Source organism: Macaca nemestrina, chromosome 16, assembly GCF_043159975.1.
Source record: "Macaca nemestrina isolate mMacNem1 chromosome 16, mMacNem.hap1, whole genome shotgun sequence".
In the NCBI taxonomy this organism is placed as follows: Eukaryota; Metazoa; Chordata; class Mammalia; order Primates; family Cercopithecidae; genus Macaca; species Macaca nemestrina.
The window spans coordinates 27,494,448-27,566,536 of record NC_092140.1 but is presented as its reverse complement, the minus strand read 5'-3'; the positions used below and the strand labels follow the sequence as shown (position 1 = coordinate 27,566,536).

General features: G+C 34.9%; 1 long non-coding RNA gene across 1 annotated transcript; it reads left to right on the top strand.

Moving 5' to 3' along the window:
- The first annotated feature begins 21,452 nt into the window (after positions 1 to 21,452).
- LOC105481669 (uncharacterized) lies at positions 21,453 to 59,125 on the top strand. Its single transcript, XR_011615113.1, has 4 exons — positions 21,453 to 21,522; positions 27,653 to 27,725; positions 56,246 to 56,325; positions 58,973 to 59,125. It is a non-coding gene; the product is annotated as an uncharacterized lncRNA (long non-coding RNA).
- Positions 59,126 to 72,089: the final 12,964 nt, after the last annotated feature.

Sequence of the window (72,089 nt, the reverse complement as noted above, 5' to 3'; positions counted from 1 at the left end):
GAGTCTTTTATTAAACAATAGTGTTTAGAAACCAAGATCTGCATGATAGGTGTGTTTATTGCTCTTAGGGTTTTATTATTTTGGGCACGCTCAGTGGCGAAAACTAGGAAATATGTGTGTGCATACTAACCCACATATACCCATATTTATAGTAGTTTCTGTTTTTATATTGTCATGTTTCTATATTGCAATGGTTAATTTTATGTGTGAACTTGGGTGGGCTACAGAGTGCAAGATTAAACATTCTTTTTGTCATGGTATTTCCAGATGAAATTAGCATTTAAATCAGTGGACTCAGTAAAGTAGATTGCTCTCTCCAATTGTTGAGCATCATCCAATCCAGTGAGGGCCCGACTAGAACAACCGGCAAAGCAAGGTGAAATTTGTACTTTGTTTTCTTTTTCCTACCTTACTGAAGGGAGATCTCATCTCATTTTCTTGTGCATTCAGACTGTGATTTACATCATTGATTTTCCTGGTTGAGGTTTTGGACTAGAACTGAATTACACCAGTGGCTTTTCTGAATCTCCAGCTCGCAGATTGCAGATCACAAGAATTCTCAGCCTCCATAATTGTGTGAGCCAATTCTCATGATCAGTCTCTTCTTATGTGCATATCCTATTGGTTTTGTTCCTCTTGAGAAACCTGACTAATACATGTATATTAAGGTAGACATGATATTTTATTGTCTCTAACTCTAATTCAGTACTAGGTGATTCCTTCTAGCCTTCCTTTATAATAACAGCCTTCTCTGACAATAAGAACCTGAATCCTATCTGATTTTTAAGTAGTTTATTTACTTTTACACACACATATATGTAAAGCAGGTTCAGAATAGTTAACCTGCACTGCTGTGAGGAAAAAATATTACCAACTGGAGTATAGTGTCGACATACAATTTTTTTGTCTGTAAATATTGGACAATTTTATAATAAAACTAAGTGAAAATTATGTTTTGTTTATCCTGCTCTACACTTGAAAAGAAGTGTGTTTACTTTTAAGGTGAGGCTTTAGTTTATTCTTTGGTGCTGCAAATTTTTTATTGATAACTCATCTAATATTGCTTCCCTATTATGCTCACGTTTTCCTTTCACTCGAACTCTCATTAGATGTATGCAATAAACTCACAATATATGCTCCATTAATCTTTGATTTCATTTTTCATACTATTTATCTGTGTAGGAAGTTCTTGGATAATTATTCAACATATGTTTAATCTCGCTCATTTTATTTTTTTCTGAAGGTTTATCTAATATTCAAAAATTTTCATATTCAAAATTTATGATTGATATTTTTCATAAAGATATTTTTATTTAATTAAAGAGAGTGAAATTGTTCAATGCCACGTCTTTGTATTTGTTTCATTCCTATTATAATGTCTATAACTTCGCTTTTCTTTACATTTTACAACTGATTTATAGTAATATTGTTTTGCTTTGTTTTTCATCTTACCATACTCTGGTTTTCAGTAAATTTTCAGCTGCTAGCAACTTTTTACCAGAGCTCTTATAATACTATGGTTTTATTTTTGTTTTCATTTTAAAGAATGTATTAAAAAAGAAACAGAGACAGAGATATCAATAACCTATATTTATCTAATACATTTAACATTTTATACTTCTGAACATAAATATTCATAACAGATATCACAGACATAAATATCTACAAAATCAGCCAACTTAACAATATCAGTGAAAGATGCTTATTGTGGACTATGGCATCTAAAAACAGTTCTTTCCATATCATTTCCAGGGTCTAGGTCAAGATTACAAGTCGAATTCCACAAAACATATGTTCGATTATTTTACAATTGTAAAATAAATTAAAAATGAAAATACTTTAAGCCATTAAAATTTAAGAAATACATTGTATTTTTTCTACTTTGCAAATAAACCTTTATAAAAAAAATCAGAAAGTCAAGCTCCAAATTTAGATGTATTAAGCTTTTGGGGTTTCAAATTTTACCTGGTTGTGTAATCAATGAGGCTAAATACTGGAAACTAGCATTCAACCTGATGCTTAAACTCTGTTCTCTTTCAACAATGATTATTTTTTACCTACACATTTATGAACCTTCTGAGTCTGCTTACATTACACACTGGTCCATGTACACACTAGTTGACTCTATTCTTGGGTCAAGGGATGCTCACATTGGTGGTATAGTACATTCTCAGGAACATGAACAAATAGGCTTGGGATCATTTGTGCATGGAAATATGAGGTCCTGACTTTTCTGTGAGGTCTAAAAGAAAGTGGTGTGGAATCTAGGAGAACACACCCAGATGTCTCCAGAATTTCTTACCTTGCTTGTACAGATATGACTGGATGAAAGAAAGTCAAGTCAGAGGAGAAGAGGTACCTTAAAAATAAGGTCCATGAACAATAAACTATTTGAAAAGGAAATTAAGGAAACAATTCGTTTAAAAGAGCATTAAAAATGCTTAAGAGTAAATTTAACCATGAAAATGAAAAATTTGTATATTAACAACTATAAAACACTGATGAAAGACATGGTAGAAGATACAAATAAATGGAAAGCTATCCCATGCTCATTGATTAGAAGAATTAATATTGTTAAAATGTCCATACTACCCAAAGTAATCTACAGATTCAATACAGTCCATATGATATAGTTTGGATCTGTGTCCCCACTAAATCTCATGTTGAATTACAATCCCTAGTGTTGAAGAAGGGGCCTGGTGGGAGGCTATTGTATCCTGGGGACAGAGTTATCATGAATGGCTTAGCACCTTCCCCTTCTTGCTGTTCTTGTGATAGTCACTGAGTGAGTTATTGTGAGATCTGGTTGTTTAAAAGTGTGTGGCACTCCCCACACTCTCCCACCATGTGAGATGCCTCACTCCCCCTTTGTCTTCCACCATGATTGTAAGTTTCCTGAGGCCTCCCCAGAAGCTAGGCAGATGCCAGCATTATGCTTCTTGTGTAGCCTGCAGATCCATGAACCAATTACACGTCTTTTTTTTTTTTTTTAAATAAATTACCCAGTATCAGGTATTTCTTTATAGCAGTGCAAGAACGGACTAATATACCATATTTGAATTCTAATGTCATTCTTCACAGAAAATAGAAAAAAAAATCTAAAATTTGTATGGATCCAAAAAAGACCTCAAAAAACCAAAGCCATCTTGAGCAAAAAGAACAAAATGAAAACATCACGCTACCGGATTTCAAAATACTTTACAAAGCATTAGTATTTAAAACAGCATGGTCCTGGTGTACAGACAGATACATTGACCCATGGAGTATGATAAGAAGCCTAGAAATAAACCCTTCCATTTATGGTCAATTGATTTTTAACAAGGGTGCTAAGAACATCCAATGAGAAAAGGTGAGTCTGTTCAATAAATGGTGTTTTGAGAACTGGATATCCACTAGAAATATGAAAATGTATGGAAGACCCTTATATAAGAAAGAAAATGTAGAGAAGACCCTTATATAAGAGTCAAGACCAGGCACAATAGCTCAGGCCTATAATCCTAGCACTTTGGGAGGCCAAGGAGGGTGGAAGATCACTTGAGGTCAGGAGTTCAAGACCAGCCTGGCCAACATGGTGAAACCCTATCTCTACTAAAAATACAAAAATTAGCTGGACATGGTGGCACATACCTGTAATCCCAGCCACTTGGGAGGCTGAGGCAGGAGAATTGCTTGAACCCGGGGGGTAGAGGTTGTAGTGAGCCGAGATTGTGACACTTCACTCCAGCCTGAGCAAAAGAGCAAGACTCTGTTTCAAAAATGAATAAATAAATAAATAAATAAATAAATAAGTCAAAAGGACTTAAAAACTTAAATTAAGACCTGAAACTGTAAAACTACAAGAAGAAAACATAGTGGGAAAACTCCATAATATTGGTTTGGGCTGTGATTTCTTGGACATGCCCTCAAAAACAAAAGCAAAAATGCCAACTGGGATTTCATCAAATAAACAGGTTTTTCAAAGCCAAGGAAAGAATCAACAGAGGGAAGAGATCACTTAGATATTGGAAGAAAATATTTGCATATTATACACCAGATAAAGGGCTAATATGCAAAATACACAAGAAAACTACTAGAAAACAAAAAAAGACAACCTTATTAAAAAAAACAGGCAATGTCACATCAGATTTGTTAGATTGGCTATGATCAAACATATGAAAGACAACAAGTGTTGGTGAGAATGTGGAAAAAAGGGAACCCTTGTACATTACGGGTGGTGTCTTAAATTAATACACACATTTTGGAAAACATTATGGAGGTTCCTTAGAAAAACAAAATAGAATTACCGTATGATCCAAGAATCCCTTTTTTGGATATACATACGATGTAACTGAAGTCAACAAGCCAAAGAGATGCCTGCACTCCCATGTTCACTGCAACATTATTCACAATAGCCAAGATACGGAAACAAGCAAAGTGCCCATCAGTCACTGAATGGATTTTTAAAATGTGGTATATAAACAGAATTCAGCCTTTAAAAAGTAGAACATTCTGTTATTTATTTTGACATGGATGAACCTAAAGGACATTATACTGAGAGAAATAAGCCAAATATAGACAGACCAATACCATATGATCTCATTTATATGGGGAATCTACAGCCAAAGCTATAGAAATAGAGAGTAGAACAGTGATTACCAGACACTGAGGGCAGGGGTAAATGGGGAAATGGGAGACAGTCATTAAATGACACAAAGTTTCAAGTCGACAGGAGGTATACATTTTGGTGATTTATTACAAAACATGGTAACTATAGAAATAATGTATTGTATATTTAAAAATAGCTTAAAAAGGGTTTAAAATGTTTTAAACTCAAAGAAACAATAAGGATGTAAGGTGCTAGATATTTTAACCCGATTTGATCATTCCACAATGCACACATGTAATCATATTGTACCACATAAATGTACACAATTATTGCTTTGTCAAGTAAAATGAAATAGAACTTAAGAAAAAAATGATATATTGTAAGGATGCTTTCTGCCTGGGAACAAGGACAGTGACCAGTAGTGATGCAATTCAATCCAGTTTTTGCATTTCCTGAATACAGGCTGAATGCTGATGTTTGCACTTAGATAACTTTGTTTATATATTAATTTTAACTATATATATTTTAAATCAGTATAATACTATGTCTACTCTTGAACTTTATCATCTTCTTTGACAACCTGAAAAAGAAACAGAAGCAAAGTAAAAATGTGGGCTAGGTGTGGTGGCTTATGCATATAATCCCAACACTTTGGGAGGCTTTGGATCACCTGAGATCACGAGTTCAAGACAAGTCTGGCCAACATGGTGAAACCCCATCTCTACTAAAAATACAAAAAATAAGCCAGGTGTGGTGTCATGCACTTGTAATCCCAGCTACTCGGGAGGCTAAGGCAGGAGAACCTCTTGAACCTGGGAGGCAGAAGTTGCAGTGAGCCGAGATCGCGTCACTGCACTCCAGCCTGGTCAACAAGAGTGAAACTCTGTCTCAAATAAAAAAATTAATAAATAAATAAAAAATAAAGTGAATGAGGCAAACTAACTCCTCTCTCTAGGAGCTAATGTCAGACACATTAGTTTGGGTAGCAAGATCAAGAAGGCACTAAAGTCAGAGGACCTACTTTCTGCGTTAAATGTCATACCCTAGACCTGTTAATTACTTTGTTGCTATAAATAAATGCTGGATACTGCTAATATTTCTGATAATATATGTTTTAGTGTTATTTAATACTTAGACATGACTATAACTAATAAATCAGAATATGATTTGCCATCTATTTTTTCCTGTTTTGCCCTACTCACTGCAAAAATTGTTTTGCCAGTACAAAAGACAATGATGGCCGGGCGCGGTGGCTCAAGCCTGTAATCCCAGCACTTTGGGAGGCTGAGATGGGTGGATCACGAGGTCAGAAGATCGAGACCATCCTGGCGAACACGGTGAAACCCCTTCTCTACTAAAAAATACAAAAAACTAGCCGGGCGAGATGGCGGGCGCCTGTAGTCCCAGTTACTTGGGAGGCTGAGGCAGGAGAATGGCGTAAACCCGGGAGGCGGAGCTTGCAGTAAGCTGAGATCCGGCCACTGCACTCCAGCCTGGGCGGCAGAGCGAGACTCCGTCTCAAAAAAAAAAAAAAGACAATGATTCCCAAAACATGTGTTTTATACCACACATACAAAATACATTATTTGATAGTCTAAATTATATTCCTTTAATCAGTAAAAAAAAAAAAAAAAAGATTCTAGGAGTAAAATGGTGCTTTAAATGTGTTCCCAAAACATATTATGCATCCATAACGTATTTGTATTAGATAATAAAACACTTTATATGTTTTTACATGGAATTTTCATTTTAGGATAATTTATTCTGTTTAATAGACAACTGTATAAGAGAACAGAATAGTAAAATGTTTTGTTTTTATAGACTAAAATATTTAGGATACTTCTTAAATATGCTAATATAAATTATTGTATATACTTCATTTGAACCATAAGAATATTACTGATGACACTTTAATTGCCTTTCAAGGGCCATAGAAGTTTTTGGCATAAATACAGGATAATTATGTGGTGAATTTAATATGGTGTTAAAATACAATAAAATATTTAGCATTTTCCTAACGTTCATTAAAGAAACAAGTTTTTATTGTCAAAGTTAGTATGACTATTGTTACTCACTCTGTTGTCTCTAGCAATAGTTTGGAGTTTGACTCAACACTCTAAAGCAATTATCATTTAGCTGAAATATGATGACTTTGATTAAAAAAATAGTTAACCTACTGTATTTCTTGATTAATGAAAGTGTTATTTCCAAATTTTTTTGCATGTAATTTTACCTCAGGTCCTTTAGACCTAAAATATATAAAATCTAAATAAGTACCTTTTTACCTGATTATATTTTATTACTTAATATTGAAATATATGTCAAAAGATATATACAATGACCAGAATAAAAATTAATACATATAAGGTCAGGTATGATGGCTCATGCCTGTAATCCCAGCACTTTGGGAGGCCAAGGTGAGTGGATCACTTGAGGCCAGGAGTTTGAGACGAGCCTGGCCAACATGTTGCAACCCCATCTTTACTAAAAATACAAAAAAAATTAAACAGGAATGGTGGTGAACTCCTGTAGTCCCAGCTACTCAGGAGGCTAAGGCAGAAGAATCGCTTCAACCTGGGAGGCAGAGATTGTAGTAAGCCAAAATCACACCACAGCACTCCTGCCTGGGCGACAGAGTAAGACTCCATCTCAAAAAAAAAAAAAAAAATTAATACATATAACTAACCTGTATTATCAGTTTATTATTCCTCTTCAAAGGTACAGTTAATGCCCTGAATGCTATGGTAATGGTTCTCTTCTTTCTTTTAGAATTTTTGTCATGTAGCTATTTCCCAAAATAAACTTCTTCAGCTTTTCTTGTTTTGATCTTGAAAAAAACTGCATTCAGAATGCATGCATTCTGTTCCATGGTTGTATATATACTAACAGTGGCATTTAGACAGGGTTGAATTTCAAAAGAAGACTCACAGGGCCCAAAATGAAAATGCTTAGAAATGTGTAGTTCTTGTCAGAAAAAGAATTCAAAATAGCAACATCATTAAAGGAAGGATATCCATTAGAGACTGCCTCACAGAGAATCTGAGGAGACCAGTCACAAGCTTCAATAATTCTTCCCCTGGAAGCACCATACAGCAGATGGTTTTTCTTGGGAATCAGGAACCACAGGTGTCTCAACAGAATACCTGAGAAACAAGGAGAGAAAGTGGAGTCTCTTCCAGCATTGTTTATATCCTGCTTGTCACATAGAGATATTTCTGCTGTGGGCTCCAACAGCAAAGCTCTTCCATTTTCTCATACTACATGCAAATCATCAGTTTTGTTGTTATCAATAAACAATCCTGAAAAGATGGTACAAACTGCCACAATACTCTTTAGATTCATGGCTACAAAGCATCATTAATGATCAGAATGTTTTATGCCTTGACCAGAGGTCAGTGTAATATTGGTTCTTTCCTTATTTCAGTAAAACAGCTTAAACTAATTTCAAGCCTGGTAGAATTAAACATTACAGCACATTGAATTTTTCCTTTCCTGTACAAGTGGCACACTCTATTTATCATTTTTATAACCACAATATTTAAGACAACACCAATATGGTTTTTTTTAGCAATGAGCTGGTTAGTATTGGTATATTATCCTTCTATAATCAATTTTAAAAACAGCTTATTAAGTTATATCACTTCAAAAAGAAAAATTAGCAAAAAGCAAAATGATGCTGTCCGATGTTAAATGAATTGCACTGAAACTATAGGTAAACTTTGGAGAGTTAGCATTTATACAATCTGGAGTCTTTCTATCAATATTTGTTTAGGTCTTCCTGAATTTTTTCTTTAAAGTCTAAACATTTTTTCAAACAAGGCAAAAGATATTTTATTGGTTTATTTATAGTTATTCATATTTATGTTGCATTAGAATGGTATTTTATAGAACATTTAAAATATTGTTATTAAAATATAAAAATTTGATTAATGTATATTTATATTGGAAGTCTATTTCAAAACTTGCTAAAATTCTGCTACTCATTCTAACATTCTACTCTGTGGTTTCTATATAAACAAATAATAATCAAAGCGTATCTTTTTTCTCTTTTAAAATAATTATTTTAAATACTTCTTCCCTTACTTAATTGTATGACATTAAATACTTGCTACAAGTTTCAGCACAATATTGAAATGAAAATATAAATTAATGATAATGAATACACTTTTTATGTATTAAAGAAAATGCCTTCAGTACTGCATAATGGTTTAAGTTTTTTCTATTTTTCACATTTAGGTTGATGCAAAAGTAATTGAGGTTTCTAAAAAAAAAAAAAACTAGTTTATTTAAATAGCCCTGTAAAAATTTAATTATCATATAATAATCTGCATATATTTGAAGTGCAGAATTTGATCAGCTCTGCCGTATATGTGTGTGTGAAAAACAATATCACTCAACATGATAAATATATCCATTACCCAAAAAACACTTCACCTGGACCCTTTTGTAATTCTTTTCCTCTTGCCTCTTACCACTCTACTACATGTCCAGGTAATTAAGTTTATACTAGTTCTAAAGATCAATAAATCAGTGTGTGATATTTAACTATTTTTTTTAATTAGATAACCTACTCTAACACAACACTCTAAGACTAGAAACATTGTATACATTATATACTTAGGATAAGACTGTTGGAACAACAAGGAGGCAGCTAGTGGCCTGGACTCCATTTACAAAATGCCGCCTCTGAATTAGGGTTTATAATTATGTTTTGTCTTTGGAGATCAATCTCACTTCAGAGCCAGTATTAATTTTCTTCTGGAAGATATTCATAGATATTCTTATACCAACTCTCCAGTTTACACTCACCTTTTTAGGAGAATATGGTGGATTAGGGTTCTCTTAGAAGGACAGAACTATAGGAGATATATATTTATATCTACATCTATCTATCTATCTATCTATCTATCTATCTATCTATCTATATGGGGGGAGTCCATTAAGTATTAGCTCATATGATCACCAGGTCACACAATAGGCTTTCTGCAAGCTGAAGAGCGAGGAGAGCTAGTCCAAGTTCCAAAACCGAAGAACTTGGAGTCCAGTGTTCAATGGCAGGAAACATCCAGCAGGGGAGAAAGATGTAGACTGGGAGGCCAAGCCCATCTTTCCTTTTTCATGTTTTTTTCTGCCTGCTTGATATTCGCTGGATGCTAATTAGATTGTGCCCACTAGATTAATAGTGGATCTGCCTTCCCCAGCCCACTGTCTCAAATGGTAATCTCTTTTGGCAACACACCCACAGACACATCCAGGATTAATACTTTGTATCTCTCATTCCGATTAAGTTGACACTCAGTATTAACCATCACATATGGCAACAGATCTTTTTTGATAGGACCTAGAGAAACTTTCCAATAATGATTTGTAGCTTCTATACCCTTAAGGGGTATATACACAATTTGTAATTTACTTTTGAGTGTATATTTGACAAAACTATTTGTACTACAAATTACTTTTTAATTCGAATTGCCAAACCTCCCTCCAAAAAAAAAAAAAAAAGGTAACATACTCAAAATTGATCATTGCATGAGTTTAATAAATAAGTTATTTTCTCAAAGATATAAACAAGGCCAGGACACCAATATGGAATAGTAAGTCATTTTAGGAGTAATGAAAGCAAGAAACCATCAATACTCTCTTTAAGGAATAAAGAGTTATTGCAGCTGAATAGCTACTGGAATTCAGTAAGAGCTGGAACTAGAGGAAAGAGTGTCTGGCAGCAGCTGTGGCCTCCTATAAACAGAGTCAATGCCTCATCATGGATCTGTGTAGAAGAGACCCTAGGATAAATTACCTTTTTTTCTACTGGGATCTCTTTTGGAAACGATACAACTTTAAACTGACGTACAGAGGAACCTAAAGTTCCTAAAGTTCAAGCAGTCATTAGAGGTTTTCCTTCAGAAACAGAGTATGATGGGAAGAATGGATATGAGGGCTTAAGGTGCACCAAGTATATTCATTCTAAGAGCATACAAACAAAAAAAAATAATTAAGGTGCATAAATTCGAATTTTTATTTTACGTTAGAAAATAAGATGTTTTGCTAAGTTGTATAATAGCATTAATTATTTTGAAAAAGCTACACGAGGCCGGGAGCAGTGGCTAACACCTGTAATCCCAGCACTTTGGGAGGCCGAGACGGGTGGATCATGAGGTCAGGAGGTCGAGACCATCCTGGCTAACACGGTGAAACCCGGTCTCTACTAAAAATACAAAAAAGTAGCCGGGCATGGTGGTGGGCACCTGTAGTCTCAGCTACTCGGGAGGCTGAGACAGGAGAGTGGCGTGAAGCCAGGAGGCAGAGCCTACAGTGAGCCGAGATTGAGCCACTGAGCCTGGGTGACAGAGTGAGACTCTGCCTCAATAAAGAAAAAAGAAAAGAAAAGAAAAGAAAAAGCTACATGAACATTAATGGTATTAATGGTGTCTATTCTTCATCTTCTATGTATGTATTTCTCTCATTGCTTAAAATGATATTTTGAAACTGTTTTATTTCCTCGACTTAAAATGATATTTTGAAACTGTTTTATTTCCTCAACTGTCCCACTAAATGACCTCATGAGAAAAGAAAATCTTTATGAGTTTTGTTATTTCATACCCCAGGGGATAATTGGATGCATATTTGAAACAACAAATATTTTTAAAGTATAACAATTGTTGTCTAAAATTTTTTAGTAACATAGATTAATTCTCTATATTTTATTCATCTAAAAATAAATATGCAAATATACTCATAGGAAAGAACATTAATAAGTATTAAGGACTGCAAAACATGCTACTTATAAATTACTCTTAACTATTTTTATTTATTGACTATAATTTTCCACATTTAATTTACATATGAAATATACAAATTACTAGTTTTCATTAATGTATGCTTCACAATTCACTAATTTGTCACTTCATTTACCTTACTTTGCATCAATATATTTAAATTTAGAGGGAGAAAATGGCAAATAAGAAGCAAGATTAATTTGCAGCTCCCACTCAGACAGACAGAACAGTGTGTGAAGGCCCATCTCATGAACTTTTGCTCCAAGAACTACCACAGGAACATATGAGAAAAACTGAAAGAATTCACTGACCCTTTGAAAACAAAGCAGCTTACTGCTGCAAACTCTATAAGACAACCAATCAACTGTGAGTGCACGAAGTGTGAGAGGTGGAAAGTCTGCCTGTGAACACACATACTCACCAGGGAGCCAGATCACATGAGAGGGATTTAACCTTACCTAGAGCTGAAATGAATTTAGGGAGTTGAGCAAAATATAAAAGTAGATAAAGCAGTGGAAAGAGCCCTGTAGGCACCCCTGGTCCCCAGGGAAACCATTTCTGACTTTATCTTACAGGGTGTGTTGGGGAGAACTGCCAGTAGAATTGGAGAAAGACCACCGGGAAAAGAAAACTTCCAACTGAACTTTGTAATAATTTTGACCAAGTGTGAATTTTCCAGGGCAGAATCTGGGAGTGGGAGGGCAAACAGGAAGTATAGATGGAAGCAAAGAAGTCACAACACAAAGCAGGTGAAGCCTGAAAGTCCCCCTTCCTTTCTCAGCTGGGAGGCTTCTAGCCTGGGACAAGTTCCCAGACCTGCTCACCAGCTGCCTGGATATAAACTCTGCTCTTGGGCGAGTTCAGCGGAAGTGAGACTGGCCTTTCCAGCTCTGTGTGAGCTGGGTGAAGCCTGTCTCTGCCAGTTTTTCTACACTTCCTTAGTGACCTGTAGGACATAGAAGAGGCATCCATAATCCCCTGGGAAATGACTCCATTGTCCTGAAAAACACACCTCCATCCCCACAGTGGCTGCAACAATCCCTGTGCAATGAGAGTCTGAGCCCAGACACACCTAAACCTGCTCCCATCTGATGGTCTTTCTCTACCTGCCCTTGTAGCCAAAGACAAAAGATAGAATCTCTTGGGAGCTCTAGGGCCCTGCCCAACCCCTGATTCTCCCTCTACTGCTGCAGCTGATGCTCTCTTGAAAGTGCCACCTTTTGGCTAGTGGCCAGCCAACACAAACCATTATACAGTGACTCATAATAGAACAACCTGCCCCAAGAAAGGAGTAAACAACAGCTAACTCCACTGCTTGTAACATTCTGGCTAACAAGAGGTCCTAAGTCTGCCCACATGACAACTTTACTGCCAGCACAACCAGCGTTTAAGAAAACCAGCGCACTAAACAAAACTAGAACAAAGGTCCCACACAGCGTTCACCTCACTCCTCTGCTACCTCCACCAGAGCAGGTGCTGGTGCCCATGGCTGAGAGACCTGAAGATGGATCACATCACAGGACTCTTTGCAGACACTCCCCAGTACCAGTCCTAAGCCCAGTAGCTCCATGGGGAGGCTGGAACCGGAGGAGAAAAAACAATCATTGCAATCTGGCTCTCAAAAAGCCCCAGCTTGAAGGAAAGGGGGAGAGCATCACGTCAAGGTAGCACCCTGAGAGACAAAAGAATCTAAACAGTAGCCCTTGAGCCCCAAATCTTTCCTCTGACATAGTCTACCCAAATGAAAAGGAACCAGAAAACAATTATGGTAGTATGACCAAGCAAAGTTCTTTAACACCCGCACAATATCACATTAGCTTACCAACAATGAATCCAAACCAAGAAGAAATATTTGAAATGCCAGAAAAAGAATTCAGAAGGTTGATAATTAAGTTACTCAAGGAGGCACCAGAGAAAGGTGAATACTGACTGAAAGATATTTTTAAAAATATTACAGGATATGGATGGAAAAATCTTCAGCATATATAAAAAAGACCAATCACAACTTCTAGAAATGAAGGACACACTTAGAGAAATGCAAAACACACTGAAAAGTCTCAGAAATAAAATCAAACAAGTAGAAGAAAGAATCTCAGAGTTCAAAGACAAGGCTTTTGAATTAACCAAATCCAACAAAGACACACACACACACACACACACACACACACACACACACACACACAGAATTTTAAAAAGGAGCAAAACTTCCAAGGAATTAGGGATCATGGTAAACCATGAAACCTAAGAATAATTGGTGTTTCCGAGGAAGAAGAGAAGTGTAAAAGCTTGGAAAATACTTTGAGGGAATAATTAAAGAAATTTTCCCTGGCCTTGCTGTGGATCTAGGCATCCAAATACAAGAAGGTCAAAGAACACCCAAGAAATTCATGTCAAAATGATCATTGCCAAGGCACATAGTCATCAGGTTATCTGAAGTCAGGACGAAGGAAAGAATCTTAAGAGCTGTGAGTCAAAAGCAGCCTCACAACCTATAAAGGAAAATCTATCCGAGTGACAACAGATTTCTCAGCAGAAACACTACAAGCTAGAATGAGTTGGGGTTCAATCTTTAGTCTCCTGAAACAAAACAATTGTCAGCCTATATATAGGCTGATATATATACATATATGTATATATGTATATATATATATTTTGGATGGAGTTTCACTGTTGTTGCCAAGGCTGGAGTGCAATGGTGTGATCTTGGCTCACCGCAACCTCCACCTCCCAGATTCAAGAAATTATCCTGCCTCAGCTTCCCAAGTAGCTAGGATTACAGGCATGCAGCACCAGGCCATGCTAATTGCTGTATTTTCAAGAGATGGGATTTCCCCATGTTGGTCAGGCTGGTCTCAAGCTCCCATCCTCAGGTGATCCGCCCACCTCGCTACCCAAAGTGATGGGATTACAGGCATTAACCCTCACACCCAGCCTCAGACAATAGTTTTTATACAGTGAAACTCAACTTCATAAAAGAGGAAAGAAGAAGTCTTTTTCAGACAAGCAAATGCTGAGAGAATTTACCACTACCAAGCCAGCTCTACAAGAACTGCTAAAAATAGTTTTAAAACCTGTAACAAAACCTTGAAGTACGCCAACATGGAAACTTCTTAGACCATAAATCTCACAAGACCTATAAAACAATAAGACAATGAAAATGACAAAACAAAACAAGGTATTCAGGCAACAACTAGCCTGAAGAATAGAATAGTACTTTACATATCAATACTAATGCTGAATGTCAATGACCTAAATGATCCACTTAACAGATACAGAATGGCAGAATGGATAAGAATTCACCAATCAAGTATCTGCTGTCTTCAAGAAACCTACATAACACATAAGGACTCACATAAACTTAAGGTAAAGGGATGGAAAAAGATATTTCATAGAAATGGACACCAAAAGCCAGCAAGAGCAGCTGTTCTTATACCAGACAAAATACTTTAAAGCAAAAACAGTTAAAAAACACAAAGAGGGACATTATGTAACCATAAAAGCACTATTCCAGTAGGAAAATATCACAATTCTAAATATATATGCACCTAACACTGGACATCCCAAATTTATAAAACAAATAGTACTAGACCTAAGAAATTAGACAGATGGCAACACAATAGTAGTGGAGGACTTCAATACTCCACTAAAAGCACTAGAATGGTCATCAAGACAGAAAGTCAACAAAGAAACAATGGACTCAAACTGTAGCCTAGACAGATGCACTTAAGATATTTAAAGAACATTCTACCCAACAACTGTAGAATATACATTCTATTCATCAACACATAGAACATCCTCCAAGATAGAAAATATGATAGGCCACAAAACAAGTCTCAATAAATATTAAGAAATTGAAATTATATCAAGTACTCTCAGATAACGATGGAAAAAAAATTGGAAATAAACCCCTAAAGGAACCCTCAAAGCTGTTGAAATACATAAGAATTAAATAATCTGCTCCTGAATGATCATTTGGGTTAACATTGAGTACGGTGTACACTGCTCGGGTAACAGGTGCACCAAAATTTTATAAATCACCACTAACAAACTTATCTATGTAAGTAATCACCAGCTGTTTCCCAAAAAGCTATTGAAATAAAAAATAATAATAAAGTGGTTTGAGTTATAGGAAAAAAATTAAATGTAAAAATTAAAAAAATTAAATGTAAATGCAGAGGAAATGACAAAAAAAATTCAACCTCAGGAACTGAGAAAACAATGGCAATTGATTACATTTACTAGAGGAAGCTGAAACATGAAACCCAATTGGAGTACTTATAATTTTGGTACTACCAAAATATCTACAATATTAATATCAAAATCTCATCTTGAATTGTAGTTCCCATAATCCCCACTTATCATGGGAGGGACCTGACGTGGTTGGAGGTAATTGAATCATGGTGATGATGATTTTCTAATGGGCCTTTCTCCTTTTGCTTGGCTCTCATTCTGTCTCACCTGTCACCCTGTGAAGAGGTGCCTTCCAACGTGATTGTAAGTTTCCTGAGGTCTTCCAGGCATGTGGAGCTGTGAGTCAATTAAACCTCTTTTCTTTATAAATTACCCAGGCTTGGATATTTATTCATAACAGCATGCAAATGCACTAATACACCCAGATTTTGCTTCCCATTTTACCTAATAAGTAGGTACAATTCTGAGTTCTAATTCAGTGGAAGACTTAGATTTACTTTCAGGAATTATTATCAGAGAGAATAAGTATACAACTCTGGAAGAAAACAATAAAACAAAACTAAACATCTCAAATATTAATAACCATCTACCGACTCCCTAATAGGTAACATTTTTTTCAATTCTTTGGAGATTGTTCCTTCCTGAGATCGAAGATCATAACCTGCAGACACTAATGCTGTGAATATTCCAGCACAATCACTCACTTAGATATTTCACAATAGAGAAAATCTTAAAACTTTCCAAACAAGAGTAGAAAATCTTACATATAAAGTTTCAAAAATCAATACTATTTTAGTCTTTTCAAAAGCAACACTAGAATCTTGACAATATTGGATAAAGTTTGAAGGAGAAGATTTCACATTTGTAAGTCTATTCACATCAAAAGTATTTACGACATGAGAAAGTAGAGAAAAATACGATCACACATAATGGTCTCAAAATAACACACCTAGGTGTCCTTTCTCTATAGCCAATTAACAGATACATTCAACAAAAATGTGGGAATAAAGAAAGAAAAAGAAAGACATGAAATAAAGGATATACAAGAATTAACAAAAATTGAAGAGAATTCCAAAACAATGGGTAAAAGTTAAGCAAAGATATCGCTCTGCACCTGCCTTAGAATTCAGTAAGCAGAGATTGGATTAGAAGAATAGAAATATCAAGGAAGCAAGGTCATTTAATTCAAATAAAATGATATATTAACTAAAGTATTTTATTAAAGTATTTTGACTGTACTGCAAGATTTATACTGCGGAGACTTTGGCAATATATTTTTAACACCTGATATCAAAGCAAATGGAAGAGAGAGAAATACAGAAGGGGAAGTAAGGACAGCAGAATAATACTAGAGTAACACAAAATACTTGAATATCAGAAAGAAAGTCCTGGTACTACATGTCTTATACTTGAGTACTATTACATAGGTTTAATAATGTAAACATATCACACCTTTAAAATAAAATACTATGCATTATTATTGGTACATATAATAAATGGAGAAGTGTGTAGGTGATTGTTTACGGGCAAGTTGGATGTTTAGGAGTAAAGGGAAAGATGAAACAGAGACTGAATCCTTGTCTTTCTTTGTGGAATTCCAATATATAATGGCTAAAATTCATCAATAAAAGAAAACTAGTATTTATATATTCTAAAAAACATGGAGGCATACAAAACAAGAAATTACTGGAGTAATTGAAAATGATTGTCTATGGAAGAGTAAGCATTGGCAGTTGGCAAAGTAAATGAAGCTATTATTTTACTTTAGAGTCTTTTAGAACAACTTTACTTCAAATGAAATACAACAACGTATGCAGTAGGTCATATAACTCTTAACAAAATAAAATTTTCTCTACTCATCCACCTGCCTAATTGTAAAATGATTTTTCCAAAAGAAATCTCTGATTTGATTTTTCCCATTTACTCTAGAAATTACATATATCTATATTATGAGAATAATTGTACACAGTATTCTACACTCATTATTCTTTCATTAAAATGTTTTAAGATCCTATTACTTAATTATGTTTACACTATTCTTTTAATATTTTATATTATTCTGTGGTCTTTCATTGTGTGTCACATTTCACTAATTTCAAGAACACTTTTAAAAACATCTCTGAAACTAAGTTGTGTCTCGTAATTGATAGTGTCTTTCTGATATAATTGGTAGTTTTATGTTTTGTTTTCATTTGTAAGTATATAAAACGCTAATGTAATTAACAATAGTGTTATACATGAAATAAAATTATGTTAAATCAGTCTCTTAAAGACATGTAGGTAATTCTCTGTATTTCAAAGTTAAAAACAATATTGGAACGTTGTGATAGAGATATGAAAACCTTTTGGCACAAGTGAAAAATGTCATTAGGATTAAAAATATTGAATGAAATTTCTAGGATAATGTAAATGCATTTTTTAATTTTGATAAAATAAGAGAACTGACCTGTAAGGAGGATATAATTTCTCTATTCTTTTTGAAGCATTGATATATTTGGGACAACAAAAAACCTTTTTAATTGTAGTCATTATTATTGTTGCCATGCAGATTGGTTGAAATGGGAACACCTTGTATTGTGTTTTTTTTTTTAATTACAAGAAAGTGAGACATATTTAAATGCTTTATATCACTTATAATTTTATTTAATGTGAAGTATTTCTTCATATAGTTTTCACATTTTCTATTGAGTCATTAGTCATTATTCTCAAAATATTTATGGAAACTCTTCAAATATTAAGCAACATAATTGTTTCATCATAATTTGTAAATATGATTTAACATATATTTAGGACTTCTAATACTATAAATAGACACTTAATATATTCTATTTAAGGATAATAATCCACCATAAAATTATAATTACGTTACTTGTGCTTAATTAATTGGAGCAAATATATGTTTCATTTTTGAGAATTACATTATTTCATTCAAGAGTCAGAAAGAGAAATAATTATGTGCATTAAAATATGATATTTTTGACAAACACAGTTTTCCATATTTGAATCTTGCTTTGTGAAAACTATATATGCCTTTGAATAAGTAAAATAAAACTATATATGCCTTTTAAAAAGTCAGAATGTAAACCATTTTAAAATGTTTTGCAAACTATATATATTCTAAGCATTGCCACATAAATATCATATACCTTAAGGTAACTCTACACTTACGTCCTTTTACTCCATGGGTAAAACATACTTCTAATTATTGTGAATGATATACATGTGTAATCAGACAGGAAATACACTGGAAAATATTGAAATTGTTCAAATTTGCATCTGAGTGACCAGTGTAACCTCACCCAGACAGTGAACATAATTTATTATACCGTAAACTTTTTTTCTTAGAGATAATATCACTGTGCCACACAAATATAAAACTAGGAAATTAAACTAGATAAGAGAGTAGCAATGACAGGCAAAAACAGTGTAAAAGAGATACGCTGTATCTACATCTACCAGAATCAGCTGGAGCTCTGTGGCAGCAGGGAGAACAAGCATTCCCAAACCGCCTCTGATATCACAGCGATGGTATTCAGGAACTGTCAAAATGAAACCTTAACTGATCCTAATTTCCAGGATGATATATAGCAGCAGACAGTGCCTCAATGAAACCTTTGTTTACTTACAACTTTAATAACCTAGGTTATAGAGATGGGAAAATTCTATAAACTGCTTTTAAAAGACATTTTATTAACCTTTAGGACGACCTCATTTCAATGTTTAGCATATGCATTCTAATTTGAGTCCATGTGGCAAAATGTTTCTAACCTAGACTTGTTGTTTCTTTATCAGCTGTCAGAAGAAAATTCATTCTGACACTAAAGCCATTTATGTTTCACCTCTGTGATAACATAATTTATTCTACAACTTATTGAACACATAATGTAAATAAAGCAACAGTGTCCTCACTATTGGTAATATTTAAAAATAAACTAATAAAGCAGATACTTTACAAGTTTCAAAGTATAATGTGGAATCAAAAACTTTACTAACAATTTTACTTGCTATATTTATATTGGAAGGTCCATACTTTTTCTCCATCTAGCACGTTAGCACATTACAGATTTTAATCAAGTATACTTTTCCTAATTACTTCCCTTATTAGATTTAGATGGCATTGAAATACTTTCATGGCTGGATAAGTCAGGCAACATTATGATAAGTTTGTCCTGCGTAGGCAAGACCTTCAGCAGCTAGAACTTTTAAATTGTACACTGCACAGAGGACATATTGAATATAAGCAAAGTTTTTGAATTTTTTTCTACCCCCACAGGTCTATACACCTGTATCTTTCTCAAATGTCTTTGTTCCTGATATTCCAATCTTTCTCTTTCTAATCCCCTAACACGGCCACCTATCTGTTTGCCAATGCTCAGTAGCCTCTCTCTCTATATATATATTTTTTCACATGTTTTACATATATATATATGTCCTCACATATTATATATATATGTACTCACATATTACATATATGTGTGTGTATATATATATACACCCAATATATTCACATATTTCTCATATATATATATACACACACCCAATATATTCACATATTCCTTAATTCTGAACATTCTTTCTGTACAAATGAAATGACCAGGAGCACTGCCCAAAGCACTTCTCACTGGGAGGATTAACCCCCACTGCTGACTTTTAGAGACACATTTATGTGAAGTTGTAGTGAAGCAGTTCATTTTTAGCTTGCACCTACACTCTGAGCTGACAATGAATGAGCCAAGCTTGTTAATTTTCTCCTTTGTCAGTTGGTTGTAAATGATCTCTCCATAGGTCCACAGGTGTGAGCTGAGAGAGACAGATGTTGTTGGAATTTTTGGTGGATGACATGGCACTCTGCATATCCTAAACATGAATCTTGGTTTTGTCCTTAGACTTTGCACATGCTTGATGCTGAATGCACCACTTTTATCTTTTGATGGATTGCTGCTGAAGACATCAGATCTTTTGATTTCATGAGTATGACAGAATTCAGTTCCTGAGGAGGTGCTCCAGTATTATGGCCACTTGATGTATTGTGCTCTGAGACCAATAACATGTCAGGAACTTTTTAAAAAATGGTGTAACATTCTCTGTTGTGGGTGGCATGGCTTTGATCTAATACCCTCATAGCCTATTTGATGATTCTCCTCTTAGGACTTGTCATAAATGCCCCAAGACATCTTACGCCATCATAGAGTCATAAAATATCATAGAGTTGGGCTAATAAATTGCCACCAGCACCAGATCTGTTTACACCATAGCCTGGACTCCCTAAAGAGTCTTTTTGTCCTACAGGTCACATTCAAATCAAATAGCCCTTTTCCACGTTCATAAATTGATGGAGGCAGACTTGTCAAAGTGAAGTGTGCTAAGCCCCAAACTTGTGTGTTGTGTATCGTTTTTTTAATGATAGGAAGGTAAAGAATATATGATTAATTCTTTACTTTGGAAGACATATTTGATTTTACCACTGGCACAAGAACATTTCCACCGATGAGGCAGGTCTGTATCATTTCTTTCCCTTTGTCTCCTACGGTCTATATCCTCTATAGATCATTTGCCTTGTAAAAGTCTCCTATGTTTTCACACTCTTTGGACATCCACTTTGATAATATAATATCATTAACATAATGGAATACTATGATAGTATGTAGCAAGTCAAGATTTTCCAGGGTTTTTGGACTATATTATGATGGGGTTAGTGGTAGGGTATAGCTAATTTAGTCCTTAGTGTATGCTTGACTTTCTCACATGAACACAGACTGCCCCTCTTGCTTGAGAGGAATAGAAAATGCATTTGCCATGCACAACATACTAGAGACTATATCAATCTGCTAGGCATCACAACTGCAAATGGAACTAGAACTCTTTGAATGTGTGGAATCTCACTGTTCCCCTCTGCATCTGTTAGGTTTATGTGGTTCCAAAGTGATGACCTAAGTGGAGATATGAAGGGGATCACCACCCTTGCATAAGGTAATTTATGGAGGTCGTAATCATTGCCTTCTTCAAAAAATGAAATTATTTTTTATGTTTGTAACCATTGCAAGGGAAGTATATTTCAGTAATTTCACTAGATCTTTTCTACTCGCTCAAAATACCAAAGAACAAAGGTGGCCATTCTGTCAGTCCAAAGTATGCCCATTCCAATTATAAATTAGGCACTGAATACATTACCAAGTGTGCCCATGTATCTGGTGAATTCATCACGCACAAAGACTCAAAATTATATTGCATTTAGTGCTTGGGCCTCTGCTATGGTTTGAATATTCATCCCAACTTAAATTCATGTTGAAATTTAATCCCTGATGTGCCAAAAATATTTTTGTTTCTTGTGAATTACTCCGTTTCAAGTGCTGTGTTATAAGCAACAGAAAACAGAGTAGGACAGAAAATTGGTATGGAGAGCGGGGTGTTGCTGATAACAAATATATGAAAATGTGGAAGCAGCTTTGAAATTGGGTAAAACAGGCTGAAATAATTTGGAGGAGCAAACTAGATTCTATTGAGGGCATAGGAGATAACAAGACAAGAGAAAGTTAGGAACTCCTTAGAGATATGTTAATTGGTTGTGACCAGAATACTGACAGAAATGTAGACAGGAAAGGCCATTCTGACAAGGTTTGAAATGGGAATGAGAAATAACATATTTGAAACTGGAGTAAAGGCTATTCTTGTCATAAATTGGCAAATAACTTGCCTGAATTGTGTTCATGCCTGAGGGCATAGTGGAAGAAAACTAAAGAGTGATGATCTAGGGAACTGGACGAAGAAATGTGATTCAGGAACAAATAAATAATTTAAAGACATCATTTATAGTTCAAAGGGAAGCATGGTGGTAAGACTTGGACAACTCTTAACTTGGTCATATTAAGAGTAAAAAAAGCATGCTTAGATGAGAAAACCATAGGTGTGACTCAGCACCTGTTTTCTAAAGAAATTATTAGCAGTTCCAGAAGGGAACTAGGTACTATTCCCAAAGGCAATGGTAGAAAGACCCAGAAGGTATTTTAGAAATCTTAGACGCTACCCCTTCCAATACAGGCCAGAGGCGTAGGAGGGCACAAAGGTTTCAGGCCCAGGGCACTCGTCACAGGCCAGGCGCCTAAGACTGCCTCAGGACTCCGATCCTTTCACTCTAGCACAGTGCTCAGATGCCACTAGCTCAAACACCCCTAGGTGAAGGTACAAATTATCAATCTTGGTGGCACCCAAAGCAAGAGCTGTGGAGGCTTGGAAACCTCCTCCCAGATTTTAAAGGATGTCATAGAAAACCTAAGGAACCACGCAAAGATACTTTTTGTGGGTAGAGACAGAGAAGAAAGCCCCCATTAGAGCAATACCAAGAGGAAATGTGAGGTTGGGAATGTCACAGCTAATTCCCATTAGGTCCATGCTTAGTGGAACTATGGGAGTAGAATCACCACCAGGACATCAAAACTAAAAAGTCATTGGCAGCATGCATCACCTGTCTGAGGAAGCTTTAGGCACCAAATTGTAACCCTATGAGCAGTCTCATGCATTGTACCAGCAAACCTTAGGGGCAAGGCCTTGGGAGCCTAACTCCTGGAGGTGGCACATGGATGGAGTCAAGAGAGATTATTCTCTAATTTTAAGATTTAATATTTTCGCTGCTGGGTTCAACTTACTTAGACCCTGTTATTCCTTTCTTTTTGCCTAATGTTCCCTTTTGGAATGGGAATGTGTGTCTTATGCTTATACCACCATTGAATCTTGGAAGTAGATAACTTATTTTGGTTGTACAGTCTCACAAGTGAAACTCTAGGCTTTGGATTTTTAAGTTGGTGCTGGAACGAGTTAATTAATTTGTAAAGAAAAGAGGTTTAATTGGTTTATAGCTCCATAGGCAATACAAGCATGGCTCTAGCATTTTCTGTTGAGGGCCTCAGGAAGTTTTTAATCATGGCAGAAGGCAAAGGGGAGCAGGTGTGCCACATGGCAAGAGCAGGAGCAACAGAGCAAAGCGGGGGAGATTCCAGACTTTTAAACAACCAGATCTCATGTGAAGTGACTGAGCACTAACTCACTTATCACCAAAGGGATGATGCCAAAGCATTCATAAGGGATCCTCCCCCACGATCCAATTACCTCCCACTAGGCCCCACCTCCAACATTGGGAATCACATTTCAACATGATATTTGGAGGAGATAAACGTTCACGTTATATCACATGGATAAATGGGTTAATGATTCATGGGTTATCACGGGGGTGGGACTGATGGCTTTATAAGAAGAGGAAGAGAGAACTGAGCTAGCACACTCAGCCCCCTCATCATGGGATGCCCTGATCTTGGGATTCTGAAGAGTCCCCACGAGCAAGAAGGCTCTCAACAGATATGCCCTCTTTACCTTGGACTTTCCAGACTCCAGAAATGTAAAAAAATGGATTTTATGGCCGGGCGCAGTGGCTCAAGCCTGTAATCCCAGCACTTTGGGAGGCCAAGATGGGCGGATCACGAGGTCAGGAGATCGAGACCATCCTGGTTAACACAGTGAAACCCCGTCTCTACTAAAAAATACAAAAAACTAGCCGGGCGAGGTGGCGGGCGTCTGTAGTCCCAGCTACTCGGGAGGCTGAGACAGGAGAATGGCGTAAACCCGGGAGGCGGAGTTTGCAGTGAGCTGAGATCCGGCCACTGCACTCCTGCGCGGGCGACAGACCGAGACTCCGTCTCAAAAAAAAAAAAAAAAAAATGGATTTTATTTCTTATAAATTACTCACTTTCAGGTATTCTATTATAAGCAACAGAAAACAGATTAAGAGAGCTCTCTACATTTCCACTCTGACATGGGAGCCATGATATTGCTTTGTGTCTTCAGTTATCATTGAAGTACAGGTGGACACAGTGTACAACAGGTTTTTGTACGTTTTGTATGTTTTAGTGCTGTAAATTTCCTGCTATATGTTTACCTGAGTAAAAGTTTATAGATCACTTTGTGGAAAGAATAGCAGAATTATTATTGTGTATATTTTCCATCTTGTTCCAGTATCTCTCCTCAGAGCCAGCCTTCTCTTTGGTCTATGGGCTTCTGGGCTGAGAACTGGTTCAAATCTGAAGACTGGGTGAGGGATTATGCCAGTTCATTGGGAAGGCTGCTACTGCTTCCTAATCATTCATCTTGGATTTACTGTGGCTGCTACATAAAACAGTATCTCTTTTGAGCTACTGTGTCTCTTATCCCTGCGAACTCCATGTCCATTTAATATCTCCATAGTTCTCCATGGGTCAAGCCTTTCTAACTGCCAGTTGTATATCTCTACTCATTATGATAATTAGATTCACCTGGTTTCATTTGATTAAACACCACCACTTGGTCACTATTAATTCTTTGAATCTTATCTTGTCTATTACTATTAGGGTAGCCAGTTCCTAAGCCGCATTTCTTCTCAACAGTCATTGCTTACAAAAAATAGCCATCACTGAGCTCCTTAATAATACTTGCTATTCTCTCACCAGTGTATTCCTGTGTCTTCACCTCTCTGTTCTATATAAGATCCAGATGAGTGAAGGCAGATGATGAGGGTTACGGCAAACACAGTGATTTTCCCTGACTATTCTACTCTGCGGGATGGGGTGACTTCACTGCAGCAAATCAATGCACATGATAGGCAGTTATTGATTTTATGAATGTGTTCTTTTAGATACTCAGCAGGGAGAATCAAAAGCAGTTTGCCTTTCAATGCAAGAAAAAGAATTAAAGGAGCAGTGGCTCATCCCTGTCTAGCCTGAAGATTATTTTAACTATCCTTCTATGATATACAGCAACTTTGATTGTCATGACATTCCACATAGCAACATATAGGTCCTCTAATTTGATGACATTTCAAATCGTTCTAGTGAAAACAATCTGTTGTTACTCAGATGTCCATTAGATGTACTGGACACTCTATAAAGATACATTCCAAGCCAGAGAGTGAAAATAAATCCCTGACCACTCTATAAGATATTTTCAACACATGGAGTGAAAATAAACCCCAAAATTGTTCAAAGGAGTTTTAATACATTGACTTTTTATGGGTCTGTTGTCTTGAGTATTCAAGGGGATTGCTTCTAAGTAAAATTATGAATGGCATTAACAACCCAGTTTGTATTAGACAGCTACTTTACTTTTCAAAAGTTTCATGGTTAGAAAGATTACCTACTTCTAGGCAAAAATGTCAAATTCTTGAAAGCAGTTGCCACTCCAACATAATAATTAAAATATCATACTAGAAAGTCACAAGCTGTCATGGTTTTGTTATTCTAATCTTAAAAGTCCTCATTCACAAGCTAATATTGAGTCATGTCAGGGAAACTAGGAACCCAAACATCCAACGATGCCTCAGTGTGAAAGCTGCTTCTTTTTGTCAGAAGATCCCATCTAGAAAATTATCAGACTCATACACTTGTAGTTCAAAGTAGTCATTAGGGATACACTTCTCTACATGAAGCCCTTCCTGATCAATATAATTTCTTTTTATACTTATGGGATGAGGAATTACAAGCATATAGCATATCAATTGCAACCATATATTCTCAGGTAGAAGGAATAACAGATTTTAAATGGATTCAAAAGGTCCGGTGTAAGATCATTTTTATATGTGTTACTCTGTATGTAATGAGCCTTTCTACTGAGGCTACTTTTAAGATTTTCTCTTTATTACTGGTTTTGAGCAATTTGATTTTAAGGTATTGTGGTGTCGTTTTCTTCGTATTTCCTAACCTTGGATTTTGTTGAGCTTTTTGGATGTGTGAGTCATAAAGTTTTGCTGTCTGGCTGATGGGAACAAGCATTATACCCAGCCCTTATGTCTAAAAATATTATCTCTAATCCACTAGAGTGGTTCTAATCAGAGCTTTCAGTAGTATTTTTCAAATGTTCTGATCAGTACTTAATAAATGACAAAGGTAGCCCCTCTGAATATTTGAATATCTCTCTGTGTGCACCTTTCTCCTCTCCAATTACAGTGTTCTGTGAATTTTAGCTGCCTTGTCCTATCCAGATTTTCTGCTCCATTTTCTCTACTAAAGGTGTCCCATGGGCTTTTCCTGTTATTCCTTCCAGATAGCATCCAGGAAATTCTCTCAGGGTAGCATGTTTGGGTGATTATAGGCCTCACCTCATTGGCTTCCCATGTCTTTAGGATCACTGATCTTCAGGGACTCTGTTACATTTGGTTGTTTCAGGAAGCAAAGTAAATCTGGGTCCAGCTATTCCACCTTGGCAAGAAGTAGAAGTATAACAGGATTTCAACTGTGAAATCCTGTTGATTTCACAGTTGAAATCCTGTTGTATTTTAAGTTCCTGACAATTAACTATCTTTTATACTCAAGATTGCTGCAACCTTTGTTAATCTTTTGATTTTTTTTTTTCAGTGAATTCTATGGTTAATTCCAGCAAGCCTGAAATTAGCCTGAGCTCCTTCATTAAAACGTAATTTGTATCTGAATGCCAATGACCCTTGGTAAAGACATAAAATATGCTGATTAACATTGTACATAGTAACCATGGGTCTTAGAAAATTTGGGGTGATATTTACTAGCTTATCTGTATTGTCTGTAGACTACAGTGAGATCATTTACATCTATTCTCAGTGAGAACACCCCAGGATTCTGCATTGAAGAGCAGAATCTTATACAGTAAGAAAATTCCTTCTGACGTGTGTCATGAATATCAATAGTTCTCCATTCTGGAGAGAAAACTCAGTATGGTCCTTACAAAGGGAGAACAACTGGAATTGCACCTAGCCTCTTCTTACTGCTTAGTTTGAAGAAACCTGTGGCTGTTTTGCATACCCTTAGTGTAATGTTGTTTATTGTATTGCTTTTGGCAATTACCTGGCTATTTGTAAGGACTTTCATCATATGTCTTACAGCTTTTTTTTTTAAGCATTAATCAGTTGCTTTCTGGGAGGCTCACATTGCTGATACTCTGCTTGAGATTTGGCAAAAGCTTTGAGAGGAAATAACATGCTGTGTTTCAGAGTACCTTTCCGAAAATGCTTTCTCCTCTTTAAAATCCCAGTCTCCGTGGAAATCCTGAACCGCTTATTTTGCATCCCCAGCTACTAGAGAGTACTTCAAACTTCTTGTTATTTTTTCAGCTTCTTCTATGTTTTCTTTACCCATGAATCAACAAATGAGCTAAAATTTAAAAACAACAACAACAAACAGAAGGTAAGTGTGAAGTTCTCATTTGTGTGCTACTTTTTTGTTCAGGTAATTTTGACTTTCAACCTGCCTGTCCCAGTTGTTCCTCAGTGACTTTTTAACACTTTCTGCATGTATTTTCAACTTTGTAGTTTTTGTTTGGGTTTGGTTTTTGGTTTTTTTAGATGGAGTCTCGCTCTGTCGCCAGGCTGGAGTGGCACGATCTCGGCTCACTGTAACCTCCGCCTCCCGGGTTCAAGCAATTCTCCTGCCTCAGCTTCCCCAGTAGCTGGTATTACAGGCACACACCACGATGCCGAGCTAATTTTTGTATTTTTAGTAGAGACGTGGTTTCACCATGTTAGCCAGGATCATCTTGATCCCCTGACCACGTGATCTGCACTTCTGGGCCTTCCAAAGCGCTGGGATTACAGGAGTGAGCTACTGTGCCCCACCAGCTTTGTAGTTTTTATAGTGTAAATGTTAGTATGATATGGTGTACATTCTAATTACTGATATTGAAATACCTGAGGTGCATTTTAACATCTTATATAGTGGACTGAAATTACAAAGCATTCTTACCACCATATTCAAATGTAAGTTTCAATATTTACACTCTAATGTGGTGGCTGCTAGACAATGTGGGTATGTATATTTAAATTCATTAAAATTAAAGTACAAATTTTATTGCTCAGTTGCATTTACCACATCTGGCTAATGGCTACTTTTTGGATAGTGAAAATATAAAAGGTTATTTTGGACAGTTTCAGACAGCTCATACAAGACTTGCCAGAATAATGGCACCAAACTTTTCTTCCAATTTTGGTAATCACACTCACAGCTAACAAATCATTCGGAGGTAAAATACTGGTAGAAAGAGAATCCTTTTTAAGACAAAGAGAATCCTTTTTAAGACTCAGAATGCTGTGAGTACATTATTCCAGCCCTACCACCTATAAGCCAAATGAGATGTGCTTAAAATTATTTGCAGAACTTCTACTAGCTATATGGGTCCCATGTTGATAACTAAATAATGTAATGTTTTTGTGGCTTTACTACAAATCTATTTGAGTTCTATTGAAACCTGCAGCTTTCCATAAGCTAGAAACCCAAATCCTGGGGTCAGGGGTAGGTTAAAGCAGCATGTAACCTCCAATTAATGAAGTATTCTGGTTCCTCTTCTCACATGGTATACACTTACCTGCTTTTATTTGTCTGATCTACAGTCTGATAATCATTTTGTATATCTGTTCCATTTATAATTCATAGTAACATATACATTAGAATTTCAGTACTCAATATTTTAAAATTATTTTTGTTTACTTCATATTTCACTGCTTTTGGCCTGGAGCAAAGTTATTTTTCAGAGCACACACTGATAAGGCGATGTTAATCAAGTGTCTTGTGTACTGCATAGCTCTGCTATTCTTAGCATGATGATTTTGAACCGTGGCACAAAAAACTTCAACTCTTTTGTCTTTCTTTAAAGTGTATTCCCAATTACCATATCTACTACAATTTTCAAGAGTTTACCTAATTCTGAAAAGTTTGGATACATATTATTTAAGTTCCTACTGTTTTTCCATATATTATAGATTCAGTGAGTTTTGCATTTCCGTAATCTCTCTTCATGCTTAACTTAGTATGTTACCAAAACACCAGGAGTTCTGTCTAGCTCCTGCTGCTTGCCGTGCAGAAGCCAATGACTGAGACAACGAGTATCGCCAAGGAAGAAGGGTTAAATTGGGCGTTGCCTGAGGCGATTGGAACTCAGTCTCAAATCCATCACCCTGGCTAACTAAAACTAGGGGTTTATATAGCAGGAAAGAAATGTAACAATGTTTAAAAAACCAGGAATTAGGGAGGGGCAAGAAAGCAATCATGAGGAATGAGGGGTCTGGCATCTCATTGCCTGGATGTGATTATCTGGTGAGTTTCAGTTCTTTGTAACTTTTTTTTTTTTTTTTTTTTTTTTTTTTTGAGACGGAGTCTTGCTCTGTCGCCCAGGCTGGAGTGCAGTGGCCCGATCTCAGCTCACTGCAAGCTCCGCCTCCTGGGTTCACGCCATTCTCCCGCCTCAGCCTCCCGAGTAGCTGGGACCACAGGCGCCCGCCACCTCGCCCGGCTAATTTTTTGTATTTTTTAGTAGAGACGGGGTTTCACCGTGTTAGCCAGCATGGTCTCGATCTCCTGACCTCGTGATCCGCCCATCTCGGCCTCCCAAAGTGCTGGGATTACAGGCTTGAGCCACCGCGCCCGGCCAGTTCTTTATAACTTTGAGATGCCTCAGGGATCCTTTCTGAGGAGGAAATTCAAGATAAAACAAATATAAGTTTCAAGCTTTAAGACAAAAAGGTCAACTTTTATGTTTATCCAAGAGATTATCTATGGATTATTGGGTCGGTTTCAAATATCTGACTGTGTTGTTTATTTTTTTAAACATGTAAAACCCTTTCTTAAGGCTATTGGAGTGCCTAATACTGTCTATGAAAACAATAGTTACAATCTTAACCATTTCTCATCTGTTTTACCTTCAAGTATTTGTTTATATCGCAAAAAATATAATTAGTTTTGGATTTCACAACCTTTATATCCTAGAATATTACTTTCCTAAAACAGCCATGTTTTTCATATCTTCTATATAAATTGCTATGTTGGTAGTTTCATACCATAAACCATATTTAATTAATTGAGTTATTCATTCATTAACTTGTACCCGCAATTATTAAATTTAGTATTTATATTGCCTTCACTGAGAAATTGTGATTTTTTTGTTTTTATATTAAATGCTCTGTGCTCACACAAAATGTAAAATTGTTATTTGCTTTAAACATGTATTTAACATATTTTCCATTGTAATATGCAGTTACTCCTAATCCCGCAACTCAGGAGCAAAGGAGTTTTGGTTTATTATTGCTCTGATTTTTCTTCTTTGTCTTCGTCTTTCTATCACTGTTTTTTATAGGTTTGATACTGTTTTACACTATGGGATAACACTTAAGGATGGTTTCTAAATGACATTCTGATGTCCACGTTATAGTTCATTTTTATTTGTGTCTGTATAATTTCTGAATTTCTTAAGTTATTCATACTGTAGTTTTCTTTTTTGATTCAACTGTTCTTATGATTCATGTACATTCTTTAGCATGCCTATTTTTATGTCATTTCATCAATGTAGTAATCATTTATTAGAAATATATATACTGTTGTTCTTATAGACTTTTTGAAATTAAAAAAATAAAGCACATTAGTTATGTCAAAAACAAGTATTCTGTAATAAATTATATATAGTTTTTATGTATAGAAAATCTAACTTTGAAACATACTTTAGTTATTGCTTTGAATATATTTGATATTTCTTCTCTAGTATACCGTTTTGTTTTTAAAATTCTTCATTTCATTTTTTTTTACAAATCAGGATACTATTAATATAATTTTTCTTCTTATTTTCTGATATAAAATGTCATTGTGTAAAATTATAGTTATATTTCTTGATATCTCTATCTGTAGACAGGTAGACAGAAAAGTATTATTTTTCTTCAGGCTCAGTGGTGAACCATTATAAAAGTATTACTTAAATGGACATTATTAACATAAAATGTTTCATTTACAGAAATTAATAATTAGTTTTTGAGAGCACTGACATTATTTAGGTTTTACAGAGAGGAGAACCAGGTCATCTATGAGCTCCTGCACATCTTGTTCATGATAGACTTGATTATAAAAATCTTTCAGAAATTATATTTAATGACTAATGAAATTAGCCAATAATTAAGTTACCACTTAATGGTTGTCATAAAAATGGACAGATGCTACATTAATTTGCCATTTGTGCATTATAAGAATCATTTAATTGCTAATACATGATCAAGTTTGCACTAGAGAATATTTAGAATGAATATGGTTCCTAACTAGAAAATTATGTGTCACATGTTATAGAAAAACTGCATAAGATGTTAAATGTATTAAAACTAAAATAATAAAACTAAAATAATAAAATAGTAAAGATTGAGAATAATGATGACCTTTATCTTGACATGTTTGGTTGAGCAAAAGTTAAAGCATAAAATGTTTACTTTTCCTATAGGTTGGCAAGAAGCACTTTATTGAAAAAAACAGTTTATGAGTTTGAGTTCTATTATAATAGCAGTTCCCTTATACTTTTTATTAAATTATTCAATGTCCATTATTTATATTTAAATATATGCCATTTTTAGTTTAGAAGTAATACAAATATGTTTTAAACACTAATAATTTGCCTTATGTAATTAAATTTAATTGCTTTATAAGGACTGTTTAAAAAATTATGTTAGATTAAATTTTTAAACCTGTATGTGTTACCACAGAATCAATAACTCACGCTGCAAAATGAATCTGATTGACCTGTTGGTAAGCACGTTTATTGTTGACTTCTGCACAAAATATTTGTATGATAGTAAATAATATGCTTTACACGTGCAAAAAATTATCTTGGAAGCCATAATTTCTACCCTCTTTTGTCTTTTTTAACTTGTGAAATTAGGAAAAGTAAATTTATCTTTCATGAATGCCAAAATTGTACTCAAGAAGGTAAAAATTCTGCTTCAGAGGGTATGTTACTCACAAATGCTGAACTTTTTTTGTGTGTCCACAATTAGTACAGAGTTCTTCATATTAAACATTATTACATAACTCTAAAGGCTTGTGGATTGAATAAAGACCAAATTAAATTTCTCTTTTAGGTCAATACTGAGTGTATGGCATCAGTGTATAGTTGTAAAAAGGTTCCATGTTATTTTTAAACTCAAAAGATTCCCTTACAATATAATATATGATTTGGGGATCTTAGTACTATGAAATATTTTCAGTAACAAATGCTCAACTCTAGGTCTGTTTCACAAAATTCCTGTTAATTTTATCCACATTATTCACAATAACATTAGTTAGTTAAAATAACAAATATTATATTAGAAGTAAACGTTTGTGATACAAATTTTCACAGTAACATTGTATTCAAAGTAAAATGACAAAAATAAAAGAATGCATTCAAAGTAATTACACAATTGAGAATAATTAGAATATAAAGTAACCATTACGTGATTGCTAGTAATCCTTTCAAATATTAATGGATCTATTTGCATATGCGCCAAGTTAAATGCAAAAATCTTATTTCCCTGACCTCCCCATAAAATTTATCTTTGCCTTTCATTTGGTATTTATTAGTTAGATTCTCCATGTATGCTGAGAAGTAGAAAAAGGAACGCTTACTTTTTCCAAACTTGCTAACTGAAGTTTCAGTACTCTATAGCTTATTCTAGTTCTAAATATCTTACACATGAACTGACTGATGGCTTAAAAATAAAGTTACCCAATTTTACAACATTAAGATTTTTGATTATTTAAAGTGGTAAATGATCAGAAAGATGATTGCAGAATATTACATCTAAACCTAAATGTAAACTCAAAGCTCATATTATCTCCCTGTAAAACATTCTTAGAATGAAGTTGTGAGATTTTTCAACCTAAACTATCCTTTGTATTTAAAACAGCATGGGACTGGTAACAAAAGAGATATATACACCAATGGAACAGAACAGAGGCCTCAGAAATAACACCACACATTTACAACCATCTGATCTTCGGCAAACCTGACAAAAACAAACAATAGGGAAAGGATTCCCTATTTAATACATGGTATTGGGAAAACTGACCAGCCATATGAAACTGGACCCTTTCCTTACACCTTATTTTTATATAAAATCATATATATAAATTTTTAATATATTTTATATAAAATCATATATATAAAATCATATATACAAATTTATATATAAATTTTATATAAAATCAACTCCTTAAATGTAAAACTTAAAGCCATAAAAACCCTAGAAGAAAACCTAGGCAATACCATTCAGGACATAGGAATGGGCAAAGACTTCATGACTAAAACACCAAAAGCAATTGCAACAAAAGCCAAATTGACAAATGGGACTTAATTAAACTAAAGGATTGTGCTCAGCAAAAGAAACTATCATCAGAGTGAACAGGCAACCTACAGAATGGGAGAAAATTTTTGCAATTTATCTATCTGACAAAGGGCTAATATCTAGAATCTACAAAGAACTTAAACAAATTTACAAGAAAAAAACAAACAACCCCATCAAAAAGTAGGCAAAGGATATGAACAGACAGTTCTCAGAAGAAGACATTTATGAGGCCAACAAACATATGAAAAAAAGCTCATCATCACTGATCATTAGAGAAATGTAAATCAAAACCACAATGAGATATCATCTCACACCAGTTAGACTGGCGATCATTTAAAAGTCAGGAAACAACAGATGCTGGCATCGATGTGGATAAATAGGATTGCTTTTACACTATTGGTGGAAGTTTAAATTAGTTTAACTATTGTGGAAGACAATGTGGCAATTAATTCCTCAAGGATCCAGAAGAAATACCATTTGGCCCAGTAATCCCATTACTGGTTATATACCCAAAGAATAATAATCATTCTACTATAAATACACATGCAAATGTATGTTTGCTGCAGCACTATTTACAATAGCAAAGACTTGGAACCAGCCCAAAAGCCCATCAATGATAGACTAGATAAAGAAAATGTGGCACATGTACACCATGGAATACTATGCAGCCTGAAAAAGAGTGAGTTCATGTCCTTTGCAGGGACATGGATGAAGCTGGAAACCATCATTCTCAGCAAACTAACACATGAACAGAAAACCAAACACTGAATGTTCTCACTCAAAAGTGGGAATTGAACAATGAGAGCACAGGGACACAGGGAGGGGAACATCACACACTGGTGCCTGTTGGGGGTTGGGGGCAAGGGGAGGGAGAGCATTAAGACAAATACCTAATGCGTGTGGGGCTTAAAACCTAGATGATGGGTTGATAGGTGCAGCAGACCACCATGGCACATGGATACATGTGAGAGGTGACAATGTGCTAGCAACCCTCACTCTTGGCACCTCCTCGGCCTCAGCATCCACTCTGGTGGCACTTGAGGAGTCCTTCAGCCCACCACTGCACTGTGGGAGCCCCTCTCTGGGCTGGCCGAGGCTGGAGCCGGCTCCCTCTGCTTGCTGGGGAGGTGTGCAGGGAGAGGTGCGGGCAGGAACCATGGCTGCGTGTGGTGCTCACAGGCCAGCGTGAGTTTCAGCAGGCACTGGCTTGGTGGGCAGCACACATCCAATGACAGGATGTTAAAAATTTCCTAGCCCAGTAAGTATAAAATGTTATCACTTTAATTTTAATTTGCATGTATCTAACGGCTAGTAAATGTAGTGGCCTGTAATAAATTAATTACCAGCTGGGCGCGGTGGCTCACACCTGTAATCCCAGCACTTTGGGAGGCCGAGGTGGGCGGATCACGAGTCAGGAGATCGAGACCATCCTGGCTAACATGGTGAAACCCCGTCTCTACTAAAAATGCAAAAAATTAGCCGGGCGAGGCGGCGGGCGCCTGTAGTCCCAGCTACTCGGGAGGCTGAGGCAGGAGAATGGCGTGAACCCGGGAGGCGGAGCTTGCAGTGAGCCGAGATCGCGCCATTGCACTCCAGCCTGGGCGACTAAGCGAGACTCTGTCTCAAAAAAAAAAAAAAAAAAAAAAAAAAAATTAATTAATTACCAAATGTTTTTTCAATTTTAGTTTTATTTGTTAGTTTTATTTATTATTTATGTTTTATTTATTAGTTATGTTTTATTACCCTCATCTCATGAATTTTAATTAGTATTTAATTAGTATTTTATTGTTCTTCTATTCCAGTTATGTTCTATCTTCATTGTCCTTGATTATTTAATCCAGGTTATTTAAAAATACATGTGATATTTATATATTTCTTGTGTGTCAGTCTTTTTAATAAGAGCTAACAACCGCTGGGTGTGCATTCAGTGCTAAGCATCATTCCTGCTGGCAGTGTTAAATTTTATATATTGTATTGCAAAATATATAGCCTCTGTAAGATAAATAGTACTTATATATCCATTTTAAAGTCAAAGAAATTGCATTAGAGAAAAATTAAGCAACATGCCCTGGCTGCTGTGTCAATGAATAAGTAATTTGTTCCTAAGAAGTCTGATTTCAAAATGTCCTCTTTATAAGACCTTATGGTATATTATGACTCATAACAAATTTATACAATTAGTCATAAACATTTATTCCAGGCAAACTATATTGTCAAATAAAATATATACATATGGGGCCGTAATCAAGCCAGAACAAACATAAAAGACACGAAAAATGTTGCAGATTTAAGAGACTTACTTTCTTGGGTGCCTAATGTTATAACACTGCTCAACCTTCAACCCACACTTCAAGCAATGGGAAGTTCTTAATAAGGAATTAATCAAACATAAAGAAAAGCAGATCTTTCCTTACGGAAGCCTGCATGAGATAAGGTGATAAAAGCTGTAAGTGGACTGGTGCTATAAGTCAGGCACTCTCAGGGATCACCTTGAAAGACAGTTAAAGTGAGACATGTACAACCTAACAGCTTGAGATGCAGGCCTTATTTCCATTTCCAGGAAATAAAGTGTTTCAAGGTCATAATCAACACAGTTTATGATCAATTCGAAACGCAATGTTTGACTGACCATCACAGTCTGAAGACTGATACTGGATAACTTTCTCTGTTTATCTCCTGTTGGATATATGAGAGGAATGTGTGTTTTCAACTGATCAATTACCAACTTCTTTTGATCAAATCCAACCTGCCTGATACAACCTGAGTACCCAATAAAGTGCAGCAATAAAACATGTTAACACTCAATTATTACACACTTTCAAGGAAACCTAGCCTTATCCATGTGACAAAAATCATTATGGATTTGGATTTGCTTTTGCTGTCCTTCCTCTGTCAGACTTCAACAATATGTTATGGCCTTACTCATTGGTGCCTGCATAAAATTGCTTCAGACAAATCATGAATTCTTCACTTAGAAGGCTCTAGCCATGTAAAACATTAGAATCACCTACGGCCAAATAATATGGATTGCTACCTGAAAATCTTCTTGATGTTGGACTGCACATCTATTAGATGGGCTCTCTCAAACCAGTATACATGGTCAAAAGAAGAAAAAGGTTTAAGAGGAAGACATAAATAAATTATATAATTTTTTACCTTTTCCTACAAATTTCAGTTCTGCTCTTTTAGAGATTTTAGCCCTTGTGCTGGTTCCCCTTCTTCGGTAAGCAGATACTGTGGTAGAATCATGAGAGCAACAAGTTTTGCAGAGGAGATGCATGTGAAAGAAAGGAGGGAAAGAAGTATAATTGAGCAGGGAGGAACTCACATACAATGCAGATCTGGCACAGTCTCAGACAATCACATTGGATCTCCAAAGCATAAATGACGCGCTTAGAGGAGTCCCGTGTTTGACAGAAATGGTCATGCCCTAGTACCTTTGTGGTGTTCAGTTTTCAGGTGGGAGGCAGTTGATAAGAACATGGCCTCAGCTCAAACATTGTATGCACATCCCCAAAATGCTACTACTGAGAGCCATCAGATAGATTCTCTGTTTGCAGCTGAGTGGCACATTCTTTCTTTTTTTTTTCTTTTTGAGATGCAGTCTCCTTTTGTCGCCCAGGCTGAAGTGCAGTGGTGCCATCTCAGCTCACTGCAAGCTCCGCCTCCCAGGTTCATGCCATTCTCCTGCCTCAGCCTCCTGAGTAACTGGGACTACAGGCGCCTGCCACCACGCCCAGCTAATTTTTTTGTATTTTTAGTAGAGGTGGGGTTTCACCATGTTAGCCAGGAGGGTCTCGATCTCTTGACCTTGTGATCCACCCGCCTTGGCCTCCCAAAGTGCTGGGATTATTTCTTAAGAAGAATTTAAGCATAGAACCTCCATGACTGTCACCGGCACAAAGATATAATAAACATTAACTTAGATATATAATTGTGATTGTCATCTTGCCATATGGAGCTGATTCCATTTGTAAAAAGTCATAAATGAGGTTAGAGGATAATTAACATTTACAATAAAGTGTAAATAAAGAACTGCTTTAATAAATGAGGATGGAGAAGGGTGAGCAATTTCTGGAAGCTACCATATCCAGAGATGATTAATGAAGACTCTTAAACACACTAAAAAGAGAGATTCAAAGACTAAGATGCCATCAGAGTGTAAATGTTAGGGTCACTTATCTTGTCAAAATGCCTTGACCAGCTAAAATAGTAGTTGAAGTAGAGAGGAGCATAGACATAATTTTGGGGATTGAAGTCATATATATGGTCTATGACTTCAAAAGAAATCCCTCTACATAAAAACACACACACACATATACAGGCACATACAAGTTTGCATAAACGTTAGCATTCTTCTAACACATGGGTATCTGATGCCTAAATTTTTTCCAAAAAACATTTTTAGTATCTTTACTACGTGACAGACTGTGTGAAACAGCAAAACTAGATGGGGGGGAAAGACAATTATGGTCCTTATTCTCATTGTGCTTATAGTTCAAGGGAGAAAAGAGAACTTTGGTGGTGTCTCAGCTTATTTGTTTAATAACCATGAACTCCAATTATGTCTTGAGTAGTTAAATCCTAGGCATGAAAACTAAACTTTAGGACAATGAGTCCAATGTCACCTTTTCCTGGTTAGTAGTTACAGGATGGGTAAACATTTTCAGGGATGCATGGAGTGTCATCATCTTTAAGGGATGCTTGCTGTATGCATTTATAATTTCATTTTACATTCACTGTTTTTCAAAACTGTTTCTTCCTTTGAATTTTCTTTGTCATCCACTCTGTATTAGGTCTTCATTTTGTTAACCTTAGGCATTCTTAAATCAAACTGCCTGGAGATCAAGTCTACTCTCACTAACTGTGTGATGTTAGGCAAATTACTTAACTTTACGTGATCTCTTATCTGTAAAATGAGAATAGTACTGTACTGTGATTACTGACAGTACTCTCCTGAAAATTAAAGTAGGTATTGTATGGATGTACAAAAACAATACTTGTCACTTAGTAATTCAACATTATCATTTTTTATTATTAGTTATCACTTAAATTTTGTAATACCTTTCTAAATTTCAACACCTATCATCCATCACAGGTGTTTTTTTAAATTTTCTAGAACATGTTGACTTTTTCCATTTTTTCGCTCCAAAACTAAAATAGATCCCCATTGCTTGTATGAAATGGCATCTCATCTGCTAATATTAAAGGTTTTGAACAATGTGACCTCAATCCCTTTCCTTATTGTAGCATCCATAACCTCCATCCCCATTCTATTGTAACCAGTATAAAAGGAATATAATTGGATATTCCCATCTCTAATCCTTTAGTTATTCTCTCACTTTTTCCAGAAATCCCTTAACTATATATATGCCTATAGAAATCTGAGGCAGTTTTTATCTTTAACTAAAACTCCTCCTCCTTTGTGAAATATAATTAGGTTTTTCCTAAAGAAATAAATATAAAATTAATCTGTCTAAGAGAACATGTTTCATAATAGATTTATGCAAATGTCTTGCTACCCTACTGTGACTGTAAATGGCATATTGAGAGGAGCTCTAGTACCTTTGTAATAATGCATTACTAATGAATGATTAAATGGGGGATTTCAACTTGTTATTTCTACTCTCAAGTTTCAGTAGAATGTTGTACAACAGATCTCTTCAACTTATCCCTTCTATCTAACTGAAATTTTATAGGCTTTGATCAACATCTCCCCAAGCTCCCACTCCCACAATCATCCCAGCCCCTGGTAACTATCATTCAACTCTCTACTTCTATGAGATCAATATTATTTAGATTTTACATATAAATGAAATTATATAGTATTTGTTGTTTGTGCTTATATTAACTTAATGTAATGTCTTCCAGGTCCATCCATGTTGTCACAAATGACAGAATTTCTTTCTTTTTATTGTTGAATAGTATTCCAGTATGTATACATACCACATTTTCCTTATTTGTCTTGAATTTAAAATTTTAAAATATTGGGTTCAGTAATCTCTGCACTACGAATTAGCTGAATCTTCATAACTGGTCAGAAGCATGATCTTATAACTGCTTCCTTCAGCTCCTCATGCTATCAAATTTATCTGTCATCTATGTTTTATGTCTGATAAACAGAAAGTTTTCTATGAAAGGTATAAAAGTGGTTTTTTAAAAGAAATCGGTCAAATCGTCACCAATATCATATGAATCGTATTAAGGATTAAAAAGCACCTCATATATAGTGCTTAACTTTTGAAACTAATTGTTTATGATTCTTACTTTTTAAGTCACAAAGACATTTAAAATTCTTAATTGGTAAACAGAGTTGAATATTATGGAAAGTTGAACAATCAGCAAAAACAACTCATAATAAAATAGTTTTTGTTATATATACACATATATGTATATATTATATATATACATGGTTTTCTACTAACTGGAATATTTTGAAAGTAAGCAATAGTGAATAGAATGGGGTAGCGAGAAATAACTAGATGAATTTATAAACCAATGACATGACCAATAATTGTCGATGAATCTAATTATATTCCATGTATTAAAAAAAATCTCTAACATGAGGATAAGAACTTGATTACATGTGTTAAATAGTATAGTTAAATTTTCCTGTTTCTTTGAATGTTAATAAAGGAGATGACATATAACAGCATGGGAGTTTCTTCTCTTGTTATTTAATGTGCCAAGCTAATGTGTAAAGCCAACATTTCCTGTTTTGTCACATTAGCTATTTGTGTTTCATGATGCAAAATTGAGTTGCGTTTTACTACTTTGAAAATACTATTAAAATATATATCATTTTCTTACTACATTAGTTATTTGTTTCCCTTCATACATAGAATGTCATAGTTTTCTACCTATAACACAGTAGCTGCTACAAAGGCCATAGTGATTTTACAGGGAAGCTTTAAAAAAATAAAATCTAAAAAAAAGAAGTTATGAGACAGATGATATTATAGATAAACCAGAAGGGAAAAAATAAACAAAATCTGGAAGCTTTGCTTTGTTTATGACATGAAAAAATAACCATAAATCAGAATGATACTTGACAAAAACACTGCAGTTCAGTTTATTAATAGTTCTTAAATTCAATTTCAAATTATATGAACTAAAGTAATAATGTTTGAGATATGAATTGAAACTATGTTCAAAGTGAAGACTGCATGTACTTGACTATTAATGGGCAAATATGTAAAGAACATTGTATAAGCTACAACAACAGACGTATTTTGTTTGAAGACAGTAGCTGAATAAAAATTCATGGCAATAGAGATTTGTTTAGAATTTCAAATTGAATAATATGCCCAATAAGTATGACAAGGTAAATGTAGGAATGCACTTTATGATTATACAAATTAAAATTGGTTGTCATATAACGTTTTTATAAGTATTCATAGTTGTAATTGCAAGTGGCTAAGAACTTGTAAATTCATCATTTTGTCAAAACCATTTTTTTAGAAAATAATAATTTCTATTAAATACAAATATACTTATTACAAAATTTTCAAAAATCGTAAAATATAACGAATAAAATGTGTCATTTTTTCCAATAATTGCTGTGTTAAGTGAGTTTATTTTTGAAACTAGATAGTTAATAAAGTTGGTTTGAAATCTTTGTGTGCACATTTAACGTTTATGCGATACTGTTTTGTTTTTGTAAATTATACCTTTAAAAACATTAATTTATGTTTATAATATATTACATGTGTATCTACTTTCTCTCATGTCAACAGTCTCCATTCTTTTATTTTTATTTATTTATTTTTTTAGACGGAATCTCACTCTGTAGCCCAGACTGGAGAGCAGTGGCGCACCTCAGCTCACTGCAACCTCTGCCTCCCGGGTTCAAGCAGTTCTCCTGCCTCAGCCTCTTGAGTAGCTGGGATTACAGGTGCACGTCACCACACCTGGCTATTTTTTAGTAAAGACAGGGTTTCACCATGTTTGTCAGGCTGATCTCGAACTCCTGACCTCATGATCTGCCTGCCTCAGCCACCCGAAGTGTTGGGATTGCAGGCCTGAGCCACCACACCCAGTCAACAGTCTCCATTCTTAATGATGACATCATTACTTATTTGTTTTCTCAGCCATACATGTATTTTCATTATCTGAATAAAATATATTTACTTTAGTTTAATATTATTTTTACAGTTTATTTTTTCCCTAAGACTTATTTAATTAGGTATATAAGATCAAATTACAAATGTTTTACAGTAACTTGAAATAGTTTCTCTGTCTGTGTTATATAACCAATTAGATATAAAGGTGAGGTAACTTACTTTGCATTCAAATTTAGTTATTTTATTTTAAATTTAATTAGGTTTTATACTTGTATAAAATTTTAATGTGGACCCAAAGTCAATTTTTTAAAAAAGCTATCATTAAAGAAGTCTAATATCTATTATAGTACTCTCTACCTTACCTTCTCCCATTTTATTTCATGATTCATCTTGCTATATTCTTATACATAATTGAATTTGTATTTCTAGCCTTCCTTTTGTAGATTAATGTTAGTGAACAAAAAAAATTCTTTATTTACATTTTTATTTCACTTAATGAAATATCCTGATGATATTTCATAATAGTATATATAAATATTTCTCCTTGTTTTTGTGGCTGTACTCTGTTGTGAGGAAAGTATCAAAGGCTGTTTGACTCATCGTCTAGTGGTGTACATTTGGGTTATTACCACCCTGCACTCTTTACAAATACAGTTAATGTCAATAAACCTGTATATATGCATCTTACACTTTTGTCACTGTATCTTTGGGATATATTTTTTAGAAGTGTGCTTGCTGAGTAAAAGTGTTTAAGAATAAATAATATTTCTAGATGTTGGCAGATTTTATTTCAGAATGATTGAACCATTTAGACATCCCAGAAATGATGTATATTTACTTTTCTATAGCTCACCAAGAGTGTATGTTGTTAAACTTGGATTTTTGCCATGCAAATAGGAAAGGAACAGTATTCATTTATTGTGAGAGAAGACATATTATTCTGTTTAGATCCTTTTTTTTTAACTGTTTAGAAACCTCAATTTTTTGTTGTTAGTAATAAAATGTTACCTTCTAAGGGCATTACTTTTTATGATAAAAGATGGTTAAAAATGGTTTCTACATGTAGAAATTGTCAGAGTTCAAAAGAGTGGTTTTAACTTATTCTTAAAACAATTATTAGGTTGGTGCCAAAGTGATAAAAAATATTGGCACAAACTACAATTACTTTTGCACCAACTTAATATCATTGATCTTCCATGTGCAAGTCACTCGTCTAGGTACTAGTAACAATGTGGTAAGCAAGATACAGTTCTTGCTCTCATGAGCAATGGAATGAGCCCTGGTTTGGTGAAACAAACAGGCAGTCAACAGGTCAAGAAGTGATCAAACAGAATAATTTCAAATATTAGTAACTACTAGTTTAGAAAAAGCAGAGATTGCTGGGGATGGGATAATGTTTAATAAAGAGCTTTCACTGATGATCTCTTTGAGGAAGTGACTTTGGGATTCAGACGAAAGAGAGAGAGGGAGAGAAAGAAAGCGAGAGAGAGAGCTATTTGATGTTGTTAAAGAAAAGCAGAAAGATACAGCAAATGTGAAGACCTGAAATCAGTAAAGAACTGGTCAGTTTGCTGCACACAAAGATGTTCCATTGGCTTTAAATGTCCCCTGCACTAGAGTGGCATGGATCAAATAAAAAAGGAGAGAGGTGGCTGGGCGCGGTGGCTCACGCTTGTAATCCCAGCACTTTGGGAGGCTGAGGCCGGTGAATCATGAGGTCAGGAGATCGAGACCATCCTGGCTAATATGGTGAAATCCCGTCTCTACTAAAAATACACTCACACACACAAAAATTATCCGGGCGAGGTGGAGGGCGCCTGTAGTCCCAGCTACTCAGGAGGCTGAGGCAGGAGAATGGTGTGAACCTGGGAGGCGGAGCTTGCAGTGAGCTGACATCAAGCCATTGCACGACAGAGTGAGACTCCGTCTCAAATAACAAAAAAAAAAAAAAAAAAAAAAAAGAGGAAGGTTCCAGATCATTCACCATTCTGAGACATATAATTAAGGTGCTTATTTCAATTCTAGGTTTACAGGAAGCTATCAGAGGCTTTTATAAGAGGGGAATTATAATTCATGCCCTTATAAAGATAATTCTGGCAATGATGTAGGGAACACACTGGAACTGCATGGGAACAACGTACACAGAGATGCCGACAAAAGGCTATTGCAAGAGTCCAGGTAAGAGGTGATGGCCCCATCAGTGTTCTTTCAGAAATTCCTGTAATGGTTCCCCAAAATCTCCATGAAATACAGTCCTGCTCCTCAAATTCTTTATGTTTTAAAACTGTTTATCAATAATACTGAGAGCTTATTAATGCTAGGCACAGTTCCAAGTATTTTACATGAGTTGATGCATTTAAACCTTCCAGTTTTATGAAATAGATAATCATATTACAGAAGTAATTGAACTCCAGAAAGGTTAACTAAATTGCCCAGGGTCATCCATCTGGAAGCAATGAGCATTTGAATCCAGATTGTCTTCACGCTGGCCTGGAATTTTTGTTGATGTTGTGTAGAAAAATTCTTGCCATTAAAAAAGTAGGTAGTGTTAAAATATATAATCACATTTAAAAATCACTCTAAGGATATATTGAAGAATGTAAATACATTAGCTCATTTCAATACTTATTTTACCTCTATTATTGGCCAGTTAAAATTAAAACATATTTTATTATAAGAGTAAAGTCATATGTCTTGAGAATGGTTAAATGAAAGTTTTTACTTATACTATAATTCATAAATACTGATGCAAAGGAATCAAATATAGACATTTCTGTCTTCAGTGAAAATACAAACATTAGACTATTTAGTTACATTTAAAATAATGTTCACAAAATGTGTTTAAACTAGATTTTTAAAAAGGTTTGGGGAAATGATTAGAATGATGAAAAAGTTACAGGCACATTATACTACTTGTAACTATAAAAGATGTAGTTACAGGTAGTATAAGGGGGCAGCCATGCTTTCTGCGGCTGGTTAGTTTGTGCTAAAGATAGGCATGCTAAACATTTGACTATGGCAGCATCATGACTTTAAAGGGAATTGAGACATGCAGGACTTCATGTACATTTCCTTTTGAGTGCAACAATATCACTCTCCAACACAGACACACTTTCACCTTTAAAAAGCTGTAAGTTGAAATGGCTAAAATGTTCACTGCTATTGTGAAATAATTAGTATATAAAACCAATTTTTAGAGCAAAGGAATTGTACAAATATGATAAATTATATTTAGTAATAAGTAATAAAATTAGTCAACATAAGATAAAGTTACTTTCTCTCATTTTCTGATGATTCGTCTTTGGAAACATGTTTGTTTATTTCCCACTCTGGGATCATTTTTACTCTGAATATTCATTAAGCAGGGTAATTTTTACTGCAGGACCATCACTCTTTTTCAGAGGACTCTGTTGTTGAAAAATAAATATTTGGTTAAAACCACAATGAGATACCATCTACCACCACTGGAATGGCTACCATCAAAACAGTGGCAAATAATAAGTGTTGGTGAGAGTGTGGAAAATGTAGAACCCTCCTACATTTCTGGTGGTAATGTAAAATGGTATAGCTGCTACAGGAAGCAGTTTGGTAGGTCCTCAAAATATTAAACATAGAATTGCCATATGGCCCAGAAATTTCATGTCCAGTTACGTACCAAAAGGACTTGACAGGTACTCAAATATTTAATCATATTGATTATTCAAATATTTATTCATATTCATATGAATAGTTCGTGCCAGCACTATTCATAAGAGCCAAAAAGTCAAAAAACTTAAACATCCATCAACCGATGAATGAGGAAGCAAAGTGTGGTATATATGTGCAATGGAACATTAGCCAACTATTAAAAGTACTACATAAAAACTACTACTATGTGCTAAAAGTAGGTGAAACTTGAAAATATGCTAAGCAAAAGAAGACAGAAACAAATGATCTTATATTGTGTTGTTTCCTTTATATGAAATATTTAGAATGGGCAAATCTGTACAGATGGAAAACAGATGGGTGTTTGTCAGTGCTGGAGGAAGGAGGGTGTAGGGAATGATTGTTTAATGATATGGGGTTTTCCTCTGGGGTAATGGAAATGTTTTAGAACCTCATAGAGATGGTGTTTGTACAGTATTGTAAATGTACCAAATGGCAATGAATTACACACTTTGAAATCGTCAATTTTATGTTACGTGACTTTCATCTCAAAACCAAAGAAAATATAAAACATATAAAATTTTATTTGTCAATAAGTAAATAAGAAAAAAATAACAGAGAAAGAAAATGAATACATAAATATTTGGCATAAAAATGAAATGCCATTTATTAGGTGCTAAAGTGTCTGTTTAATTAAAGAGTGTATGAATGGCCCATACCTTCACTTCTAGTAAAGAAACTGTAAACATTTTAATGGGACTCAAAACACTACAATGCGCTAAGACATGATAAAAATAATAAGATGTGATATAAATCAATACTGAAATGGTAAACTGAAGCCATTTTGTTTATAGAATTGTGTTTGTGTGAATAAAATCTCTGGATGAAATGTAGCAACACAAAGTACTATTATCATTTAACAATAAAAGATAATAATGAAGATGCCTGTGTGTATTAAACGAACAATCCCCAACCTTTTTGGCACCAGGGACTGGTTTCATGGAAGACAATTTTTTCCCAAATTTAGGGGAGAAAAATGGTTTCAGGATGAAACTGTTCCACCTCAGATCATCAGGCATTATATTCTCATAATGACCTCAGAAGCTAAATCTCTGGAGTTCACAGTTCACAGCAGGGTCGCATTCCTATGAGAATCCAATGCCATTGCTGATCTGACAGGAGGTGGAGCTCAGGCAGTAATGCTCTCTGAGCTGCTGCACACCTCCAGCCGTGCAGCCTGTTTCCTAGCAGGCCACCAACCCACTAATTCTAGTCCTTCCCATCTGAGTCACTTTATTTTTGGTAATAAAGAGTTTTGTTGTGGTGGTGGTGGTTGTTTGAGGCAAGGTATCACTTTGTCACCCAGCCTGAAGCTAGCTACTAATTTTTAAATTTTGTGTAGACATGGAGTCTAGCCATCTTGACCTGGCTAGTCTTGAACTCGCGGCCTCAAGCAGTTTTCCTGCTGCAGACTCCTAAAGTGCTGGGATTACAGGCATGAGCCACCATGCCCGACCACAAATGTGTTTCAATTGACTAAATAGTTCTGGGGTTACAGGTGTGAACCACTGTACCCACTAAGAATTTTTTGAGGAAATAATTTTATTATTTTGAATAAATCTTTATGTTGCTTTAATTCTTTCAAGTCACTTGTTTATTCCTTAAGTTCCCAGCTAGCATCAATTTTCAAGCATGTCTTAAAGTCCCACAGGTGAATTCAGTACTGTGATGTGCTGTATTCTCTAGATTTTTTTAAAAAGAAAAAACAATCTAAGCAACTACATCTCTTCTTACAAAACCTAAAGAATTCATGTGCATTATAATTCTTAATCTTAATGATTAAATAAAAAGAAAAAAGACACTAGTATGTATCAAATTCAAGAATATTGAATCAATTTTTTAAAGATAAAGGACAAGATTATTCAGAAAATAAAATTATTAGTATACAATAAAATATTTAATTAAAAAAATATCAATGCCTAACATTCACCTTTAAGGTAGGTACCATTATCATCCCAGCTGATAAAATAAAGAAACTCAGGTACAAAAGATACAATATTTTTCAGAAACATATTAGCAAAATAAAGAAATTAATTTGAATCCATATAATATAGTTCCAGAATAAATAGTGAATCTAGTTGTCTTTTACAAGTATTATAACAGTATATGTATGTGGTAAATATACTTTGCCCAAATTTAAGAAAACAAAGGATGTTACAGATCTATGTAGTTAGATGGTTTTACATGTATGTATATATTTGAAAAATTCTAATAAAATTCACCATGCAAGACTCAAAGCAATCCTATTGAAGTGACATAAAAAAATAAATTTGGAATATTCTTTTCTGAAATAAATGGTAGACACTGCAATTGATTCAGTGACAGCATGAGGGCATCCTAAGATCATGGATATTGTCATTTAATCATGTATACTGGACTTCAAATGTATCATGCAGGCATATTTCTTTGATTAATATAAAATCACTTTTAAAACAGTCTGTCATCCTGCAATATCTGAGGAATGAAAATTGAAATGTTTACAACAAAATATATATTTGTCAAATTTCATAGAATACTTGTTCATAACATTTTTGACTTTTATTTATTTTCATACTTTTCCTTATATTACATTAACATTAATGTCATAGACACTTTTCTGAGGATTCCTGATCAAAGGAAAGAGATACTTGCCTGGCATCTATGCTTCCTCTCCATCCCCTATTTTCCCAGCTAATAAAAGTAGAGCAACACTTTATCTGTACTTGGGAGTCAGATGTTCTGCATTGATAACTTAATCCAGAAGGTATAGAGACTGGAACCTACAGACACAGGTGCATTAAAACCTCCTGAGTTCTGCATTACTGAAAGAGAAATAGTTCTTGTAATCTATTTAAAACCCTAGAAATTTTCCAATATATTACTTTTTATTTTTTAAACTTTGGTTGTATAATCTGTTTTTATTAAAGTGAAAATAAATATTGATTTAATGGAATGAAACTCATGCTTAAAAAGTAATTGATACTCATTATCAAATAAAATAGAACATATTGAAGCAATCACTTTATTGATAAAGAATGATATTTCACATGTACTGAAAAATATGAATTTTAAAAATAAAATTGATATTTAATAAAAGCATTTCAGCATACATTTTAGAGTCAGATAAAATTGCACTTGATAAATCATGAAATATATGTTTTAATGTACTACTTTTTAAAGTAAGGCAGTAAAAGCTTATTATGGCATTTTAGTAAAGAATCAAAATATGAAAATTACATACTTTAGTATATGGAACTAAAGTTATCAATAAATTTAGTTGTTATTAGTATTTTCAACATGTTTTCCATTTTTACAAGGAATTTATCATTATTTACCCTACATTCTTACTTATGAAAGCAATAATAAATTATTTTAACAGCATAGTTTAGCTTTTCACTTCTAAACAATTCTCAGAGCTATATTTCAAACTTTTATATTTGCTTGAAGTAAGAAGCCACTTTATTTTGAAATCTAAGGCAAAATAAAAATGCAAACAGTGTGAAATCTCACATCCTTAAAAATCAATTATCTAACAACTAGAAAATGTTAAAACTATAAAATAATAGGAGCAAACACTCTAGTAAGCAATAATAAAAGTTACAAAGAAATACTGATAGGTCACATCTGCTCAGTGAGTAATCTGCTGTGTGTGTGTGTGTATCTGTGACACAGAGAGAGAGAGAAAGAAAGAGAGTGATATGATTCATTCTGAAGTAGTAGTCATTATAATCATATCTTGTGCCAAATTGATATATATATATTGAGATATATATATATATATATATTGCTCACTTATATATATATAGAAAGAGAGAGAGAGCTCACTTTTTCATTTTCTCACCATCACTAGCTAGGCGTATAGTAAGAACCTAATATAACTAGCTTACATTTTCATCCTTACAACAAGATGCCCAGGCTAAGGCTCTGGTATATGAAAACACATTTAAAAGTGAATATATACAGGGTAATTTCATGCTAACATATACATATTTATACCTCAATACATTTTTGACAAGTCATTTAATAGTGCTCTATGACATGTATATTAACATTGGAATAATACGTTGAGAGCTAATTCTCTATAAGTCTCTCACGTTTCTGCATCTCATTTGAGCCTTTGTTACCGCATGACAGGCAAGCCTTAGTTCCAAACTATCTTTTCAAGAAGAGTTTTATGGCAATGTACCTTGGAAAATTGATATAGTGTCCCTTTGTGGTGCAAAAGGCAGGCAGGCACGCTTACTGTCCAGTAAAAGCAAAATGTCTCCCTCCTGAACTAAGATTTGGCATGTCCACTGCCATTATAAAATTTTCAGGTTTTCTAAGCTCAGAGCCTCTGTCCTGTAAAGCAATCTACTCCATATGCAAGCATGCTTTCAGGCCCAAATGCAGCAGTCTTTATTTTCATCTGGTTTAGCAGATCTTTATTAGCAGTCATATTGCTAATAAAGGCATACCCCCATGATTGGATTACCTCCCACCAGATCCCTCTCATGACCTGTGGGGATTATGGCAACTACAATTCAAGATGACATTTGGGTGGGGACTCAGCTAAACCATACCATTGACCCACATTGAATGTGAAAGGAAGATAATTTCCTCTCTAGGGAAAACACAGGCAAACACTTGTTACTTTTGATCGTTTGTCTGACATATTGGGGGAAGGGCAGATCATATATGTAAAAAAAAACAAAAACAAAAACAAAGCCAAAAACACAGCAGGGCCCTTTTATGGCTCCAAGTCTTCTATGGTCCAACATTCCAAATTTGTATCCATGGAAATGACAATGAAAGTTATTGGAGTGATTTTTTGTTTTTGTTTTTGTTTTTAAGCTGTACTTGCTCCTATGAAGTGAGGTCTGGCCTTTGCAAAGACAGTTTTCAGTGACAGAAAAACCCTTGTGTCAAATCATACATAAAGTAATGAGTCTAGACTTCTATTTTAAAAAGGTGACCCAAGTAGAATGAAAAGCTGGCCAGGTGAAATCTAAATAATTCTTACAGTCAGTCCACCACTGCGAAAAATTCCACTATCTCTCATGTTAAAACCAGATGAAAATTTAAGGAATGCCACTTTGATAACGGGGCAGCTAATGCCCCAAATTAGAGTCCTCATAGAAATTCACTGCTCTGTGAGACAGTCCCAAGTAAACCAATGGGTACAAACACCAAAACCCCAGCCAGAAGATAGTGCATTACGGCTGCTAAGTCAAGGGTTTCCCAGAATTGAAACAGTCACGTCAGTAATGATTACCTTGTTGACTCATAGATAGTTGGAGTAGACAGAAATCAGCAGAAATTAATTTGGATGAACAGTGAGCAGCCCATTTAGCAACAGCATTACATGAAGAAATGATTATCCCTGTGGTGACAATGTTACACTACATGAAGCAAAGCTGTGAAATCAAAGGAGCCCTTGGTTCTCAGAAGGTTCTCTAAAAATCTGGGTCTGATGCACTGTAAGTTTGGAAAAACTGCAATCTGATTGTGTTCATGATGCTGCTGTGGATATTCAACCTTAGGGCCAGTGTGTACACTGATAAATGTATATGATTACTCTCCTCGGTGGGTGAAACCCAAGGTCATTTTTACAGCCCTGGGCATTACCGCTTTCATAAAACTTGTAATGTTTTTACTGACTTTTGGACTGTAGATACATTCTCAGCTATTTGTTCTGCCACTTGGAAAACTACAGACAGTCTGACAGATTAAAGTCACTTCTCTTTGGGATCAGAATTTTATAAACAAATTGTGGCTTCTAATTTAACCATCTGTGTCACTCAGATGCATTCCCAAAATAAGATCCTACTCTCCGATGAATCTGTCTGGAATTCAGTTACAGATTGAGCCTAGAATACTCAGATGGCTACTTTGTTGCTTGGACCCAACATTGTACAAGGCATGGAAACAGATGCACTGTTATAGACTAGGAACAAATCAAGGACCCCATGTTTCCGATGAAGTGTCTACCACCATATTCACAAGTTATAACTCCTAAGACTGTGCATAGTGGCTCATGCCTGTAATAAGGGCACAATGGGAGGCCAAGATAGTAGGATCTCTTGAGGCAAGGAGTTTGAGAATAACCTGGACAACACAGCAAGACCTCATCTGAAAATAAAATTTAAAAATAATTGTAACTCCAGCTAAAAGTTACCTATTGGACTCCACCTAATCTTGGGTTCTTGCTGCTATGTTATCATCATAACATCTCTTAAATTTTCATCTAGTTTTAACATAAAATGTAGGAGAGTTTCCCAGAGTGGCAAGCTGAATGTAAGAATTATTAAAATTCCATTGGGTCAGTTTCTTCTTTTCCTGTGGGCCATTTTTTTTTTCCCAGAAGTTCCAGAGGTCACATCATCTGGCTTGTGTTTCCTGCCTACTCTTGACAGATGAAATTCAGCTGGACTTTGACCTCTTCTTGGGGCTTAACACTGTAAACTTGTTTTTAGGTTACAGAGTTGCTGTTCTAGTCTGACCAGTTAACTCCAGCCACACCATTATTGTTCTTGAAACTAACCTGTCATGTTTTCAGCAATCAGTGTCATTTTCAGTCTGATAATGGTATGCCTTTCATTGCAAAAGTCACTCAACAATGGGCTGATAGTCAAGGTTTTCGAGAAAACTATCATTCTCCTTGTTATCCAAAATCAGCTAAAAAAGATACCTGATTTGAACTTCCTGATCTCTTTCTGGCTCACATATCTAAGGAAGGAAGCTATGTCATTTATTTAATTCAGCTATTTGCATAAAGAAGTAATTTCCTCTAGGCCCACCCTAGGTAATGATCAAATAAAAGTGGTGGTAAGTAATCTAAATCATTTTCAAACTTTGGCATCCCGTCATGGTTAAACTAGGGGGTGAGGCATCATTCTTTTGCATAACAGCAACTCTAAAATGGCCTGATTATTACTTCTCCTTGGTATCCAGCTGGACAAAAAGGAGCATAGGGCATTTATTCTGGTTCTGCTCTTTCATCCTCTAGTTGGATTGACATGGTCTTTGGTCACGAAGATAACCTCTTGTTTAGGTACACTGTTCACCAAGTTCCTTTGTCATGGTCATAATGCATTTAAGTAACTCTCATAAAAATATCCTTTCAGAAGTTTGCAACTTACCCTTCCAGACCAAAAGTCTAGATGCAAGTCGGGGATGATTGGAAAAAAGGTAAACCTCTAGCTATCTGAGTAAGATAAGCCAATTTTGTGATTGTGGACTGAGAACAACCACCTTGTCAGGGAGGGAGGCAATACTTCAGAACCTGAAAGGTATAGGGCAGAGAAGGGCATCCGTGATGTTTTCCTTTCAGTATTACCTTTTCCTCATTAAAGAAAATACTCTGGCTTAATGCTTAATGCTTCCGATATGGTTCATGCACCAAAATTTAATTGGCCACTAAGTTTTTCTTCTTCTGCCATATAGTTTTGATTATGTTTTGATCACCATTTCTCTAAACTTTCCCAAGAAGTCATTCACAAATAAAAAGCGATGGGTTTAGTTCCTGGGTCTCTACCCAATGTACCTGCCAAACCATCTGCATGTGGTTCCATGGCCTATCATTAACACTCTTAGGTCTATATATCGTATATGGAAACTAGGCATTAAATTTCCTCTCTCCTGAAAACATGGAAACTTGTTTCTTCTTTTTAGGGTGGTCATAAAAGACCTGTGTGTTTAAAGAAGCATCTCAGTAGACCTTCTCATGACTGGAGATCTCTCCAAAATGTTGCTACTCTTAGTTATACTATGACCTTCCTGTAGGGATAACTGGTTCATTTTTATGTGTACACTGCAAGCAGTCACTCTTACCATGGGAATCATTCCTGTTAAAAAATGTGGTAAGAAATCTGTCCTTTTCTTTGGCTCAAGTGATAAATCATCTCACCTTGGCCATGGAAACCACCCAGGTCAATCTCAATTATTGTTTCTTGTTGTTATTGTTTCTTGTTGTTATGAGTGATAGAATTTCCCTTTGTATTCCAAAGGAAAGTCTATGCATTGTGAATATATCCTTCTGTGCTTTGATTAATACCTGGGCCAAAGGAAAGATCAATAAAAGAACTTAAAAATGGATTCCTAATGTAGACCCAGATGTTGTATGATTTCTTTCATTAGTTTCAGAGACTCTGGGGGTAAGCTCACCAGATAAAACACAGGACATTTACATATATCCAAATATCATATAAACAATATAGAATGTTTTATTATAGGCATGCTGCATGCAATATTAAGAACATACTTGTATTTTAAAATATCTGAAATTCAAGTTAGCTGGATATTCTGTATTTTTACGTGTTAAATCTAGCAACTCTTTGTGAGAAGTATTGTTGAAGTCATTATTACAGGATGGCCTTATTCTTTTTCTCGAAGTCCTTTGATGTTTGCCTTAATTAAATGCTGCATGAGTAAATCGAATGGGTTTGATCACAAACTCTGTTGGACAGATTAATCAAGGTAGCATACTCATGGATAATTTACCTCAATCAACACATTGTAAGAAGAAGGGATAGATGTTTTTGAAATAAAATTTTCTATTGTCACTTGCATGAAGCATATTTTTATATATCTGTTTCAAAAAGTGCATTTTGTGTATATCTATCTGTATCTAATTAACATGTTTTACCCTTTACACACAATTTCCATAGGAGCCAGGAACAATTTCTTTATATCCAGCTTATAACGAGTGCTTGTAATATTGTATCTTCCTAATAAATATTTTCAAATTAAGTTATAACTATATGAATTTAAAAATCAATGAATAAATTACCATACAAGAATATAATTACTATCACATACATAGAACTTCTGTGTTTTTTCATCAGGACAATGTATTTATAACTTCTGCATATAAATAAGTTTGTCTATTCTCATCTAAATATTTAAAATATGACACTGATATCTTATTAAGCATGATGGACTAGAGACGAAATTCAATATAATCTGGATTAATGTAGTGCCACATCCAAGTGGGGTTAGTTAGAAAACCCAAGAAGTAACTTCTAATGAATTGTTGTAGTGGACTTTTATTGACGTAATATAAGGAGAGTGGATACTACCAAGTATTTATTCCAATGTTCTCTGAGAATTCCTGATTAAAACAGGGTTAGATTTCTGCCAACTATGCTTTCACTATACAATTCCTCTATAGGAGTTGTTAAATTACATTGTATTTCTCTCTGTCTTTGTTGTTTTTTAGCATGTGGCTGTGAAGTTAAAGGTAGAGTGAGTGCCTTATTACTAAATGATTCTTGTTGAAAAACTCTAGCCTTGGATGATTGTACTTCATTCCAGACTAGGTTATTACTGTTCTAGATACCATTAAAATGGTTTGAATTCATAAATTAATAGTAAATCAATTTCCTCTTGCCATCTGTATTGATTTCAAAAATTATTCCCAAAAACTTTAGTCAATATTTCAAGTAAAATAGTTCTGATCTGTTTATATGGTGCCTTTATTGATTCTTAACAATGCAGTGTATGCATCGCTGCAAATCATAGCACTTTCTCACAGTGAATAAAAATTAATTTGTTTGTCATCCCCAATTATAATTAGAACCAACTTTTATTTAATGAGTGTAATTTACCGAGGCAATTGAAGTTCTATTTGACCTTTGTCATTCAGCTCAAGTCTTAAAACTCACACAGACCACTCTCTGCTTTGCCTACTTCATAATGCTTTTGAGTTCTATCCAAACAGGCCCCATGACACTATTTCCCACACTTGCCTTAGTCACTCTAACTTCGTTACTTCATTTATACATATTACTTGGAAATTCCATGTCACTCATGATCCAGCTATCTACAAAAGAGATCCCTCAATTGTAGTTAGTGGTACTTCAAACTCTCTTTAATCTGACAGTAAATTATTAAAACAAGTAGAACTGGTGTTGTTCTGTGTGAACATAAGTAGAAACACAATGTATGAGGCACTTGTTTTATGGTTTTATTCTTTTATTATTATTTTATTTTTGGTGTGCTTAATCGATTGAAAGGGACTGTATATAGTAGGTTTTGGAAAACCAAAGAGAACTTTAGTTCCTATCACTTTATTTAATAATAGTGAGGTTTTCCTCTAGTAACTGTCTTTCATTTTACAGAGATTCCAAGAATAAGCTTTATGTCTAAAAATGTAGGTTGAAAATCTCAAATTTGTAAAAGAGTAGGAAAGGTACAATGTGGTGATCCAGAAGTGCAAATGAAGCTATAAAACTTGCATAAAATATTTAACATTTAGAAAAATAAGTAAATTAGAAAATTAGAGGCTGGACACGGTGGCTCACGCCTGTAATCCTAGCACTTTTGGAGTCCCAGGCTGGTGGATCACGAGGTCAGGAGATCAAGACCAGCCTGGCTAACATGGTGAAACCTCATTTCTACAAAAAATACAAAAAGAAAAAAAAAATTAGCTGGGCATAGTGGCACACGCCTGTAGTCCCAGCTACTCAGGAGGCTGAGGCAGGAGAATTGTTAGAACCCAGGAGGCGGAGGTTGCAGTGAGCCGAGATTATACCACTGCACTCCAGTCTGAGTGACAGAGTGAAACTCTGATTCAAAAAAAAAAGAAAAAAAGAAAGAAAGAAAGAAGAAAGAAAGAAAGAGAGAAAGAAAGAAAGAAAGAAAATTAGAGAAATAAGTATCCTTGTATTTATACCATATTATTTATTTCTTAATATATCCTGTGGCTTCTATAATGTGTGAATATATAATATCTAATAATATAAATTATAAATTATTAGGAGGACTTTTGTGGGGAGCTACAAAAGTAACATTATTTTAGCATGTTTATTTTCAAACATCCAGCTCATAATGAGAAATTCCTTCAACATTGCAGGAAAATGACTGACAGAAGCATTGTTTCATACTCTCTTTGATGCAGTTGGCGTGAGACTTGGAGTTTAAAAAAAGGCCTTTGTAAGTAAAAGGTTGAATCGTATGAAAGGCAGTTTATACAGTCTATAAGTATCCCTAAGAGAGTTTGGTTCTGCTCTTTAAAATCTGCCCTTTTGACAAACTAAAATGATTTTAAAAGAAAATGATTACTAACGTAGTACATTTCACTATGGATGAACAGTGAGCTATACATTGGGATAAAGGTCAACTGTGGCTATTGGTTACATCTGCAGGAGCCAGCAAATGAAAAAGCTGTCACTGCTGAAGGAAAGAAATGTGAAATGAATGTCTCACCTAATCCTTCACAGACCTCTAACAGGGGAGAGCTCAAAACTCTCAGGTTGAATGGAAAGTGCTAATACTCCATTAGTCACCATTATATGGAAATAGTGGAAAAGTTAGGGTAGCATGGTCCTTCAACAATAGGAAGTTCTTTCATAGTCTTTTCTAAAGAGTATCATAGTGAGTTTTAGAAGTAATTCAGAACTAAAGCTTAGTGATGTCATTTTATGTAGGTCTGTCTTTTGATATTTTTGTTTAAAGAGAATCTTATCTTACAAATTGGGTAAATATATCCCAACTCATTCCAACATTTTGAACTAGGTAGAGCTTCTATTTTTTTCAATATTTATTTGATTTACCTCTCTCCAGTTCTTTATGAATATAATTTTTTATTTGTATTCTTAGAGTTGGTTTTGGCTCTCACATTAAATCAGTGATTAAAATATCCAGTGTCTCAGAAAATTTAGAAATTAGACACATTCTTATAGTATTGTTGGAAGTATACATTGATAATTCTTTCTTGGAAATGCTTTTATAAGATATATATGAAGACCCTTAAGAAATTGGCCCATTGATTCTTTGTCTAGTTAGGAACTGAAAAACAGAAACAGACAAAAATTTAGTCATTCATAGCACAGTGTCTGAGAAGACAACTTTGAACAAAGTCAACAACAAAAGAATGATTAAATAAAATTTGGATACCCCTAAGGCAACCATCTCAGAATCACTTTTTATGAAAGGTTTACCCTTACTACCCTGTTTAAAACTTCTCTCCATCCTTTTTCTACATCATCTGTTCTTGATGTCTCTGTTTGCCCTATGTCTTGTTCCTAAGAAACAGACCTGTCCTTCTCCTGCTGTGCACTATTTCCCAAGATGAATAGTTTTCTCCCATGGTAAACCTAGCTGACTTCTGCCTGAGTTCGGTCAATGGGAGACCAACATGGGAAAATGAAGGATATCAGAAGGGAGGAGCCCATGGATTTCTCCCTCTCTCTTTGCCTTTGGTTGCATCTCAAGCAGTAACTGGGTAAATTCCTGACAAAGACCTATCATGATTCCAGCTTCTGCAAGTTACCCTGGCTTCTGGGTTTCTGCAATACTATACCTTCAGTTTGTTCCTCCAAGAGTGGAAGAAGCATTCTACTACTAGGCTCAGAGTTGCTTTACAGGCACTGGTTCAGCTTCTTGACCTACGACATCAATAACCAATCCTCTGCATTAAAATCCTTCTCTTGAGTACACAGAGAAATTTATTTCCTGGTTGGACACTTATTAATAAATTAAATTTTTCTATCTAAAATTATCTTAGTAATATATTTTTTATAATTTGTTGTATGGGGAGCACTATCATTATTCAATGGGAGTAGTACCATTAGACCCTGCAGTTGCTGTAAGTTTCACTTCCAATGTTCAAAGAGCTTTTTGGAAGTTTCTACTCTGTCCTAATGTCAAGATCTTCACTAATGTTACCTAAATCTAGTTATAATAGCAATATAATAACAGTAAGAGAACTTTAAGTACTTTCAAGAAACTACATTAGCCACTATGAGAAAATATTATCTCAATAAGACAGCTTCTTTTCTTTAATAAGAAAATCTTTGTGCATTTTGTTTAAATTATGTCTACTTTATTTCATACAACTCAGATAAATCATAAGTTATGTCTTTATCCAAGGCACATTAATTGAAGGGCAAAAATTGTATTTTCATTTTTTCAACATGCAACTGGGCCATGTATATAACTCATTATGAAAGAAGCTAAGCAGATGGCATGCCAAACAATCCACCTGTACTTATGAAATTTTAACTCTTTCTTTACTTTTTATTTTGAATTTTTACTTAGACCTCTGAATTTTTTTCTGATAACATTCTCATTTATAGTCTTTTATTTTACATTTTATTTTTAAAATAGTTTTATTTTTTACGATGTGCTTGGTTTATCTTTGGTCAGTGTTCCAAAATTAGATCTGCAAATGAACTTTAATTAGTTTTGCATTTATTTAGCATGCTTGTTATGATGACAGAGCTAAATGAAAATTCACATCTTTCTCCAATGGAACCTTCCAGTTTTTTATTTGTCTGCCAGTACACCAAATTATCTGTTTTTATGTTTTAGAATATGTGTACTTACTTTTATCCTCTAATTCAAATTTATATCTAATGAAATACTAGGGATAATCAGCAGAGAGATAATGTTATTGACATTTATAATTTTGTTTAAAGTAGCACACTGACCTAAATATTTGTCTAAAACAATTTCTCTCGAAAATTTTTATAATTATGGAATTATATTTTAAAAAATCAGTTTAGTGACATTGAAATAATTATCTCCAAATAACTTGACATTATTCAAAAATCTTGTTTTCTATGTTGTATTTTTCTAGTCAACTAAATAATGAAGATGCAATTCAGGGGTTTTAATGCTGTAAAGAAGAACCAACAAAACAGCTTTCATGTACGTCTATATTTTGAGCCACAGACCACACTTAGGCAATTAACTAATTATATATTTTAAATTTTTCCTAACTAATGTCATAAATAACAGCCATAATAAAGTTAAATTAATAATGCTATTTAGATATGCACTGAAATGTTTAGGTATGACTAACGGGGAGTAAAGAATTAATGCAATTTACTAATAATTGTTTTAAATCCATTCAAAGATAAACCAAAGTGACCTGTAACACCCACCATTAGCCTTTATTTACAATATTTCACATTTACTTAGAAATCTTTGGTAAAGTTGGTATCTCCCATAGAGTGAAGGCATTCTACTGTCACATGTTAAAAACACGATGTTAACTCTGTATTTTGCTTTATATACACACCATTTCGTTTTGCTTGAAAAGAATTGTAGGTCATTATGATAAGCAGTCAATTTAGGCTTGAAGCATCCAGAAACAATGGTTTCACAAATCAAGCTTAAGCAGTCTTGGCTCAGACTGCTACTCTCTGCAACCCATTCCAATTGATGAACACCACCTGTGGCAACTCCTAATTCTCAGCAGCAGGCAATAATTTCCCTTGGATACCCATTACCAGTAATTATTCCCAAGACAGACTATTAGCTATGGCTTGTGAACATCTCTGCTGTAAACTTGAAAAAAAATTGATTCTAATATTTCCTTTGAGAGTCATTTGTACCTTGGTGACAACATAAATTAATACAATTCTCTTTAAGAAAAAAAAAAGGCATAAGCATAGTTTTGGAAAAGTTATAAAGTTATTTTAAATAATAGTTTCACATATTTTACAGGGTTCTTATGTGACTATGTTAAATATAGAAACAGTTGTAAATCCCGTTGACAAGGTAATGTGAAGCAGTTGATATTCAGACAGCTGATTTTTTTTCCTTCATATGAAGTCATTTTCAAAAATTTAACTTTTAACATAAACATCACTGCTTAAGAAGAAAAGAGAAAAAGGAAGCATTGACTGTAGGAAAAACTCAAAACTGTTTTTCTCTGTTCTCACATCACAACAATCAACACAGAAGACTTCTGTGACCAAATGCATGAGGATTTCTTCCACCGACAAGCAAGCAATGAATTCTGCAGTGGACACCAACTAGATGTTCTCCAATCCGATTCAAAGCTGAGGCTCTGAACCTGGCGATGGCGTCAGACCCCACAGGTTGAGGGAACAGTCCCACAAGGACCCCACTTTAGACGTCAGCCACAAGCCCTAACTTAACCTCTGGAACTTCCGACTGACCTGTTTCAAGTTGGAGTTCTCACGATCCTTTCTTTAGGCTCAGTTAATTTGCTGGAGTGGCTTACAAAAATCAGAAAAACACTTACTTACATTTACTGATTCATTAAAAATGATATTTTAATAAACAAAAATAAACAGCCAGAGGAAGAGATATGTGAGAGGAGTTCTAGATGTTTCCCAAGCACAGAAGCTTTTGCTTCTACGAAGTTGAGGTGTACCACTTTCCCAGAATATGGATGAATTCTTGCTCACCTTCCTATAAGCCTTCACGAGTTCAGCTGTCCAGAAGCTCTCCACGCCCCATTATTTTAGGAATTTTACAGAGATTCCTTACATAGGCATCATCTATCTAATGGTGAGCAACTGTGTAGAAATGTGACTGGACAATAAGAGTATTGTGTAATACTAACAGACTGAGGGTGGAAGTCCAGCAAGGCCTGTTTGTTCAGATTCTTTTTGGCCTCTCTGTGCAGCATTTCTTTCCCCAGGTTAGGACCCCTTCTGAAAATGGGGTTCTTAGGACCCACACTCATGCAAAATAGGTCAAAGGATTTATTTATGCAGCCTTAAGACAGAAGGGCAAGGGAGGGTCTTGCCTTTGGGACAAGAAGGAGCCTGTGAAAGAAGGGCAGGAGAAGGTCTGAGACAGATTCTGCTTTCTAAGGCCTGCTTCTTAAAATGCCCCAACATTATTAAACCTGTGGTGTGTGTGCATGTGTATGTGTATATATTTCTATATACACATATAAAATATCACAAGCATGATAACATTTTACCTGCAAACTACACTTGGAAACTTACTTTTACAAATTCCACAGGAATTTAAAGTGGTTGATTTCAATATTCTTTCATAAAAGTAAAAATTCATTTGTAAAAATGGAACCTATACTTGCATGCAAGTTTACTATTTCTAAACTTTGTGATATTAAAAATGTTGGCCGGGCGCGGTGGCTCAAGCCTGTAATCCCAGCACTTTGGGAGGCCGAGGCGGGTGGATCACGAGGTCAGGAGATCGAGACCATCCTGGCTAACATGGTGAAACCCCGTCTCTACTAAAAATACAAAAAACTAGCCGGGCGAGGTGGCGGGCGCCTGTAGTCCCAGCTACTCGGAGGCTGAGGCGGGAGAATGGCGGGAACCCGGGAGGCGGAGCTTGCAGTGAGCCGAGATCGCGCCACTGCACTCCAGCCTGGGAGACACAGCGAGACTCCGTCTCAAAACAAACAAACAAACAAACAAAAACAACAACAACAACAACAAAAAAAAATGTTATGGACTTTTTATATCTTATTTTTATAGAGCACATATATTTGAGTCTTTTCATGTCCTTGTTCATTTTTGCCATTTAGAGGAGTTGTAAAAAATAGACTTGTATGTCTATAAAACTTCCAGAGATGTATATTCATAACCTCTGCTAGCCTGCTGCAAAATGCTGGTGTTTGACAGTTCACAATTATCCAATTTTTAGTTTTCTCTGTGAAGGCGAAACTATAGTGACTAAACATCATAGCCAATATATGTATGTGAATAGGAAAATTAGAAGCAGTGAGACATGTTACCATGCAAAATATACACAGTGCATTTTTGTTAAGAAAATAGCAGTATTACTGTAATGTAAAATGACTGGTTGTTCCATAATCAGAGAAATGTGTAAGTCAAAGCCTGAGTGGATATAGACACTTAAACAAGATTTCATAGTTGAAGATAGGAACTGAAATGTTTGGAGACTCTTGGAAAGAAAATTTTATGTTTATTGGTCAAAGCTAGTAAAGATTTCATGAATTTATTTATAAGATTTTCAGAAAGAACATTAGCATCAAGTATATCTTAGTACAAAATAGGAATTTGATTTTTGTTCTGTTAAAATTTTTAAAATGCTTCTTGGATTATTGTTCTTCTGTGAATAAGAATTTGAAAAGATTTTTCATTACCTTCTGAGTAATCTGAATAAAAGGCAAATATTCTACGTCTTATCGATATAATTTCCTATGTTTTATACTGACTTTAATATGTTCTTGATTGTTTAAGGGAGCAAAGACATCACTTCTAAAAAAGTAGGTTTCTTTTTAATTATGTCCCCTCTTACAGTATTTACTTGTAATGTATTTTGTTTCACTTTAGTAGTCAAGTATTGTTTCTTAATAAGTTGGGTCTTATGTAATCAAGTTTCAGATCTTTTGACAAATTTTAGTATTTTGCCATTTCAAACGGCATTCTAAATAATGTCTTTAAAACCAAAAACTGCTTTAAAGATTTTCCAGAGAGCTCCTCGATAATCACACATACACATTTTTTTTTTTTTCACTGTTTAAAAAGAGTTGATAGAAATAATTAGGTCTCTAGTGTTACTATTGTTAAGCAGCTTGGTAAGCATCCTCAATTCAGATATGTTATTCAGTCTTTCCTGAGTTAAATGTGGATGAATAAAATTTACTCATACAGGTATTTCTTAATTTTTATGCTATATGAAAAGTTCCTAAAGGTATGTCAATGTTTTTATTGTCAATTATATGTTTTATTTATCAGAGACCTGATGCTGCTTTATCTTATATCAAACAATAATAGCATAGTGTTACCAATTATAAATCCAGTTATTTAAAAATGTTAACTTAATCACAGCTTTATCATTTAATTTTAATACAGTATATTCTAGGCCAGATATTTTCTCTTTCTCTCTTTTTTTTTTTTTTTAGTAATAATCATGCATTATTTCAAAACTGCTTAAAGAGTAGATTTTAAGTGTTTTCGCCACCAAAAAAGGATAAGTATGTGAGGTGATGAAATTGTTAATTAGCCTGATTTAGTCATTCCACATTGTAAACAAATATCAAAACATCACATTGTACCCCAAAACTAATATTGTCAATTAAAATAAAATTCAAAAAGAAATGATGTTATCTATACATTTAGTCTTAGGTGGGCCTCCTTGTATTTTTAAATTTTTCTTTATTTCTTCTAAAAAAAAAATGGGATACATGTGCAGAACATGCAGGTTTGTTACATAGGTGTATGTGTGCCATGGTGATTTGCTGCACCTATTGACCCATCCTCTAAGTTCTCTCCCCTCATCCCTGACCCTTGAACAGGCCCTGGCATGTGCCCCTCTCTGTGTCCATGTGTTCTCAATGTTTAACTCCCACTTATGAGTTAGAACATGTGGTGTTTGGTTTTTCTCTTCCTGTGTTAGTTTCCTGAGGATGATGGCTTCCAGCTTCATCCATGTTCCTGCAAAGGACATTTATTTCATTCCTTTTTATGGTTGCATAGTATTCCATGGTGTATATGGATCACATTTTCTCTATCCATCTATCATTGATGGGCGTTTGGATTGGTTCCATGTCTTTACTTTTGTAACTAGTGCTGCAATAAACATGGATGTGCACATGTCTTTATAGTAGAATGATTTATATTCCTTTGTGTACTTACCCATTAATGAGATTCTTGGATCAAATTGTATTTGTGGTTCTAGATCCTTGAGGAATCACCACACTGTCTTCCACAATGGTTGAACTAATTTAGATTTCCAGCAACCATGTAAAAGTATTTCTATTTCTCCACAGCCTCACCAGCATCTATTGTTTCCTGACTTTAATAATCGCCATTCTGACTGGTGTGAGATGGTATCACATTGTGGTTTTGATTTGCATTTCTCTGATGATCAGTGATGTTGAGCTTTTTTTCATATGTGTTTTGGCCACATAAAAGTCTTATTTTGAGAAGCGTCTGTTCATATCCTTTGCCCACTTTTTGATGGGGTTGTTTTTTGCTTGTAGATACGTTTAAGTTTTTTGTAAATTCTGGATGTCAGACCTTTGTCAGATGGGTAGATTGCAAAAGGTTTCTCCCATTCTTTAGGTTACCTGTTTACTCTGATGATAGTTTCTTTTGCTGTGCAGATGCTCTTTAGTTTAATTAGATCCCATTTGTCAATTTTCACTTTCATTGCAATTGCTTTTAGCATTTTTGTCTTGAAGTCTTTGCCCACACCTATGCCCTGAATGGTATTTCCCAGGTTTTCTTCTCGGGTTTCTATATTTTTGGGTTTTACATTTAAGTCTTTAATCTATCTTGAGTTAATTTTTGTATAAGGTGTAAGTAAGGGGTCCAGTTTGAGTTTGCTGCATACAGTTAGGCAGTATTCTCAGCACCATTTACTGAATAGGAGATCCTTTCCCCATTGCTTTTCTTTTTTCTTTTTTTGTTTTTTTTGGTCAAGTTTGTCAAAGATCAGATGGCTGTAGATGTGTGGTGTTATTTCTGAGGTCTCCGTTTGCTCCATTGATCTCTATCTCTGTTTTGGTACCAATACCATGCTTTTTGGTTACCGTAGCCTTGTAGTATAGTTTGAAGTCATGTAGCATGATATCTCCAGCTTTGTTCTGTTTTGCTTAGGATTGGCTTCTTTGATTCTATATGAAATTTAAAATAGTTTTTTTCTAATTCTGTGAAAAATGTCAATTGTAGTTTGATGGGAATAGCATTGAATCTGTAAATTGCATTGGACAGTATGGCCATTTTCACGATATTGATTCTTCCTATCCATGAAAATGAATTGTTTTTTCATTTTCATTTGTTTGTGTCTTCTCTTATTTCTTTGAGCAGTGGTTTGTAGTTCTTGTTGAAGAGGTCATTTACATCTCTTGTTAGCTCTATTACTAGGTATTTTATTCTTTTCACGGCAATTGTGAATGGGAATTTATTCATTATTTGGCTCTCTGCCTGCCTGTTGTTAGTGTAAAGGAATGCTTGTGATTTTTGCACATTTATTTTACGTCCTGATAATTTGCTGAAATTTCCCATATGTTCAAGAAGTTTTTGGGTTGAGATGATTATGTTTTCTAAATATAAAATAATGTCATCTTCTAACAGAGACAACTTGATTTCCTACTTGAATACACATTATTTATTTATCCTGCCTGATTGCCCTGGCCAGAAATTTTAACACTATGTTAAATAGGACTGGTGAGAGAGGGCATCCTTATCTTGTCCTAGTTATCAAAGTGAATGCTTCCAGCTTTTGCCCATTCAATGTGATATTGGTTATGGATTTGTCATAAATAGCTCTTAATATTTTGAGATATGTTCCATCAATACCTAGTTTATTGAGAGTTTTTAACATGAAGGGATGTTGAATTTTATCAAAGGCCTTTTCTGCATCTATTGAGATAATCATGTGTTTTTTGTCTTTGGTTTTGTTTTTGTGATATTTTACATTTACTAATTTGCTTATGTTGAACCAGTATTGCATCCCAGGGATGAAGCTGAGTTGTTCGTGTTGGACAAGTTTTTTGATGTACTGCTGTATTTGCTTTGCCAGTATTTTATTGAGGGTTTTTGTACTGATGTTCATCAGGCATATCGGCCGGAAGTTTCTTTTTTTGTTGAGTCTCTTCCCAGTTTTCATATCAGGATGGTGCTGGCTTCATAAAATGAGTTAGGGGGTAGTCCCTCCTTTTCAGTTGTTTGGAATAGTTTCAGAAGGAATGATACCAGCTCCTCTTTGTATCTCGGGTAGAATTCAGCTCTGACTTCGTCTGGTACTGGGCTTTCTTTGATTGGTAGACAACTAATTACAGCCTCAATTTCAGAGCTTCTTATTAGTCTATTCAGGGATTTGACTTCTTCCTGGTTGAGTCTTTGTAGGGTGTGTGCATTCAGGAATTTATCAACTTCCTCTGGATTTTCTAGTTTATGTAGAGATGTTTATAGTATTCTCTGATATCCTTTGTATTTCTGTGGTATCAGTGGTGATATTCCCTTTATCATTTTTCATTGTCTCTATTTGATTCTTCTCTACCTTCTTTATTAGTCTAGCTAGCAGTCTATCTCTTTTAATTAAAAAAAAAAAAAAAAAACAGCTCCTGGATTTGTTGATTTTTTGAAGGGTTTTTCGTGTCTCTGTCTCCTTTAATTGTTCTCTGATCTTAGTTATTTCTTGTCTTCTGCTAGCTTTTGGATTAGTTTGCTCTTGCCTCTCTAGCTCTTTTAATTTTGATGTTAGGCTGTCTATTTTAGATCTTTCCCACTTTCTCCTGTGAGCATTTAGTGCTATAAATTTCCCTTTAACACTGCTTTAGCTGTGTTCCAGAGATTCTAGTTTGTTTTCTCTTTGTTCTTATTGGTTTCAAATAACTTCTTGATTTCTGCCTTAATTTCATTATTTACCCAGAAGTCGTTTAGGAGCAAGTTGTTCAATTTCCATGTAATTGTGGGGTTTTGAGTGAGTTTCATAATCCTGAGTTCTAATTTGATTGCACTGTGATCTGAGAGACTGTTTGTTATGATTTCCGTTCTTTTCCATTTGCTGAGGAATGTTTTACTTCCAATAACGTGGTAGATTTTAGAATAAGCGCCATGTGACACTGAGAAGAATGCATGTTCTACTGATTTAAGCAGACAGTTCTGAAGATGTCTACTAGGTCCACTTGATCCAGACCTAAGTTCGAGTTCTGAATATCCTTGTTAATTTTCTGTCTCATTGATCTGTCTAATACTGACAGTGGAGTGTTAAAGTCTCCCACTATTATTGTGTGAGAGTCTCAGTCTCCTTGTTGTTCTCTAAGAACTCATTTTATGAATCCAGGTGCTCCTGTACTGGATGCATTTATATTTAGAATAGTTACCTCTTCTTGCTGAATTGTTCCCTTTACCATTATGTAGTGCCCTTCTTTGTCTTTTTTGATCTTGGTTGTTTTAAAGTCTGTTTTACCAGAGACTGGAATTGCAACTGTTGCTTTTTCTGTTTTCCATTTGTTTGATAAATTTTCCTCAATCCCTTTATTTTGAGTCTATGTATGTCTCTCCACATGAGATAGGTCTCTTGAATAGAGCATACTGATGGGTCTTAATTCTCTATCCAATTTGCCAGTCTATGTCTTTTAATTGGGGCATTTAGCCCATTTACATTTAAGGTAAATATTGTTATGTGTGAATATGATCCTGTCATCATGATGCCCGCTGGTTATTTTGCACACTAGTTGATACAGTTTCTTCATAGTGTTATTGTTCTTTATATTTTGGTGTGTTTTCGCAGTGGCTGGTACCAGTTTTTGCTTTGCATATTTAGTTCTTCTTTCAGGAGCTCTTGCAGCGCAGGTCAGGTGGTAACGAAATCCCTCAGAATTTTCTTGTCTGTAAAGGATTTTATTTGTCCTTCGCTTATGAAGCTTAGTTTGGCTGAATATAAAATTCTGAGTTGAAAATTCTTTTCTTTAAGATTGTTGAATATTGGTCCCCACTTTCTTCTGGCTTGTAGAGTTTCTGCTGAGACATCTGCTGTTAGTCTGATGGGCTTCCCTTTGTATGTGACCAGGCCAGATATTTTCAATTGTGGATTCACATAACTTAATTTTTAAACATTTCTTAATATACAAATTTTCATAAAAATTATAATTGACAAATAAGTGTATATACATTTATGTGTACAACATGATGTTTGGATATATGTCTACATTGTGAAATGGTTAAATTAAGCTATTTGACATATGCATAACCTCACATAAATATTGTGTGTGTTTGCTTGTGGCGAAAGCTCTCAAAATCTCTCCGAGCAATTTTCAAGGATACAATATATTTTTATTAACTGTAGTCACCATGATATACAATAGATCTCTTGAAGTTATTCCTCCTGCTAAACTAACATTTTGTGTCCTTTGACCAACATATCCTCCATACCACCTTCATCTCCCAGCCTCTTTTTCCATGTATTTTACTATCTTTTTCCATGAATTTTACTTTTTCACATTTCACATCTAAGTGAGTACATGTATTATGTCTTTCTGTGCCTGGCTTACTTAACATAATGTTTTCCAGATTCATCTATGTTGTTGCAAATGAAAGGATTTCCTTCATTTTAGAGGCTGAATGTAATTCTATCATGTGTATATATATAACATTTGCTTTATCTACTCATCCCTTGATAAATATTTATGTTGATTCTGTATGTTGAATGCTGGTAATAATGCTGAAATAAACTTCAGTGTGCAGCTATCTCTTTGAGATAATGATTTCGTATCCTTTGAATAATATACCCCAAAGTGAGAATCCTAAATCATATCATAAGGCATTTCTGGTTTTAATTTTTTGAGTAATAGCCATCACTCATCTATCTATCTATCCTTCTCTCTCTCTCTCTCTCTCTCTCTCTCTCTCTCTTTATCTATCTATGTCTGTGTCTCTCTCTCTCTAATGTATATATTTACAACTGTTTGCTGATTTGACTCTTTTACCATTATATAGTGGTCTTCTTTGTCTCTTTTTACAGTTCTTGACTTAAAGTTTATTCTATTTGATAGAAGCATAGCTACTCCTGCTCTTTTTTGATTTCCATTTGCTTAGGGATATCTTTTTCCATCACTTCACTTTCAATCTGTTTATGAAGTGAGTCTCATAGGAAGCATATAGGAGTTTGTGTGTGTATGTGTATATATTCATATATATTTTTTCAGCCATTTTATGTCTATAGATTGGAAACTTTAATCCATTTACTGAAATGTAATTATATATATATAAGGACTTATGACTGCCATTGTTTTTACTTGTTTTCTGGTTGTTTTATAGATACTTTTTTTCTTTTTTTGCTCTCCTTCTGTCTTCATTCCTGGTTAAGGAATTTTTTTTTCTAGTTGTATGTTTTGATTCATATATATATATATATATATATATATTTTTTTTTTTACATATTTTGTGTATGTCCTATAAATTTTGGCTTTGTTGTTACCATGAGACCTACAAAAAATATCTTGTCATTATAACAGGCAATTTTAAGCTGAAAATAATTTAACTTTTAGAGCATAAACTAACTCTACTCATTTACTCTGCCCTTGACAACACACTATGTTTTGGATGTCACGTTTATATTTTTTAATATTCTATATCCTTTAAAATTATTGTAGCCATTATTATTTTCAATTTTTTTACCTTTATAATAAATACATATTTTTATGACTACTATTACATTATTAGAATATTATACATTATATATTTAACTGCTTACATTTTTATCATGAGTTTTATGCTTTTAGTTAATTAGCATCTTTTTCTTTCAGTTTAGTAAACTCTCCTTAGCATTACTTATGAAACATATCTGGTGGTGATGAATTTCCTCAGATTTGATTTGTGTGAAAATATCTTTATATCTCTTTTATCTCCAAAGGATGGCTTTCCCAGGTATAGTGGTCTTGGCTGGCAATTTTTTTCCCTCCGCATTCTGAATATATCATCGCGCTCTCTCCTGGCTTATAAAGTCTCTCCTGAGAAATTTTCTGTAGCTTTATCAGAACTCCCTTGTGTGTGATTTGCTTTCTTTTTTCTTGCTGCTTTTAGAATTCTCTTTATTTATCTTTGATTTCTGAGAGTTTGATGATAATACATCTGCGAGTATTTTTTGTTTAGATTAAATCTAGTTGCAGACTTTACCAGCTAGTTTCACTGTAGAAAGACCTTCTCCTATGAGGAAGTGAGATGTGTGCTTGCGGAGTCAGATGGATCTTTTCTGAAACCGTAATGGTGCCAGCTGTGTAGTCTCTGTGATGCTTTGTCAGCTGAGGTCAGTGTTGATAAAGATTTCAGTTTGATGCTTCTGCCCTTGGATATTTACATCTTTCTCAAAATGTGGCACATTTTCTGCTACTAATTCTTTAATGTAAGTTTTCCACTTCTTTCTCTCTTCTTTTTGAACACCTATAATTTGAATATTTGCTCTTTTGATGCTGTTCTATGAATCTCATAAGCTTTCTTCAACCTTTATATTCTTTTTTTGTAATCTGACTACATGTTTTCAAATAACCTGCCATAGGGTTTACAGATACCATCTTCTTTTTGATTAATTTGCTGTTGAAGATCTTTATTATATTTTTATTTTACTCATTGTATCTTTCAGCCTATAATTTATTTCTGACTTAAAAAATAATGTCGATCTCTCTGTGAGAGTTTCAATTTCATTGATTATATTCCTGATATCATTGAATTTTTTTCTCAGATTTTTTTCTTATTTTGCTGAGCTTTTTAAAAACAATTGTTTTGAATTATCAGGCAGTTTCTCTATCTCCATTTCTTTGTGTGATTATTGTATTCTTTTAATACCGTTATTACCTCCTTGGCTTTTTATGTTTCCTGTTGCTTTGCACTGATGTTTGTGCATTTTGTGGAGCACTTTTTGCAGACTTTACCAGCGAGTTTCACTGTAGAAAGACCTTCTCCTATGAGAAAGTGAGAGGTGTGCTTGGGTGGATCTGTTCTGAAACCATAACGATGCCAGATGCGTAGTCTCTGTGATACTTTGTCTGCTGAGGTCAGCGTTGATGAAGATTACAGAGCTCCTTAATGGCTAATGAACTGTGGATTTCCGCAATGGTGATGAGGGTTGCTGGAGTTTTCTCAGTTTATGGCTGCTAAGGTCCTCCTGATCTCTCTCTCCCACTAGGAAAGTTGCGGCTAAGAGGATCGATCTTGTTACTGGGTATGACTTGTAGGCTCACTTGCAGTAGCAGTGGTATCAGTATCCGATGACTGTCCCTTGTGAAATGAATGCTTAATGAGTGCACAATTTCAGTAAACACACTGTGCATGCAGTCCCTCCCAAGTGTTGTGCATGCAGACAGCCAACTGCAAGGGACGTCAGGGGAGAAGTGACACAATGCCCCAGGAGCATGCCAACATATAAAACCCCAAGTCAAAGATTAAATCATGCACATGAATCTCTCAAGTCACCCACTTGACCCTCTTCCAAGTGTACTTTACTTCCTTCCATTGCTGCTCTAATACTATTTAATAAACTTTCACTCCTGCTGTAAAACTTGCCTGGCTCTCTCATTCTGTCTCATACCCATTGTTCAAGTTCTTTCTTCTGAGGAGGCAAGAATTGAGGTTGCTTCAGATCCGTAAAGATTTGCTGCTACTAACAATCTTACTAGACACATTTTTTTATTCCCCTTAATCCAGAAACAAGAAATACCTGTAATAAAAGTTTGTAAAAATGTATTCATTCATTTTGATTATCTAAACACCTTTACTTCATTTATAGGCTTAAAAGGTAAAAGAGAGTCAGAGGACTCATCCCAGAATAGCAGAAATCTTTAGATGGTTATTAAAAATTAAATAAATAAAATGAAAATAGATGTGGTTAAAACAAAGCTCTTAATATAATACTACTGAAGATTGAGTGGACCAAAGGGAGTCCCTGCTGGTTCACCAACAAGGACGGGTCCCACAGTTTTCTGCATTTACCCTATATTGAACACATCTAAGAAATTAAAGAAAAATCAAAAGGCAAAGATTACAATGAAAAAGTTGACATTGGTTGCGGCAACACTGAGGCAAGTTAGGATATTGATTGACAAAAGGACCTGAGTCCCTAGGCTCAACCCCCTCCTGAGAGCCCAAATACTTTCTCACCAGAGGGTAAAATGGTCAAGGGGTAGAGAAGAAAAATCTCTTGGAGCAGAACCCAAAAATGCAAAGGTTGATAGAATTATGAAGTTGGGATGTTTAAAGAAGTTTTAAGTAAAGTAGCTATGACTCCTTGTTCCAGTTTCTCTCTCCAGGGGTCTATTACCTCCAAGAGAGCTCAAAACCATGAGTGATCAGTACATATATGTGTTTCATGGATGAGCCCTTTTAATTTGTTGGGGGTTGCCTGTAGAGCCACTGCATATCACGTGGGGTCAACTCCCCAGACACTCCCAGCTGGGCCTCCGTCACCCAAGGGCTTTCCTTCTGGAAGAAGCAAAATGCCCTATCTTTTTGAAGCCGAGAAGCTCACTCTCTCATTTATCTATGAAAATGACT